The sequence below is a fragment of the Saccopteryx bilineata genome, chromosome 2 (genome assembly GCF_036850765.1).
Source record: "Saccopteryx bilineata isolate mSacBil1 chromosome 2, mSacBil1_pri_phased_curated, whole genome shotgun sequence".
Taxonomy (NCBI): domain Eukaryota; kingdom Metazoa; phylum Chordata; class Mammalia; order Chiroptera; family Emballonuridae; genus Saccopteryx; species Saccopteryx bilineata.
This window is the reverse complement of record NC_089491.1, coordinates 382,750,822-382,822,549: the sequence shown is the minus strand read 5'-3', so window position 1 is coordinate 382,822,549 and position 71,728 is coordinate 382,750,822. Positions and strand designations below refer to the sequence as shown.

The window sequence follows — 71,728 nt, the reverse complement described above, 5'->3', positions numbered from 1 at the left end:
ATTGGAGACACAGAAATGAATTAAATCTAGAGTGTGCCCTCCAGCAATTTTCAGGTTATTAAAAGAAGCCACTACTTAAAAAAGAAAAAGGAAAAACATGTGATACGGGATAGAATTTGAAACGTACAATGAGAGATCAGTAACATCCCACACACATTCATATTTGGAGGAGAGATCAGTTTCAAACGCAGGTTCCACACAGCTTCTTTGAAGAGATGGCACTGAGCCAGACTGAAGGGTAAGAATAGATGTGGGCCCTTGAGGTGAACAGGAAGAAGCAGGGGAAATGCCTAGCTCAGGTAGTGGGTAGCAGAGGCCACCTCTGATTGGGAAAAGTTATTATCGAATACCTACTCAATAAATTTATAACTTTATTATGGTCATAATGTTTTCCAACTCTATGATTCTCAGATACCAAGACTTGTTTGAAAGTTTTTAGCATTTTAGAGAGACATTTTCTGAGCTAGAGTTCCCATGTCCATGCTTTCGTAAACAGGAAATACAGAACCGGATTTAGCCTCCCTGATGATTCAGATCTGTCCTCGGGAACAGAAGGGCTCTGGCGGTGCCATGTCGCAGAAGCCAGCAGCCATGGAGGCCCCAAATATTGATCCCTAGACTCGGGGGGCCCAGATTTCTCAGTTACATTGTTTTTTGCTTTTTTTCTGCCTTGTTGCTGGGCAGTCAACACTCAGGTTGTGGAGCTTTCACTGTGTCTACCTAGGTTATCCCATATTTGCTCTCTTTGCTGCTTCTATTCTACACGAGGCTTGGGAGTTAGACAAACAAGTTCTGTTAGAATATTACACAGAAAAGCGTGTGAGCTCTGTGTAAGGGTCTAAGGCGATAGCCTGCATCAAGTGTTTTGAGACATAGTGCCATGTGGTCTGGCAGTTTGGCTGCTGAAGAGCGTGTGTGTGCACGCTCGCATGCGTGCAGGTTTGTGTATGTGAGAGGGAAAGAGAGAAAGAGAATGCATGTCTGCATATGTGTGCATATGCAAATATGCTTTTCCCTTCCGCTTTTTTACTGTGAGCATGGGACAGCTAAGGTCAAGATAAGTGAAATGTAACAGTCTATAACTTGCCTAGAGAAATTAGGAAGCACAGAAAAGTGTAAGAGAAGAATACATTTTATAACTTCTGACCTAAGAGACAACTGTGGTGGCCCCTGCTGTTACACAGACCCTGTGAGAATGATCAGGCACTGTAAGGAGTAGCCATTATCTCTGAGGATTATCAGGTACTTTAAGGAGTAGCCATTATCTTTGAGAAGCCCCAGGTACCTGACTTCCAAATTCCCACTAGGCAGTTCGAAGAAAAGGGCAGTTAGGCAGACCTGAGGTCTCCTCATCCCAAACTAGAGTTCCCTCAGTTACAGTGAAATGCTACCCACATGGTAACTCTTATTAGAAATGAAAAGAGGCCCTGGCTGGTTAGCTCAGTGGATAGAGCATCAGCCTGGCATATGGACACTCTGGGCTCTATTTCTAGTTAGGGTACATAAGAGTGATCATCTGCTTCTCTCCCTTTCCCTTTCCTCCTTCTCTCTCCTGTTTCCCTCCCGCAGCCAGTGGTTGCTCATGGCAATGACCCCCGCATGGTCTGAGCATGACCCCAGGCACTGAGGATAGCTTCACTGGTCCAAGTTTGTTTGACCATTAAAAATAGCTTGTTTGATTTGAGCATTGGCCCCAGACAAGGGGGGGGGGGGCGGTGTTGCCGGTTGGATCCCGGTCCGGGCACATTCAGGAGTCGGTCTCACTATTTCCCCTTCTCTCACTTAAGAAAAAGAAAAGGAGAGAAAATAAAGAGATAAGAGTATTCCCATCTTAGGACTGTCATGAGTACAAAACAAGGTGATGTGCAGTGTCCCTGCGTGCCCTGTTGCTGGTGTGCCATCTAGTAGTGTGCCTTCGATCCTGTAGAGGAGGTTGGGTTCCGAGCCGGATCACTGTCACTGTTTTCACTATTCACATCATCTCTCAGCATTTGCCTCTTCTTTTAGAAACATGGTCATTGGTGAAAGGCCTCAGACGCCCTGCGAGGAAGAGCCTGGCTGGTTAGAATGTCCTGTAGTAACCTCCCCACCGCTCTCCAGGCGTGCGCCCCAAGCAGAGGTAGAACAGAAAAACCGAGTGGGATCTCATGCCTGCCTAAATATTCTGGGGTTCGAGGCACAGGCACGGGTGAAGAGCTGAGAGGTACACAGTAAACTGAACAGGAAAGGCCGGGGCAGGAAGAAGGGTATGCTCTGGAGAAAGAACAACAATGACCTGCTGCCTGTCTAAAGCCCAGGCCTGAACACGAAGTGGTTGGGAGCATCAAGACAATCTGGATTTGTCATAAAATCGAATCCTGGTGTGATCACTTACTGTAGTTAAGGTGGAGTTGGATGTTTAAGTATCAAAAGGTGAAAATCTCCTCCCAGATCTCTGGTCCCAGGCCCAGATCTGCTAAAACAGACTGTTTGTAATGGGACCTGAGCATTGGTGATTTGACAAGCTCTCTGGTGATTCTGTTTAGCACACTCATTGGTTTATTTCAGGGATGCACTGACTTGCTCCAAACCCGTACCCCTTGGTTAAATGTCCTCCCAATGTGGTGTAGAAGTACAGAGATGCAGGGTTTTCTTTCTTCCTTCCTTCCTTCCTTCCTTCCTTCCTTCCTTCCTTCCTTCCTTCCTTCCTTCCTTCCTTTCTTTCTCTTTCTTTCTTTCTTTCTTTTCTTTCTTTCTTTCTCTTTCTCTCTCTCTCTCTTTCTTTCTTTTCTTAAGTGAGAAGAGGGGCGATAGAGAGACAGACCCCCACATGCGCCCCAACCAGGATCCACCTGGCAACTCCCGTCTGGGGCTGATGCTCAAATCAACCAAGCTATCCTTGGCGCCCGGGCCAACGCCTGGGCCAGTTGAGCCAGGCACTTGGCAAACACGATACCCTTTTACTCTCACAGCAACCCTGGGAGGTGGTTAATAACACAGTCCTTGTTTTAGAGATGAGGAGACTGAGGCTTAGAAAGGTGACTAGTTTGGCCAAGATCATGTCTAGCCAATGATAAGGCCAAGATCTGAACCCAGATCTGTATAACTCTTGTTATGGATTGAATTGCATGCCCCTAAAAAGATATGTTGAGGTTCTTATCCCCAATACCTCAGAATGAGACCGTATTTGGACATTGGGTCTCTACAGAGGTAATCAAGTTAAAATAAGGTTGTTAGGGTGGTCATAAAGGATTAGGTGGATCAGGGCCCTATGACGGGCATCCTTATAAAAGGGGGAAATTTGGACCCAGAGATAGACACGCACAGAGGGAAGATGACATGGGACACACAAGGAGAAGACAGCCATGGGACTGGAGCGAGGCATCTAGAAGCCAGAGAACGCCAAGGACTGAGGGCAGGAGAAGTCAAAAGAGACAAAGAAGGGTTCTTCCCTAAAGCTATCGGAGAGACTTGACCTCGGACTCTAGCCTCCAGAACTGTGAGACGATGAATTCCATCTAGTTTAAGGCACTTTGTTAGAGCAGCCCAGGAAACCAATCCAACCCCCAAACTCTCCATCCAACACATTATCATAGTGTCTCCCTGCAAAAGCAACACATTAGGTATATTTGGCTGGGAATGTTACCGAAATAGCAAAGACAATCCTAGAAAAACAGTGGTTGATTTCATGAAGCCACAAAAGTGGGACCGAGCAAATTGTGTATTAGCCCAGCCGGAGGGCCAAGCTGCAGTGGAGACCATCAGGATCTCAATCTGCACTTATCACCCTAAAGGAACGGTCACAGAGGCTTCACACACAAGGCTCCCAACACCCTGCAAGGTTGGTGATTCTACTCTCATTCTACAGGTGAGAGAACTGACTGGCCCCAAATCCCAAAGCTATGAAAAAAAATAAAAAAGCAAGTCTTGAAACCTACAGCTTCTGACAAGCTCTGTCTTTTCTGCCTCTTGGCATTGAGTCCCACAGGAAACTATTTTCAGGGCCATTGCCTCAGGGTGTGAGCAGATATTAGAAGGAACACTGTGGAAGGACAGGATTGGCCTCATGTTGTGCATGTCTATGTGTAATTGACTCTCTGAGGATTCAGGAGTAGGTTTTGGTTTGAGACTTCTCCTTTAAAGACTTATATTGGCCCTGGTCTGTGCAACTGGTCGCAGTCCCTGGCGACGCTGTCTCAGAACACCCAGAGGCGTCTCCCCGATGGCCTTGTTTCTCCCTTCTGTGACTGCACGCTACTGCAGCGGAGCTAATAATCGCAACTAATGAACTTCCGAATTGCCTTAAGGTAAGAACCGAGGCGCTGGCAGGAAAGAATGCAGCGGGTCGGGCTGAAGACGGACACTCTGAACTTGGCTTCCAACCCTTGGCTCCTCTGATGTCAGGACCGTGATCCTGAAACTGGTGCTTTTCAGTTGAGCAGACCCGCGGAAGGTCTGCTTGGAGAACCGCGGGAGGGAACGCCCTCCTCTGTCTTCCGTGGGTGGGGGACGGAAAGGAGCACGAACGTCAGGAACCCGTCCATCTCCACATGCTGTCTAACTGAGAGTTGCCCTGGGATGACGAAGAGGGAAGGTCACAGTGGAAGTCACAGCTTCTAAGATGGTGAACTCCAAGAAGGAGGGGACACTGAGTCCGGAATTGCCTGTATGCATCAGTTAACCCATCCTTCCCGAAGAAGAAGTTTATGTAACCACCTCTGTGCTATGTTTGTAATGGAACCTGGTTCTGTAACCTCCCAGCTCCCAGACTAGCAGCTAAAGCTCCCACAAATGGCCCTCGCTTCTTTCCCATTAGACTCCTGGTCACTCTTCCACTTAACGCCTCTAATTTGTTAAACAAAATGCAGTTGAGTAAATCTGAAGACCTAATTGGCTTTATTAAGTGACTAATGTATCAGGCAGCGTCCTGTCTAGTAAGTAGAAGGGAGCTGGTAGGCGTCCCCAAAGTAGGCCCGCGGGCTACATGCGGCCCCCTGAGGCCATTTATCCGGCCCCCTGCCGCACTTCCGAAAGGGGCACCTCTTTCATTGGTGGTCAGTGAGAGGAACACTGTATGTGGTGGCCCTCCAACGGTCTGAGGGACAGTGAACTGGCCCCCTGTGTAAAAAGTTTGGGGACCCCTGTAAGGGGTTATCCAAGTGGAAGGCTTTTATAGAAGGACGGGGCGGGGGAGGGCAAGGGAACTGGTAATGAAAGAAAAGAAGCAGTTGTTTTGGTCTTGGGACATCACCTTTTGGGGGGTGGGGAAGAGAATGGGAAATGTTTCAACATGCAGATTGCCTCTTCTCGGCATAGAGGATAGAGAGGGCCATGTGACAGATTACCTTACTGATGCTTGACCAGAAAATTCCAGACTAGTTGTTTAAGATCACATTTCTGGGAAAGGTTGAAACAGCAGTTAAGTCAGGTATTAATCTAGTTTAGTATCGGGGGCTTTTAACACAAGTGACGCCATTTTGGGTCTGTGGTTTTTCTCTGTAACAATTCTAACCAAATGTCTCCAAAACATCATTGGCACTCTCTTACCTCCGTGTCTCCTTGCATAAAGCACATTCCCACCAGAACCCCACCATAGCCCAATGCAGGTGAAAGGGACCCATCCTCCAGTCCAGTGGGTCTAAATTACCTATGCAGGCCAGGTTTTATCAGAACCACCTTTGGAGTTTGTTAGATTCCTGAACTCCACTCTCAGATGATTCTGACGCCAACGTTGAGAACCCCTGAAAACCCAAATTCACTCACTCAAATGCCGGACTTCCCTCTGAAACCCTCTTAAGACATGGACATCAGCATCTGCTCACATGCTCCCTGTGGTCTTGAATTCCTTTTATTTTTTTATTTATTGATTTGAGAGAGAGGAAAGAAGAAGGGGAGCATGAGAGAGAAACACTGATTTGTTGTTCCACTTACTTATGCATTCATTGGTTGATTCTTGTATATGCCCTGACCGGGATCGAACCCACAACCTTGGTGTATTGTAACAACACTCTAAGCAACTGAGCTAGCTGTTCAGGGAAAATTCCCTTTTTAAACAAGCTGACTGTCAAAATTTCTGCCATATGTTGAGGCAATATTATCTTCCTGGGAAATCCTACTTTTTGACCTAATTTTTATTTTATGAATCTATCCAGAATAAGCTCAATACCTCTTCCCAATAGCAGTTGTTCAAATATCTAAAAATAGATAACACCTCTCATTCACTTCTCTCACAGATCCCCCCACACACACTCCTAAGTCTTCAAATTTTCTGATTAAGCAACCCTAATTTCTTCTAATGTAGATCATATTTTATCATCCTCACCATAGTCCCGGCCATAATTCCGTGAGATGGGTGCTGTTCATCGTTTCCTCTGTACAGATGAGAGAAGTGAGAGTATGGGAGGTTCAGTCACTCCTACAAGGTCACCCAGTGTCAGAGCTTGGACCTGAGCGAGTCCATCTAACTTTAAAGCAGATAGCCTTAACCACTTAGCTATACTGCCATTCATGAGTTCATTCTTCTTTGGACAGCCTGCAATTTTAATCTCTCTCCTGAAATGTGATATCCAGAATGGGACACAATGTTTGTGTCTGCCAGACAGAGTACAGAGTCCTCTTACAGCTCATTGTGCTCTCCTCTTAACAGCGCCTGAGACAATCTTGATATTTCCTGCCAGCTCCATCCCATGGTTATCCAATATAAGTGAAAACTCCCAGTATATTTTCTCGTGGACTGCTGTAAAGTCAAGTATCATTTATATTTTATTAATTGGCTATCATGTACAAATCAAAGAACTAGGGACTATGGATACAGGACTAGATAAGGCATACTCTGCTTTCAGATGAGAAAATGGAAGAAAAGAGAAGAGAGTGCTCAGTGGAAGAGATGATGTTACTGGTTCCCAATCATATCGTTGGCATCATAACACCACCAGGTGGGGAGAGCTTAGGGAGACACATCCTTTTCCAACTTTGTGACTAATGTTACTCTGCAACTACGCAATCCCTGTTCGCTGAGCAGAAGGACAGGTTGGGATGCTTAAATCCTATACGCCTTCTCCTGTATCTGTACATTTAATTTCTTTTAAACCTGAGTTACGGACTCCCCTTCTCGTTGCACTTATCGTATCTTACATACTCATCTTGTACGAGTTGGTCCATCTTTTCAAACTTTAAAAGTATTTAATTTTGTTGTGTAACCAGATTCTACAAGAATCAGATTCTACAATGCCAACACTCCCAGCTCTGACGCTCTCATAAATAAAATTAACATGGCTTCTAGGTCACTGATAAAATGCTAAGTGGGAATTGACCTCAGACAGGTAGTACTGCCATAGAGATATAAACTCAGGCTGAGAACGGCCAATATGTCTGCCTTCTTCATCTCTGATAACCCCAGAACATAGCACAAGGCTCAGTACAGAGGGAATGCTACATCAAGCCTTGCTTAAGCCAATCAATTAATTAAGATCCTTCTGCAGTTTCAAACCTTAGAATATTTAAATATCTTAGCTGGAAAGGACCTTAAAAGTTATTTTAACTAAACATCCTCCTTCCATAAAATCTGAAAATGAGACCCAAGGAGAAATATTTACTTTTAAATCACCTAATTAGGGGAAGAAAACAGATCACTGGCCCCCGCTGTTTTCTGACACAGAGCGCTTTCCACCACACTAAGCAATGGACTCGCTAATCAGCAGCCTCCTGTTGTATCCCACCTGGAATTGTGCCACCGTTATCTAGCTCTGAGGATCCTGTCGGAACCCCAATCAAGGCAGAAGAAAACACCTCTTCTTTCTAACTCAGAGGCCAGATACACCGGTGGATAAAGATAAATCCTCAGCTCCTTAGGAACTAAATTTGTCATCATCAGGGAAGTAATTTTAATAGCAAGTTCCAGAAAGTCGCTCTAGGGTCCTGTAGGGCAATGGTCCCCAACCTTTTTTGGGCCACAGACCGGTTTAATGTCAGAAAATATTTTTATGGATCGGCCTTTAGGGTGGGACGGATAAATTAACGAAATAAAATTATGCGACCGGCATAAAAACTGTGGTATTTTTAAATATAATTGTCGAACTTATGATATTTATTGGGCTAAGTTAAAGGAAGGACAAGCATGTCCTCATTATTCAGGCTGTATTTAAATTTGTTATTCTGATAACGTTTCATGTTATTTATTCTTTCTCTGCGGATCGGTACCAAATGGCCCACGGATCGGTACCGGTCCGCGGCCCGGGGGTTGGGGACCACTGCTGTAGGGAGAAGGGAAGTCTTCCATCATCCCTTAGACAGAGAAACCAGCCCCCAATGTAGCTCTCCAGCACACTAGACCACAGGACCCCACAGGCCTCTGCGTGCTGAGTATCAGAGCTCGAGATTGCTGACTGCCTACCAAGTGACAGCTCCCTATACTGGGGTCTCACGTTCTTTATTTCAAGTCCTCATGACATCCTTGCACCCTAGCTTTTATTGGCCCATTTTCCAAATGGGGAGATAGAGATTCAGGTTGATGAAAAAACTTTCCCAATGGGATATATGGAGAAGCGCTTCTCCATCTAAATTCAAGGTTTAACTCAAGGCCACACACTTTCTGCAATACCAGACTGCATGCCCCCTAATCTGTCCTAAATTATTTTAACTTTGGCCTCAATGAGCCCCCAGACAAGTTACCCAGAAAAATACGAATTTGGCTACCACCCATATCGACAGTCTCTCCCATCTGCTGCTCCGGACCCAACTCTCCACGGATGCCTCCTGTAGCAGACATCTGCAGCCTTCTTCTGCAAGAACTCTCTGCCCCGAGTTGTTCTATTTCCTTAACCATCATACAGAATCAAAAACAATGTGACTTCAAGGATACATTTAACTCATTCAGTACTACCACAGCCAGGGAGATGTCTAGGATTTCTCTTTTTCCTCATGAAAGAAACAAGGGTCACAAAAAATAAACACGTGATATTTTCCAGGACACTCGAGAAAGGCATTGTTGTCTGTTTTTGAATGTGTGGTACGGTTTTATCAGCACCGTGCTCTGAGTTAACCAGCCACTGTGCTTACAATTTTTACCTAAATGAATAATTTATTTATTCTTTGTTGATTGTAGCATCCTTTTAAGGTATACTGTTTAATGAATTTTTATTATGTACTTGTTATTATGGACTCAATTGTGCATTCCCAAAGTCCTAACCCTCAAGATGATTGTTTTTGGAGATAGGGCCTCTCAGGAGGTAATTACAGATAAATGAAGTCATAAAGGGTAGGACTCTAGTCCAATAGGACAGGTGTCCTCAGAAGAAGAAGAAAAGATACCAGGAGTGTGCCTGTCAGAGAAAAGGCCGTGTAGGGACACAGCGAGAAGGTGGCCATCTGCCAGCCAAGATAAGCAGCCTCAGAAGAACCCAACCCTGCGAGCACCTTGATCTTGGACTTCCAGCCTAAGGGAAAATGACATTGCTCTTGTTTAAACCACACTGTCAAGGTAGCCCTAGCCTACCACTACAGTTGTGTAGCCACCATCATAACCAAGCTATAGAAATTTCCAGCATTCCAAAACGTTCTCTCTTTGTCGTCACTCCTCTCCCCGCGACTCCGGTCCCTGAAACCCCTGGTGGGATTTCTGGGCTATACTTTTACGTTTCCCGGATGTTATACAAATGGAACCATACAACATACAGTCTTTTCGGTCCAGCTTCTTTCACGTAGCATGATTACACTTTGAGAGTCGTCCATGTCCCTACATTTGTAGTCATTTCTTTTTGATAAAGATGTTTAGAGAGTAAGAGCTAGAAAAGAGAGCGAGAGAAGAGGGGTGTGTGTGGGGGACTAGAGCAATGATAGCTTTGGAGGAGTACAGTGATGTGGTGTCAAGAATCAGGTGTCTGAGAAATCGAATGCACTCAGAATATGGTACAAATAGTACTTTAGCCTGACCTGTGGTGGCGCAGTGGATAAAGCGTCGACCTGGAAATGCTGAGGTCGCTGGTTCGAAACCCTGGGCTTGCCTGGTCAAGGCACATATGGGAGTTGATGCTTCCAGCTCCTCCCCCCTTCTCTCTCTCTGTCTCTCCTCTCTCTCTCTCTCTCTCTCTCTCTCTCTCTCTCTCTCCCTCCTCTCTAAAATGAATAAATTTAAAAAAACAAAAAACAAATAGTACTTTAGATTTTTCCAAAACTCAGTCAAGAAAATCCTTCCCTTCTCCCTCTTTGTGGCCTTAGATCAGAGTGGAGATAATTGTATTTCTCTGTTCCTTGCGTCCTAAAGCCTAGTCTGTGTGAGGCCTCCCTCCTGTTTCATTGTATTACGTTTCCCAATTTATTCTTTTTTTTTTTTTTTTTTTTTTTTTTTTTTACAGAGACAGAAAGAGAGTCAGAGGGATAGACAGGGACAGACAGACAGGAACAAAGAGAGATGAGAAGCATCAATCATCAGTTTTTCGTTGCAACACCTTAGTTGTTCATTGATTGCTTTCTCATATGTGCCTTGACCATGGGCCTTCAGCAGACCGAGTGACCCCTTGCTCAAGCCAATGACCTTGGGTCCAAGCTGGTGAGTTTTGCTCAAACCAGATGAGCTCACACTCAAGCTGGCGACTTCGGGGTCTCGAACCTGGGTCCTCCGCATCCCAGTCCGATGCTCTATCCACTGCGCGACCGCCTAGTCAGGCCCGATTTATTCTTTACACCACTACCACTGCTCTTCCCTCCTCCCAGACTCTCTCATGTGTTCACTGTACGTGCTTAGGCCCACATAAAGCCTGAAAGTCTCCACAGTGCTGATCGTTTTAAACATGTATGAACGGTTTTGTGGTCTAGAACTTCTCCAGTTCCTTCTGCATTTAGCACTATGTTTTAAAGATCTAGCCACAGTGAGTTAATGTGAAATGCAAACTGCCTAGAACTCTACAAATATGTCCTATTCATAGTAATATTAATGGTATAGTGTTAATAAGAGTAATTATGCAAGAAATTGTTTTGCGCATTTAACTATATCCTAGGCACTTTTTAAAACCCTGCATATAGCAAAATAATTTTTAAAGAGACAACAGTTCTGGCCCTGGCCGGTTGGCTCAGTGGTAGAGCGTCGGCCTGGCATGCAGAAGTCCTGGGTTCGATTCCCGGCCAGGGCACACAGGAGAAGCGCCCATCTGCTTCTCCACCCCTCCCCCTCTCCTTCCTCTCTGTCTCTCTCTTCCCCTCCCACAGCCAAGGCTCCATTGGAGTAAAGATGGCCCAGGCGCTGGGGATGGCTCCTCAGCCTCTGCCCCAGGCGCTAGAGTGGCTCTGGTCGCAACAGAGCGACGCCCCGGAGGGGCAGAGCATCGCCCCCTGGTGGGCAGAGCGTCGCCCCTGGTGGGTGTGCTGGGTGGATCCCGGTCGGGCGCATGCGGGAGTCTGTCTGACTGTCTCTCCCCATTTCCAGCTTCAGAAAAATACAAAAAAAAAAAAAAAAAGAGAGACAACAGTTCTTCAGACTGCTGGTTGCTAGAGGGGAGGGGGGCTGGGGGGGGCTGGGTGATAAAGGGAGGGGATTAAGAAGTACAGATGTGTAATTACAAAATAATCACCGGATGTAAATTACTACATAGGAACATAGTTAATAATATGGTAATAACTATGTATGGTTCATTCCGGGCACTGGAAATACCGGGGGGGGGGGGGGGGGGGTGGGGGACACTTTGTAATGTATGTGATTGTCTAATCAGTATGCTGCACACCTGAAACTAATACAAAATAATAATAAATGTAAACTGTAAAAAAAATTACAATGATATACCTTCAGATAATTAAACAACTTATTTGACATTTTAAAAAAGAAAGACACAGTTCCTCGTGAAGAAATACAGTAAACAAGTAACTGCATAATTAACTATATACATAGGATTGTGATTACCCTAAAATTGTAAAGAACGAAGTGGGATGAGAGTTTCCAGCAGGAGGGCCCAACCTCATCTTCAGACAGCAGGGACAGCTTCTTGAAGTGGGGACGCTTTAACCAACTTCTCATCCCTTGAGCTCAGACCCAGAAAAGACCCCTATAAACCATGTCTAATGTGTATACACCAGATGGGTCTTGCTTCTTCTTTTTTTTTTTTTTTTTTTAGAAGGGTGCATTTGAACAGAAGAAAGCCAGGACTGAGCTGCAGAAAATTGGGTCCAATGACTGCTCTGCAGAGATGAGTCAAACCCTGGAGGCGTGAAGATGAGTTCAACCTGGAATCATCAACGGTGAGTCAGTTTCTGATGTCACTCAAGTGGACGTCATCAGCGGCATCATCAGAAGAAATATTAACCCCCTGTGGCCATGCCCTGTGACAGTGCTTGCGGGGACAGAGGAGCATTTAGAGACAGAAAGCAATCGGATGCCCAGACGCAAGACTGAGTCGTGACTCTCAGCTTTAGTACTAATCGGCACTCGGAGGAAAAAAGTCCAAGTTCAAAACACAAGATGAATGCCCTCACACTGACTAAGAAGTTCACACTGCATTCATTTCAATTTCAGGTAAGTAAGAAGGAGGAACAAAAGAGAAAAACTCACAACCTAAAAACAGAGAGCGTATGACCAAGTGTATCCAGAGAGGAGGCAAATCCAACTCTAATCCCGTTCGTTTCCAGCGCAGGCACTGCGCCGTGGGTTCATGATATAGAGAGACGTGTCCTTCAACAGGGGACTGGGTAAAGAAGATGTGGTACATATACACTGTGGAATACTACTCAGCCAGAAGAAAAGATGAAATACTGCCATTTGCGACAACATGGACGGACCTTGAGAATATTATGCTAAGCAAAATAAATCAGTGAGAAAAAGCTAAGAGCTGTATAATTTCATTCATATATGGGATATAAAACTGAAACTCAGAGACAGACAACAGTCTAGTGGTTCCCAGAGGGAAGGGGGTTGGGGGCTAGAGGGACCCAAGTAAATGGTGACAGAGCATGGTTTGACTTTGGGTTGTGGGCCCACAATGCAGTGTACAGATCATGTATCACAGAAATGTGCACTTGAAACCTATATGATCTTATTGGCAATGTCACCCCAATTAATTTAATTTTAAAAATGTTTTCCCATTAGTGAGATAGCCAGAAAAGGTCTTGAAAACTGTCAATTTTTTTTAAGATTTTATTTATTGGTTTTACAGAGAGAGGAGAGAGAGGAGGGTGGAGTGAGAAGTATCAACTCATAATTACTTCTCTTTAGTTGTTCGTTGATTGCCTGTCATATGTGCTTTGACCAGGCAAGCCCAGGGTTTCGAACCGGCAACCTCAGCATTCCAGGTCTATGCTTTAACCACTGTGCCACCACAGGCCAGGCAACAAGTCTGCATAAACAGTGTTCTTCATTGAGAGAGCATTTGTGTGTTTTGTAATAATATAGACATTTGGAAACTGCCTGGTTTATCCTTTCCCAAGCTAATGCTACCCCATGAACTAGTCTCTTAAAAGTCTGTGTCCTTCCTGACCAGTGGTGGCACAGTGGATAGAGCATCACCTGGGACAGTGAGTCCCAGGTTTGAAACTCCAAAGTCCCAGGCCTGAGCATGGACTCATCTGGCTTGAGCATGGGGTCACTGGCTTGAGCCCAAGGTTACTGGCTTGAGCAAGGGGTCACTGACTTGGCTTAAGCCCCACAGTTAAGGTACATGTGAGAAGCAATCAATGAACAACCTGAATGACACAGGCACCAGTGAATGCGTCTCATCCTCCTTCCTCTCTCTATATCGCAAAAGAGAGAGAGAGAGTGAAGTCTGTGTCTTGTGTTGGAGGAAGAACATTACATCCTAACTGCTTACCGATTTGCAATCCTCTGACAGAGGAACTCTGAAATCGCAAACTGCTATGTGGAATTCATCAAAATGCTTGATGTTTAATGGTGCTTAAAAGTCTAAAAGTCACGGCTTATTCAAATGTATTCCAAAAGGCTCTCAGTTTGACATTTTAACATATTTACATGAGTGGAGATTTAATAGCAAAGGTGGCTAAAAATTAATGAAATTTATCTTTAAGCCCCAAAGAGTAAACTTAACATTATGTTTTAGTCTTACCACCCTACTGTTTGAATATGATTCACAGTAACAAATATTTAAAATAGAGCCTTCCTACTATATTCAAGAGAGAAAAACAAAAATTAACACAACACAGAATTAGAGAGACACAGTCCGAGCCTTGGCTCCATAAAGGGACCTCTACTGTTGATTTAATAACTGTACTGTTTTTAAACACTGTCGGGGAGGAACAAACTTTCCTCTACCCTCAAGGTTCTTTGGACTGGTCTAATATTCAAATCAGCATTAGACAGATTAGCAAGAAAAATACAAACAAAACACATACATATATATATGGAAACCCCGTACCCACAAGAGAGTCAGAGACCCCACATGCATGAGAGGTTCGGAGACAGAAAGGAGGATGGAGGTGTATAAGACATCATGAGTGAGGGATGAGGTCACGCATGTTGGGGGCTTCGGAGGGTCATCGCAGGATGGCAAAAAGAGCAGACGTGTAGTAAATAGAAATTTGTCCCGCCCTCTGGATAGGAGGCAAAGGGAAGAGACAAAGTTTCTCTGGAGCCTGGAGCTAAAGTGGTCTTTAACTCCAAGTAATATGCATACCACTGAGGCACATCTTGGGGGGCTGTTCTGAACCCCCACAATATCTATATCTCTAAATCTATATGGGGGGGGGCGGAATAGGGCCCAAAACTTTCAGCAGAGTCTCAAAGTCATCTGTGGCTTCCGGAGATTTAAGGATCACCGTCCTAGTTGTGGAGTACGTCACACACAGAGACCGAAGGAAAAACTATTCCAGGTGAAATCGTTCTTAAAGTTATCTCGTTCGAATCAGGCTTCCTCAGTTTACAAAGGAGAAAACTGAGACACGAGAAGGAAACGTGACCTGTCCCTAGTGCCAGACAGAATTGAAAAACAGGCCGCCTCCCTCACTCTGGAACTGACTATAGCTATGAAGAGGGCAGGGAGAGGTGATTAACAGAAAAGAACTATGCGAGAAAAGGGGAAAGATTACATTTGCTTGGGAGTGTCAGAAAAGGACCTCATGAGGGATGTGGCCTTTGAAATGGTATCAAATGAGGGATTTTGAGACCTCTACTTGGAAAGGTTTAGGAGAGAGTAAATGGAGTTTGTGTGTCACCAGGGCAGAGAAAACAGAGGAAAAATAAAGTTAGGAATGTATGATTCTATCTGAACAAGTCAGAGTGTGTGTGTGTGTGTGTGTGTGTGTGTGTGCGCGCGCGCGCGCGCGCATGTAGAAGAATAAAGGAGACAGGACTAGAAAGATAGATGTTGGCCCATTGGAAAGGCATCAGAGTCTGACCAGGCGGTGGTGCAGTGGATAGAGCATCAGACTGGGATGTGGAGGACCCAGGTTCGAGACCCCAAGGTCACCAACTTGAGTGCCAGCTCATCTGGTTTGAGCAAGGCCCACCAGCTTGAGCTCAAGGGGTCACTGGCTTGAGCAAGAGATGTCTTGGTCTACTGTAGCCCCCCAGTCAAGGCACATATGAGAAAGCAATCAATGAACAACTAAGGAGCCACAACAAAGAATTGATGTTTCTCATCTCTCTCCCTTCCTGTCTGTCTGTCCCTATCTGTCCCTCTCTCTGACTCTCTCTGTCTCTGCCCAAAAAAAAAAAAAAGACGTCAGAGACAGGATGAAAAGTTAAGCTCCACATACAATACAAGTTAAAAGGATCCACAGGGTACCAGCCATCCCCTATCAAATTTCCAAAGATTCCCTTGAATGCTCATACTTACTCAGCATTGGCAACCGCTCATAAAAACTGCCATAAGTGGCTACAATCTCTCTGGAGGGCAATTCGGGGAATCAGTATCAAAATGCTTTGAAAACAGCAGAGCTTTGGACTAAGCGATACCTCTTCTAGGAATTTATTCAAAGTAAACAAGAATGAACGTGCATAGAAACTTCTAAGTTCGTCCATTGCCGTGATCATTCCAGTGATGAATAACTGGAAATCACCTACGGTGACACTTAGGTGACAAGTTAAATAAAGTATAGTACTTCCTTAAGATGGAAAACAATATGATCATTAAATATCACATTGGAAAAGAATAGCTAATGGGGAAATGTTCTTGATAAACTGGGAAGATTTTAAATTTGACTAGTTGCCTTCCCTATTAAGTTTTTCTCAAAGGAGAAACCAGAGTTATTGAATTTCCTGTGTGCATAGAAAGCTCATGACACATTTTTAGAGAAATTAAGCAAGTTGCAAAGCAGTAAATATCCTGTTGTCATTAATGTAAAAAGGCACATAAATATATACATGAATACAGACTAAGAAGATAGTCATCAAAAATGTTAGTTATGGTTGTCCCTGATTGTGAATGAACACTTCAAAATTTGCATTTCCTGTTTTTCTATGATTTTTTTTTTTTTTAGGTTCAAAAATATAACAAGTGATCATTTAAAAAGTAAAACAAAACAGGTGTTATTTTATTTTTTAAAGTTGTGAGTAGTCATCTGATTTGTTAAGAAATGCCACAAATTTTTTAATGAGTCACTTTTTGAAAAGGGGGTAAACCCTGAGGTTGGTTTATTTTGAGTGAGAAAGTTAACCTAGCCAGGATTATTTCTGCCCTCGGCAGCATTCTGTCTTTGGCAACACCTATCAAAATGCCACGCGTCCTTCCCTTTCCTAAGCCTCCCTGTCTCATTTTGAAGACATGTTTTGTCTGGGATAATTTGTTTGAAGGCTTCATTTAACTCTTCATACTTCCTCCCTTTAGTAAGCAACTCTATGAACCAACCTTTTGATTATTAATATTCCAAAGATGCCTACTAAACCCATATTCAAAACCTACTTCCTAGGAAAGTTACCACTGGTATTATTGAAAGTTCCATGACTGACCAGATGACACTGAGTGGTCAGCTGGCAATGCCCTTTCCACTGGAGAGAAGAGGAAGTAGGCCTGGTTCTCACTTGTCCTTGTGTCTTTCCACTCTGACTTCTCTTTGCATGGGGAACTGAGGGAGTCAACCAGAAGGCTAATTCCCATGACCTCATGAGGGTGGATCAAAGGGAGAAAACTGTAAGTTGTTCCAGATACCACCTTATGAGGATCCATCCCTCTGCCATGCTTAAATATTCTTGACCAACTGCTCTGAACACCTGTGGGACTTACTATTAAAACCTGGGGACCTGCCGTTAATAGTAGACTGAATAAATATGTTGCGGTGTATTTATTCTTGTAGGAGGAGGGGGGAGTGGTGGGGCTCCCAAGGAGCTGGGAATGTTCTGTTTCTTGTTACCAGTGCTAGTCACAATGGTGTAGTCAGTGTCTAAAAATCCAATCAGGGGACATATATGTGCTGTATGGTATATATAAGGTCTACCGGAAAGTTCTGTTCGTTTCTATCACAAGTTTCGACACGTAAGCACATGTTTATTTGGCGCATGTGTGCCTCTCTATTTTTATCACTTAATGTATACATACTGACGTAGCAAATTAACTAAAACAAAGTCGATTCACGTTAGTCTTATGTGTGAAGCCATAGTGTACCCATGGCTACTGATAAAGTTCATTTACGCCACTATAATTTTTACAAATTTCAACAAGGAAGAAATGCTACAGAAGCATGTCTGTTGTATCCACCATATTCCCTGGACTTAGCACACCCTCTGACTATCACTTGTTTTTGTCCTTACAAAATTTTTTGAAGGGCAACAAATTCAAAAATGAAGAAGATATCAAACAAGCACTGGTTCAATTTTTCACATCAAAAGATAAAACATTTTTCAAAAATGGGATATACAAATTGCCCTCATGCTGGCCAGAAATCATTAATAATAATGGCAATTATATTATTTAATAAAGTTTATTGACGGTAAGAAAAATTAAAAAAAAAAAAAAAAAAGAAAAATTTGTATTTTGTTTTATTCCAAAAATGGACAGAACTTTCCGGTAGACCTTATATTTTTCTCTTGTTAATCTATCTTTCGTCAGTCTCGTTTTCCTGGCTCCAACCAATGAACCTAAGACAGACATAGGAAAATCACTTTTTTCTTCCTTCCAAATTCTTCTTGTGTAATGTCAGTGCTCTATCTTTCTAAGAAAGAGGCAGAGGGAGTTCTGAGACAGAGGAGGACACAACGTGACCTCCTCTTCTGTCTGTCTGTCTCTCTCTCTCTCTCCCTCTCTCTCTCTCTTCTTCTCCCATAGCCATGGCTCAAATGGTTGGGACAAGTTGGCCTTGCCTCAGGCACTAGAATAGCTTGGTTGCCTAGCAACAGAGTCACACTCCAGCTGGGAAGAGCATTGCCCCATAGAGGGCTTGCCAGATGGATCCCAGTTGGGGCGCATGCAGGAGTCCGTCTCTCTGCTTCCCCACCTCCTACTTAATAAAAAAAAAATTAAAAATAAACAAACAAACAAGGACTACTACTGCCATTCTCAGAGCAAGGATCTTCAACTGAACCAATGCAGAACTTGCCCAGATACCTACAGGGGAAGCTCCAGAGAAACCCTTCCTTGTCTCTTCCAGCTTCGGTGGCTCCAGGGGTTCTTGGCTTGTGGCCATATCACACTTATCTCTGCCTCCGTGGTCACGTTGTGTCCTCCTCTGTCTCAGAACTCCCTCTGCCTCTTTCTTAGAAAGATAGAGCACTGACATTACACAAGAAGAATTTGGAAGGAAGAAAAAAGTGATTTTCCTATGTCTGTCTGAGGTTCATTGGTTGGAGCCTTGAAAAGGAGACTGACAAAAGATAGATTAACAAGAGAAAAAGAAACAGTTTATTAGCGTGCACACAGTGCATGCACACGGGAGTATTGGGTGACAAGCAGCTCGAACAGAGGTTAGAATTTGGGCTCACTGAGCATCTTAACGACAGATCGATAAATTCGTAGATAGGTGACAAGACAAAAGAAAAAGACCAAGTTTTCAGGGGCAGCAAATTGTGGGAAGGTAAACATATGAGGGAAGCTATGGAAAATAAGGGCTAATTAGTCAAGGCTGTTATGTAGACAGATACCTTTACTGCCATCTGGGAGCTGGTACGAGTCTGGAGTTGTCTCTGTCGATTAAGAATCATCCTACCCTTCCTAGTAGAGAGAGGGTAGGGCACAAAGTTTTCCTTGGGTCTGCTTTTTCTCAGTTGCTGTTAGTTTAAAATGATCTTTATGTCAGACTGGCGTACCTTGGAGTAGCATACTCTGAACCCCTTCAAATCCAGGAGATTTAATATGTGATTTCTCGGGATACTTTGAAATGCGTATTTCTTCTAAGCTACAGAAAGAAAACAGCCTTTGCTCTTTCCTACTGCAATGTGGGTGGGGGTGGGGGGAGCTTTTGCCCTAGAAAGAAGAAAAGGATTGAAGTGAGATTAATCTTCATTTCCCAGTCCTGATGGCCCAGATCTGAACACTTGAGGCTTTTGCAATAAGGAGGGTCAGGTTTCAAAGATCACTATCTCTATTGAACTCCATCGCTGTTTTGGAAAAAGTTAGAAAATGCCTCAGCTTACAAATGTTTTTAGGTCTAGCGGCACATAACCAAGTGAACGCGTGTTTCTGTTTAACCCTCCTCCTGTCCCCCCGGGTGACTCTTCCCACACCCCAGCACAGCCTCAGGAACACTTCCTCCCCTAAATAACTCAAAGAGCCAAGCTATTAATTAAAGAAATTGTAACAGAGGATCAGAAAAAGCACAAGAAAAGAATGATCATGTTCTGTCCCTTACAGCCCCTTACTTAAGTTCTAAAGGAAAGACATGAGCGTTTGAACCAGGGAGAAAGGAGGAAAAGAACATTCACTGAGCACCTTCTATACTCCAGGCCTCCTCTTAGTTGTCTCCACAACAACCCTGTGAATCAGATGTTATCGTCCCCTTTAAAAAGGTAGGGACACAACAGCCAAAGGGTGTAAGCAAATGTCCATGGCCAGATGGATGGATTAACAACACGTGGAACCGGCATGCACTGGGACATTACTCAGCCTTAAAAAGGAATGGAACTCTGATACACACAGATGAGACATTCAGACATTATGCTAAATGACAAGAGTCAAGGACAAAAAGACAAGTATTTTACGATTCCACTGTCAGTCCATGTAAGAAATGCCCAAAGCTGGCCTGACCTGTGGTGGCGCAGTGGATAAAGCGTTGACCTGGAATGCTGAGGTCGCCGGTTTGAGTCCCTGGGCTTGCCCGATCAAGGCACATATGGGAGTTGATGCTTCCTACTCCTCCCCCCTTCTCTCTCTCTCTCTCTCTCACTTGTTCTCTCTCTCCTTTCTCTCTAAAAATGAATAAAAGCTAAAATAAAATCGAAAAAATTTTTAAATAAATAAATAAAAGAAATGCCCAAAGCTGTAGAATAGAGAATTTTGGTGAGAGTCTGTTGGAGCTAAACTGACCCCATGTACCAGGGAGTGGGGAGCGAGATCTCCAATGCTCTGGAGAGAACAGTTCCACAGCTTCTTTTGCGTATTTGAAATGAAGTAAGGCAGATTACACAGAGATGGGAGAAAGCAAGGCAGGGATGGGAAACAGGACGGTTAACAAGGTTCTGGGCTCTCCTGAGGGTTAATATTCCCTTTGAGAAGGTATTACTTCTGGTATTCAAGTGTGTGTTACCGTAGATCAGGCGTGGCCAACAGTTTTTGCCCCCGGGCCAGATTAGAAAGAAAACTTTTTTTACCGGCCGGCTGAAATATTAAAATTAAAAAATGTTAAATATAATGATTTGTTTAAGTAAACAAAATTTTATTGTGTAATTTGTTTAGGTGAGTGAAAAAAATTTAATATACAATATTATTTTAATAAAAATATAATTACATACCGTATAAATATACAAACTGTATCACAATCAATTGAAACAATATTTAATTAGTAGAATGAGCTTGAAGGGGTTATATCGCAAATAAAACAATTATTTCGTATTATAAACAGCCTGGACACGTTTTCAGTTATCAACTGCAGCTGTTGTCTATGCTACAATGCCACTTGATTCAGCACACTTGACCACAAAAATAATGAATTGTTTGACCTTGGGTGCGCATTGGCAAACTCCACTTAAAAGAATGTGGGTTTCACATCACCGCTAAATGTCAAACAGTTCATATCGCATACAGACGAGTACAAAAGTTGTAAATCTTTAAAATGGAATTTTTTTTTTTTTTTTTTTTTTGAGACAGAGAATGAGTCAGAGAGAGAGGGATAGACAGGGACAGACAGGAACGGAGAGAGATGAGAAGCATCAATCATCAGTTTTTCGTTGCAACACCTTAGTTGTTTATTGATTGCTTTCTCATATGTGCCTTGACCGCGGGTCTTCAGCAGACTGAGAAACCCCGTGCTGGAGCCAGCGACCTTGGGTTCAAGCTGGTGGGCTTTTGCTCAAACCAGATGAGCCCACACTCAAGCTGGCAACCTCGGGGTCTCGAACCTGGGTCCTCGGCATCCCAGTCCGACGCTCTATCCACTGCGCCACCACCTGGTCAGGCTAAAATGGAATTTTTTTAAAAAATAAAAAAGTATTGCGAATCCATTAGACCAACTATTGGAAGTTAACCCTAAATTAGTCACACGCGGAATTCTTTTCCATGTATCACTATCTTCTGAAATATCTTGATTTCCAATAATCAAAGACGCTTCCGCTTCTGAGTAGCTGAGATTTTAAAGTAGCGGAGAATATTAAAAATTTAATCGCGGGCCGCATAAACTCATTACGCAGGCCGGATCCAGCCCGCGGGCTGTATGTTGGCCATACCTGACCTAGATGCACAGGGACAATAGAGAGGTCTGGCTTAAAACCTTTCTCTAAAGAAGTTACAGGCCTTCCACGTGACTGCCCGCCATATCTTAACTGTCCAGTTAGGAATTTACGGTCAAATCACCCTGTGAGGTTCCTTTCCATAGCATCCTCTTTTTTTGTCTATACCGATTACAAGAAGTACCTGGACTAGGCAAAGCCACGGAGACACACAGTAGACTAGAGGTTACCAGGGGTGGGGGAGGAGGGGAGTTTCTATTTAATGGGTCCAGACTTTCTGTTTGGCATAATGCCACAGCTCTGAAAACAGAGCTGATGGCTACAATATTGCAAATGTATTTAATGCCTGGAAAGTGTATACTTAAAAATAGTTCTAAAAAAGTAATAAAATAAAATAAAAAAACTAAACAAAAAATGGTTTAAATGGTTAACTTTATGTTATGTATATTTTACTACAGTTATAAAAAACGGATATGGAAACGGTGAGATTAATTGTCCAAAGCACACAGCCATTAGGAGGGAGAGCCTCGAGTCTGAACCCATCTGTGTGGCATTGATACGTTATCATGTGAAGAAAGAAAATCAGCAGACAGTAATAATACTGACCTCCAGACCATGTAGAAATTGTCGAATAAACATTAGCTTCCCGGGTCTACCTCAAGCCGATTTCCTGACCTGAGCTTGTGTCTCGGATGATGAGGGGGTGGGTGGAAAAAATGTAAACACCTCACTCACAGCATTATCTAACCACATCCTCATAGGCCCTTCTGTAGATGGCCTTGTCTGTTGTGTTATCCCCTGGTCCCACCTCTGTTTGAACTTTAAGAATAATTAAAGAACAAAAAGAAAAAGTAAATATGGCTCCTAAAATCTACAAACATGGCCTTATAGGAGTCGATAGTTGCCCCCTGAACAGGATTTGGGTTAGCGGTGCTAACCCCCCACTCTGTGCAGTTGAAATTTAACTTTTGACTCTCCAAATACTTAGTGGCCCCTCAGTGTCCCTGAAGGATTGCTTCCAGGACCCACCCACCCCCGGCCACCATCCCACAGATACCAAAATTGGTCGATGTTCAAGTCCCCTATATAAAATATCCATGCATGCAATTGACCCTTCTCATTCACAGACTCCTAACCATGGATCAAAAACAGCACAGGCATTTCTTGAGAAAATTTCAACTCTAAGGCGACCCATACAGTCTGAACCCATGCTACTCAAGGGTCACCAGTAGAGCCCCCCCAGCCAGTGTTAGAGACTTTAGAGAAGCCGCCAGACTACAGGCTCAAGCTCATCTTCGTCCCTCCCCCCTCAGGTTTCTGGCACAGTCTCTAACCAATCGCGAGACTTGGAAAATTTTTACTTCATTGAAATAAATTTTGAGGTTTTAACCCCAAACCTGACAGGAAACACTCTATATCAGTGGTCTCTAACCCCCAGGCTGTGGACCAGTACCGGTCCGTGGGCCATTTGGTACCGGTCCTCAGAGAAAGAATAAATAACTTACATTATTTCCGTTTTATTTATATTTAAGTCTGAACAATGTTTTATTTTTTAAAAAATGACCAGATTCCCTCTGTTACATCCGTCTAAGACTCACTCTTGATGCTTGTCTTGGTCATGTGACACATTTATCCGTCCTACCCTAAAGGCCGGTCCGTGAAAATATTTTCTGACATTAAACCGGTCCGTGGCCCAAAAAAGGTTGGGGACCACTGATCTATGTGACCAGCTTAGTTACTGAAGTATCCAACATCTCTAATGGAAACCGAGGACATGAGGGTGTTTGGGTTGGTTGATCGGTTTTGTCCCCATGCTCCCGTTAACTGCCACCACCACTGCACACAGAGAGTAACTCCCCTTTCTGGTACCATGTCCTCGGCGTGTTTATCAAAAGACCACTGAAGAAGGTTTAGGTGCTGTATTCTTTTGTGGTAATAATACTAGCCAGCGCCAACACCTGATATGATGTGCCTACCAAAGCACGGTGATAGGAGGTACTCAGCACGGCCTATGAAGCGCTATATTTTTCCCCAAGATATTTATCCAAATGAAGATTGAGAGCTAGTTTCTATTGTATAGGAAATATACAAGACAGGGAAATAAGTTTTTTGGGGGTTTTTTTTTTGCATTTTTTCGAAGCTGGAAACGGGGAGGCAGTCAGACAGACTCCTGCATGCACCCGACCGGGATCTACCCGGCATGCCCACCAGGGGGCGATGCTCTGCCCATCTGGGCCGTTGCTCTGTTGCATCCAGAGCCATTCTAGCGCCTGGGGCAGAGGCCACAGAGCCATCCTCAGCGCCCGGGCCAACTTTGCTCCAATGGAGCCTCGGCTGCGGGGGGGGGGGGGGGGGGGGGGGGCAGAGAGGAAGGAGAGGAGGAGGGTGGAGAAGCAGATGGGCGCTTCTCCTGTGTGCCCTGGCCGGGAATCAAATCCAGGACTCCTGCACGCCAGGCCAACACTCTACCACTGAGCCAACCGGCCAGGGCCGGAATAAGTTAAATAATACCACAAACAATCAGACAACAACAGAATGTAAGGCCTTCCTCGAGACAACTGCCCTTATTTGCATCAGTGCCGGGAAGTCAGGAGAGGCCATTCTAGATAAGAGGAGACTAAAGGGATAGCCAACGCCAAAATATAATATGTGAGCCTTCAGTGGATTCCGGTTCAAAACAGAAACACTATAAAATGGGCAATTAAGAACATCTGGTTAGGGACCAGAAATTAGTTATCAGGGAATTATTATTCCTCTTCTTATTACGACAATGATACAGTTATGTAAGGAACGATCCTTTTCAGGGCAGGAGTGCTCGTGTGTGTAGGACTGAAGGGTCATGATGTCTAATACTCATTTTCTTTTTTCTAATATTAATTATTAATTTTAGAGAGAGAGGAAAGGAGGGACAGGGAGAGAAGGAGAGAAAATGGGGAGAGAGAGAGAGAAACCTCAATTGGTTGTCCCACTTATTTGCGCATTCATTGGTTGATTTTTGTGTGTGCCCTGATGGGGATCAAACCGGCAACTGTGGTATATCGGGACAACACTCTGACCAACTCAGCTATCGGGTCAGGGCTTAACACTTATTTTCAAAAGGGTTAGAAAAAAAAAAAAAGTACACACACACACACACCCTGCATGTAGGTAAAGTAAATACTGCAAAATGTTAATTAACAGCTGCTAAATCTGGATGTTGGGTGTTTGGGTGATCATTGTACTATTCTCTCACCTTTCCCATATATTTGGATGTTTTCCAAATTAAAATTTATTTTAAAAAATCAAAAGGACAACAAAAAAATAGCTAATGTTCACTGAGCGTGTGCTAAGTGCCAGGCAGTCAATGTTCTAAGACACGATGTGAGCAGCTCATTGGATCCCTACTACAGCTGTCTGAGATGGGGACTGATGTTCTCCCGACGTTAGTGATGAGGAAACTATTCAATTACACACACAATACAGATCTTTCAAAGAGAGAACATGGGGACCCTGCAGGGACAGTTCCTCATAGGTCTAAAGAAAATTTCTTCCACTTAAAATAAAGTCCTAAAAAAGAATCATGATGCAAGCTCAGAATGAAAATCTCCACTCTCCTGACCCAAGGAACACATCTTCCCTTTTTTACCTCTTAAATATTTACTAATGCGGCTATTGTTATTGCCAAAGCTCCATCTCTTAGGAAGTTGTGTAACAAAATGACCTCAATCCTGCCAGAATATTGTTCAATTTTTAATTTAGGGGTCAACTCACTTAGTTTTGAAAAAAAGGAAAAGGAAGCAGTCAAGTGGCCCCAGCAGCTAACAGCTATGGGACCTGAGGGACATCATTTTACCTCTCTGGCCTCTCTCCAAAATTGTGAAATGAAGAGTTTGGCAACAAAAAAATGAATAAGATTCTTTCCAACTTCACCTCGCTGTACCTCGCGCTTAGAATAATCAGTTAGTTGCACAACCAGTAGCTTGTGTTATTTGATTAAGAAATTTTTTAAAGAGAGTTTCTCACAACTGGACAAATCACTTCTCCTCTAAAGTTTTATGGTTCTATTTTTAAAGAGTTCTCTGTGGCCATCCCCTGGTGTACTGTTCACCCTACCGGTCTGTTTGTTTAATAACCAAGGACAGAGACCCGTTGGGACCTGGGGCAAGAGATTCAAGGTTTAAACAGTGGGATGTGTTGGAAAATGTTTTTTCTTTTGTATTTTTCTGAAGTGAGAAACAAGGAGGCAGAAAAACAGACTCCTGCATGCGCCTGACCAGGATCCACCTGGCATGCCCACCAGAGGGTGATGCTCTGCCCATCTGGAGCGTTGCTGTGTTGCAACCGGAGCCGTTCTAGCACCTGAGGCAGAGGCCACAGAGCCATCCTCAGTGCCGGGCAACTTTGCTCCAGTGGAGCCCTGGCTGCAGGAGGGGAAGAGAGAGACAGAGAGGAAGGAGAGGGGGAGGGGTGGAGAAGCAAATGGGTGCTTCTCCTGTGTGCCCTGGCCAGGGGTCGAACCTGGGACATCCATATGCTGGGCTGATACTCTACCACTGAGCCAACCGGCCAGGGTATGTTGGGAGAATTTTAAGTTGCAGTCTGGTCTGGTATGCTAAGCTCATGTCTCAGCCTTCTTCACTTCCACAATGTCAAAGTCCACCAATGGGAGCGCATGCATTGTGGAAACTTTAAAGTGCCTACAGGTTAAGAATAGTTAGATTGGTGAGCAGAATACACAAGAATTCTGCTAAAATCTGTCCAGTCTCCAAAACTGGACCAAAGAGCCTTTTCATTTTCACTTCCCTGACTGTGGCCAAGGCCAATTCCTCCAAGATGTTCGAGATAACACGGATTCTAATCCTCTAACTGAAGTGTTGAAAATGGGTCCTGGGTTGGATTTCTACAAGGTGCATGTAGGTCTGTGATTAGCCCGACACTGCAAGTTGAAACCCGGAAGCAAATTGCAATGCAGATGACCTTGCTGGACCCCGGCCACGAGAAGGGCACCCAAGCAGGGGGCTGCACGCCCTCCCACCTGCCCACCTCTATTCATCTGGCTACCGCCACCCCCTCTACTCCCCCAAGGAGCCAGTCTCCAGCATTTTCTAAATTTAGGAAATGGTTTTGAGCAAAAGTAACTTAGTATGGATGGAGATTGATTTTTTGTTTGTTTGTTTGTTTTTTGTTTTGTATTTTTCCAAAGGTGGAAATGGGGAGGCAGTCAGACAGACTCCCACATGAGCCCCACTGGGATCCACCTGGCATGCCCACCAGGGGGCGATGCTCTGCCCATCTGGGGTGTCGCTCTGCTGCAATCAGAGCCATTCTAGCGCCTGAGGCAGAAGCCACAGAGCCATCCCCAGCGGCCAGGTCAACTTTGCTCCAGTGGAGCCTTGGCTGCGGGAGGGGAAGAGAGAGACAGAGAGGAAGGAGAGGGGGAGGGATGGAGAAGCAGATGGGTGCCTCTCCTGTGTGCCCTGTCCGGGAATCGAACCCAGGACTCCTGCACGCCAAGCTGATGCTCTACCACTGAGCCAACCGGCCAGGGCCGAGATTGATTTTTTTCATCTTTATTTTACACAGAAAGTTTTTAAGTGGAGATATTTCGAACTTCTTTTGGAAAGGAGGTAAGGTTGTCAGTATTGTTTGTTGTTACTGGTCGTTTTAAATATATATACAATATATATGTCAACAGTAAGATGCAGCATTAAACTCAAAGAGCCCTGCAGGGAAGGGGAAGCCCCTCAGCTGCGGCCGCCCAGCTGCCATGGCAACAGACCACTGCCCCGCCAAGTCTGATGCAAGCGTGGAAGGGCCACGTTCCATTCTGACCCTGTCATCCTTGCTCAGAGGCTGACCTCCCTGCCTCCGCCCAGGACATCGGACACCAGTATTTCTAAACCAGGACAAAAGGCAAACACTGGGATTTGCCCGGGCTGTCTTAGGAGTAGCTCTGGGGTAATACTTGGAATCAACACTTGTGACAAACCCCTCAGATGATGCTAATACAGGCTGTCCTTGGACCACCCTTGGAGGGTCGGGTTGTAAACTTCCTCTTAAGGGGCACATAGTAGATATTTTAGGCTTAGCAGGCCATACAGCCTCTATAGTAACCACCCAGCTCCGTGGTTGTAGCAGAAAAAACAGCCACAGACAACATGTGAGATGGATACGCACAGCTACATTCCAATAAAACTTGATAAAAACAAGCAGTGGTCCAAATATGACCACCGGCCGTGCTCTGCCATCCCTTGCCTTACGTAGACTCTGACTTTTCAAGGTGTGGTCCTGAGATCGTCAACCCTGCCTTGGACCCCGCTAGAAAATGCCGGATCTCGGGCCCAGCCCTAGGACTACTGAACGGGAAGCTGTGAATTAACGAGACGGCCAGGCAATTTTCTAGTAAGCTCGAGTCTGAAGAGGAACACCGTCAAGTATCTACTGGAGCAAGATCACAGATCAATATCACCGGGAGCCGGTTAACTTCTGTCTGTTCATGATTGTGGAGGGCAGACTGAAACCCAGGCCGTGCCAGGCGTCTTGCACAAACAAGTGTGCCTGGTAGAGCCAGCCGGGCAGCTCCACGTGCTGCTTCACAGGGCAAACCACAGCAGTTCCGATGTTCTCGCTGGGGGCCGGGGGCTTATTAACATAAAGGGCACACACATTTTTTTTAAAAGACATAATCAAGATGATAAAGAGAGAAGAAAAAATAAGAAACCTTCTTATTTTCAAGGGGAAGTAGGGTGTCAGAGATTGTTTTGATTGCCAGCTCATCTTCCTGATTCACGGGGTCCTGTTTTTCCAGTAGAGACTTTGCAATACTGCATTAGTCAAATGATTCTGCAACATCATTCAAATGACATAAAATGTCTGCTTGCGTGTGGGCATGATTGTGAGGGTGGATTTGCGCTGGCCCATCTGTTTCTCCGGAGAATGTATCCAGAATTAATTCTGTTAGAAACAACAGGCTGGTTTGGCAGACCGGCCCTGGTCTCTGTGACTATAAAAGGTCTGCTCAGAAGAACTGTCCTCCTAAGGGACATGACAACTGCATAAGGGCAGACACAGCCTGTCCCCCCCTCTGCCCTGACAAAGGCCCAGAGATGCTTTCTTGGCTGGGCTTTAATCCTTCCATCCTCTAAAGCCATGGTTGGCAAACTTGTGCTGAAAAGGCCCAGATAGCTAAAGCTTAGGCTTGTTAGCTCTAAGGTCTCTGTTCCAGATGCTTGACTGTGGCACAAAAGCAGCCGCAGATGACTATAAATGAATGGGAGGCGGCTTGTTTAATAACTATTTGCAGAAGCAGGCAGGGAGCTGGGTCCGGCCTACAGACATTCGTTTGCCGGCCGACTCCTGCTCCAGAGTCTGGTCCAGACCGCGGCTTCTCACATTTCTGTGTGCACATGAATCGCCAGGGTGTCCGGTTAAGAGGCGGATTCTAATTCAATAGATGGGGCCTGAAATTCTACACGTTTAAGCAAATGACGATGATGGTGGTCTAGGACCACACTTCGAGCGGCCAGGACGGAACACAGACCCAGAGCTCCCAGCCTCGGACGCACTCTGGACCCGGCTGGAGCGCTGGAAGAATACTGCGGCCTGCCCCCCACCTCCGCACCTTGGAATTCTGAGTTCACTGATATGGCCCGAGCCTCGGGATTTTTAAAAGCTCCCACATAATCCTGATCTGCAGAAGCTACAACTAAGAACACAGCACAGCAGATGAATGAAAGACTCATTCATCAGAGTTTTCCTGATAGAGATGAGATGCACGCCTCAAATCTTTTCGATGGCACATTTGCTCATAGCGAATGATCTTCTGACGAAGGAAAAATTATTTCTGCCTAAGAGGAAAGACACTGTTTCTTTTCTCCTTCTCCTCCTCCTCCTCCTCCTCTTTTTCCTCCTCCTCCCCTCCTCCTCCTCCTTCTTCTTTTTTTTAATTTCTCCATTGATTTGAGAAAGAGAAGAAGGGAGAGAGAGAGAAGCATCAACTCGTGGTTTCACTTACTTATGCACTCACTGACTGCTTCTAGTACGTGCCCCACTGGGGATCAAACCCACAACCTCCGTTGCACCAGGTCGATGCTTTATCCACTGAGCCACCTGGCCAGGGCAATGACACTGTTTCTTATGTATAAAGTAACTGTGTCCTGAATTAGCCAGAGAAGATTAGATTTAGAACCCAAATGGAGGAATAAGCCCCCTCTCTGAGATTGGGGCCAGAAGACAAACAAGATGTTGGTAGACTAGAATTTAGAATTTGAGTCATTCCTGCTGTCTTGTAGAGAAAGAGATACATAACCAGCAAACACTTTCTGAGCCTCTGGCACGTTCCCAGGTGTATCATCGGCTGAGTACAGGAAAGGGAAGTGGAGTGAAGGGCTTGAAGAAAATTGTGAAATTTTAGAAAAGTTTCTAAGAACACTAGGGAAAGATGCAGAACAGGAGACAAATGAAAGTCCCAGCACTCTAATAGGCCAGTTCCAGTCAGAGACATTTTTCCACTGAATAATAGGAAGAATTTGCTGACAGCAAAACTGTCCAAAGTGGTCATGAACCGGAAATGGTGACCTCCCAGGCGCTGGATGATTTGAATCACTGTGAAATATGCACTTGTCATCCCCAAATTATGTATAAAGCACTGCCGAGTGGAGTGTTGCTAGTCATTGCAGCTATTCACAGTTAAACTACCAACCTTTGCACACGAATGACTTGTAGAATACTCTTTATAATACAATATGGTCTGTGTCTGTAATAGCCTCCCTTCTCATTATTTGCATTATTGATTTCCTCTGAGTGGAAGAAAAAGGCATGGCATAACGCTAGCTTGCCAGGAACTGCACACAACCCATGGGGCTTATCTCCTCGGCAGAAGTAATGTATCTGACGCGACCCGCCCAGTGTGGGCCAGTGGGAACAAAGGGCTGGGAACTGCCGAGACAGAGGGGCAGGTGGTAGTGGGGTTTCCGAGACTTGAATTTGGAATGCAGACATAGAACAATATTTCAGAGTCCTCCCAGCTCTGAGACTCGGAGATTCTAAGAAAACACCTGTACTTCTGTCTGTTCTTGTGGTTTGAAATAAAAGCTTCATCGCGTCAGAAGGGATGGAATCACCGCATAAATTATTCAGGTCCCGAAGTCCTTTAGGGAGTTGCTTGCTGGTCTTTGAGGCGAGGATCTTCTTCCAGATCCCGTGTCTGGGTCAAGGCTGCGTTATTGATCTCTCGCATGCAGAGAAAGGCTATCCCCATAGCAGCTAGCCTACAGGTAGCTAGGCTTTCTCCGTCTCAGAGCTTTATGACTGTCAAAAGCATTGCTGTTTGCATAGCTTATAATCAATTCTTCCCTTCAAAGCCAAGAATTGTTGTTTGAGCTAGATGAGGTGCTTCTAGAAAAGGATTTCTGAGCTGCTGGGAGACCAGGTGATACAGCAGAGTTCCTGGATTCAGGTAGCAGCTCTGCCACTTTCCAGGTGGTGACCTTAGGTAGGCTGTTTTCAGCTCAGAACCGCCCTCATTGTAGGTGAAATGAGAATAATAATGCCCATCCTACCTCAGAGGGTTATTCTGAGGACATAAAACAAGTCGAGTGCTTAGATTAGCACCTGGCAGGTACAAAGGTGAGTACTCGGACTACGTTAGTTATTATATCACTCCCATCTTCTAGAAGCTGGGAGACTCGCTTAAACGAATATACTTTTACAGCACATGCCAACAAAATAAGCACGTAAAATAAAAACATTAGGCAGCAGCTATTTTATTATTATTCTTCTGTAGGTTCTACTTGTTTATAAAATTAGGCATTGACTCTTTGGCGTGGCATCTAAGTCCTTCGTGATCTGATGCCAACGTTTCTGCACACACAACATATTTGTTTTTGTACACAAGGCAAGTCTCTTCTCAGAGACTAAACTTGGCCTCACTGATCGCTTATTCAACACAGGTTCACTGCAGAACTTATAATAATGTCACAAGCCTATAGCATACAGGATAATGTCTCTTAGTAAGCCAATAAAGAAATAACATACTCTAGACCAGGGGTAGTCGACCTTTTTATACCTACCGCCCACTTTTGTATCTTTGTTAGTAGTAAAATTTTCTAACCACCCACCGGTTCCACAGTAATGGTGATTTATAAAGTAGGGAACTAACTTTACTTTATAAAATTTATAAAGCAGAGTTACAGCAAGTTAAAGCATATAATAATAATTACTTACCAAGTATTTTATGTCAGATTTTTGCTAAGTTTGGCAGAATAAATCTTTATAAAATAACTTACTATAGTTAAATCTATCTTTTTATTTCTACTTTGGTTGCTCTGCTACCGCCCACCATGAAAGCTAGAACGCCCACTAGTGGGCAGTAGGGACCAGGTTGACTACCACTACTCTAGACCAATGATAGATTAATTATACTATTATGTTCCAGGCAAGGGGAAATGAAAGGAATAGCATTCCAATTTAGTCGAGTTCTATCTTTCTGTGAGTTGATTCTCAGGAGAGTTGGCTTAACCAACCAAGAGCTGCCAACGCAAAAGTGAGAGTCCCCTGTTGCTAGAGCACAGTTGCTAGGGAACAGCAGTGCCAGTGTTCATGGGCAAGATGATCTCCTCCGTGGGGCCACTGCATGGTTTGCACCGCTGCCTGTAAAGAATCACTTTACCGTGGAAGAAGCTAATGCCTCAAGGTCTACGGAGAGCTATTTCCATCGGCAAAGGGTAGCTTTGCCCAGACGGAACAATCTCAGATGGGCCTCACAAATGCTGGGTATTTATAGTCTACGTGTTTTGGGGTTGTTTTTTTTGCCATAGTTGCTTCTTCATACATTCTTATTAATCAGGCCCCAGCGACGCCCCTCAGCAGCTGAGCTAATCAGCAACTACATTCAGATATCAATGACACACCCTGACAACAGCTTCACTCTGATATCAAAACAACGTTACTTCCAAAAACAACTTTATCCATAGGTCAAAACAACTTCACTCTTAAAAACAACTTTATTTTGTCAAGTGGAGTTGAAACCCTAACAAACCACTACACAATAGCACTCTCTCTCTCTCTCTCTCTCTCTTTCTTTTTTTTTTAAGTGAGAGGAGGGGAGATAGTGAGACAGATTCCTTCATGCACCTCAACCTGGATCCACCCAGCAACCCCAACTGGGGCCAATGCTCTAATCAATCAAGCTGTTTTTAGTGCCTAAGGCTGACGCTAGAACCAACTGAGCTATCCTCAACACCCGGACTAGATGCTCAAACAAACCAAGCCACTGGCTGCAAGAGGGCGAGAGAGAGAGAAGGGGGAAAGGGAGGAGGAGAGAAGTAGATAATTGCGTCTCATGTGTCCTCTGACTGGGGATGGAACCCAGGATGTCCATACGCCAGGCTGACACTGTATCCACTGATAGAGGCCGGGGCCACAACAGCACTCTTCTAACATGGGCTCTAGACCTTCCCATCTGTGAAAATTTACTCACAATATTTATTTAAACTGTATGTAACATATTTTTAAATCACCTTTGCTGGTCAGCATCTTCCCATAAGCACCATCCAGGTGAATGACTTTCTCCATGAAGACTTTCTTGAAAACCCCAGCAGCTATAATGTATCTATCCTTTCTATGGAGTCCTAACGCTTGACACCTCCATTATCACATACTCCTTTGGGCTAGAGTTCCTGTGTGAAGCCCACCAGATGTTAACTGCCTTGAAAGACAAACCACTCCTTACTCATCTGCATGTCCCATCCTCTGACCCTCCCCCCATCCTCACTTTTACAAACACACACAGTGCAGCCTGTGATGCCTTATACACTGTAGAAGGCATTTGACAAATGTGGGCCAGAGAGGTGACTCTCTGGGCTGTAGGGAAGCAAATAACTATAATGGGATTGGGAAGAATTCCCTATCTGGTCCAAGTTGGGCAGGGAAGAGCAGATGGCTATAATCCCAGGGCTACAAGCAGCATTTATTACAATTCGACATTTCACATTTGAGAACAAATTCTTGCACACAGTATTAGATGTCTCTCAGATGCTAGTTACACTTCTATCCCCTTCTAAACAAGAACTACCCAGCACTCGGAGCCCCTCATGAAATGATGGAGGAGTCCACTGCGTTCCATGTGTGTCTTCCAGCCTGGGTGGAGGGGATCAGGGCAGCCAGTTCCCAGAAAGCCTGTCTCCCGATGGACTCGTGAGACAAGACGGGCTCAGCCCAGGGGTTCTTCCCACTGAGGAGTTCAAAGGGAACTTGGAAATACTCAACCGGGAGTTATGGACGCCAGCGTGGCGACAAAAATAACAAAAGTGCAGCTGGATGTATTGAGCATGGAGTATGTGGCATCACTGTGTTGAGGATTTGAGGACCTTTCCTTAGTTACCCCTCACAGTATCTTATGAGGGGGAGGCTGGGGTTAGCTCCATTTTATAGGTAAGGAAAGTGGAACCAGAGAAGTTCAGTGATAAACCAGGAGTCCACGTCAGGCGATCTGTCCCCTGTCTGTGCCTCTAACCTGTATATTGAAATGTTTGTATCCCCAGGGCAGAATGGAACATCCGGCAGACTCAGAGGTGGGGCATCCTTTGAAGGTCACGGACAAGCCCCGGAATAAGCAGAGGAAGCCCCTCTCTGGAGGAAAACGCAACAATAACAACGGGAGGAGGAGCAGCGAGAGAAACATATAAATAAAAGCTCACCCAGCCACAGAAAGACCTCATTTCCTGTCCGCTGTCAAATTCCCGGGGGCTTTTCAATACTGTGCTTCCTGCCTTAGCGTTTTGTGAACCCGACTGCTTATGATACACAGACCTTTGCGCCAGCGCAACCACTTGGGGCTTCCTCGCAATGAAAACGTGCTGGTGCTGTTCAAAGCCCGGGTTTCCATATTGACTATCCACCTTGCGGACTTGGAAGTCATGCTCCTTGCATGACTCAGCTCGGCTCGAACGCTGCAGACCCTCCTACTCAGGAAAGAATTCCTTCTTCAGAGTCAGGGGACCCTGCTGGCGTCCTGGCTCTGCCATTGTGACCTTGAACAGCTCCCTGATGTGTTTGAACCTTGACATCTTCCTCTATAAAGTGGGTGTGGGGGAGGGGAGGGCCAATAACAGAACACACACGTCTCCTATCTCCAGCCTGCGCCTCTCTAAGAGTGCGTGCAAAGGCCGTGCAAAGGGGACCTTTTTTTTTTTTAAGTTTAGCATTCCTTCGGGCTTGTGTATAAACCCCGACTTTTATCAGTGGAGCTGAGCAGGTCCATAAAGAAAGTGGTAATGTTATCACCATTTCCCTCTGTCTCTGTTTATAAAGTCACAGGTATTGTCGGAAAATACTCGCATTCCTTTGTTCTCACTAATTAGTCAACTCTGGGGACACCACTATCAGTGACAACTACCCATTTTTTCCTCCTCTCTGTTTACACACAGCGGCAGAAACACTCTCTCCTGGGCTGGTTAGCCGTGGTCTTGGCTCTGAGTCCTCCCACATTATTCTGCTTCTCCAAACCTTACCGGCTCTGTCAACTTGGGCCTAAAAGGCCTTCTTCCCATCCCCAGCAAGGGTTGTGATTCCTGTCCAGAGGACCTTCACTGGGTCGTCTGGGGAGAAACTCACTTGGCAACAAAGAGGAACCCGACAGATAGCAGCTAGATAGTCCAGCCAACTGGGTGATTCTCTGATACAGTTAAGTTTATGAGACACAGAGGGTTTGAAACTTAGTTTAATCTTTTTGGTGGTTTTGTTTATAAATGAGCCATGCTTTCCTCATAAAAATTATTTTGTGGGGTTTTTCCCAACTTCAGAATGGTTTCGTGTCTCATTAAAACCACAAAACTCATGGAATCGCAGTCTCCCTGTCTTGTAACTCATGCAGAACTGACCAACATTTCCTACCAAGAATTTATGAGAGAGTTTGCGTTTATTTTATTAAGTTACGGAGAAGGAAGGACCCTGGGAAGGAGAAGCCCTGAATAGGGTTACTGGATAAAATACAGAACATTGAGTTAAATTTGAATTTCAGGCAAATCATGAATAAAAAACTAATTATTTATTTCTTAGTATACACGGCCCCCATAAACTATCATGGAACAGACTTATACTAAAATGTTATTTGTTGGTAACTGAAATTCAAGTTTAACTGGGCGTCCTGTGTTTTTATTTATTGTTGGTCAATAAGTTTGTAAATATGATATATATGTTTGCTGGCTTATAGTTTGCATTGGGTGTGGGGGATAGGCTGTAAGCAGGCAGGATTCTTATAGCCTAAGGCTTGGTTTTAGGACTAAGCCTTTCCCACCCTTTTTGATGTGGGGTGCTGCACTCTCATGAGGAATCCCATTATGCCTCAGATAAGTGACTTTGTATCAGAGACTTCCTTGTTTGTATATTGGATTAAAGGTTTTGATTTCTGCACTATAAAGTGGGGCAGACCGGGAGTTTGTGCTCTCTCGGTTCCTGAGATTAGCATTAGAGAGGAGAGCAGAGAAAGGTCACGTGGAGGAGGCCAGGAGAAGCAGACAAGATGGCGGAGTGTTGTAGGAGAAGCCAGTTTGTGCAGAGTTTGTGCTGAGAGGAGATGGGGAACAGAGGTGAATGAGACTGGTAAGGTTAGAAACCTTTGATTCTAGGAAACTTGGAAAAGTCAATAGTTTTGTGAGCACCAAATGAGTGGGTTTTGGAACCCAGTGTGTGTTTTTACTTGCCCACCAGGTGCAAGCTAGGATTAAAGATGATGGCCCACCAGTTCTTGGCTCCATTGTTTCATTACCATCTGTCCAAATCCAATGTGAACCTGCATGGGCCAGGCTGCTGTGATGGTGGCCATGTATACTGGCTTTACACCCACCAGTTCTTGGCTTTGTTGTTTTATTACTGTTTGTCCGAATCTAATGCGAAATTGCATGGGCCAGGCAGCTGTGATGGTGGTCGTGGCTACTGGCTTATATTTACTAAATCGGGTAACCCTACCCAGTGTTGACTTTTATAATAGACATTGAAATTCTCCAGTCCTTGGAATCCTCTCTAAAACGAGAAGGCTGAAGAAGATGATCCCAAACATTTCCTGCAGCTCCACAACTATGTAATTTTGTCACTCAAATACTAATGTACTACCAACGTCAAGTTGGGGGCGTTGTTCAATCTCTAGGAGGATCAATCTCTTCATCTCATTCTTCAAAATAAAGGTGATAAAACCAATGTCACAGAATTGTTAGACCACCAGACCTGGTTCATGCCTTTGTCAAGATGTGACAAAGGTAGACATCAGGTCAAGTGGTGAGAATAGATATTAGGGGACAGTTTGGGGGTGCGCTGGTCTCCATTCCGGTTCGGTTCGTGCAGATGGGACCAGGATGGGGACAGGAGCAGGGGCGAGTCAAAGCTCACGTACAGAAGGGAAGTAAAGAATTACAAAGGCTCGAGTGCTGTAAATGTGATAAAGCCAGCTGTGCCTGCTAGGTGGAAATCACTGAACCCTAGTCTAGCCTCCTATAGAGACTGGGAGGCCAAGTCCCTATTCTTAGGACCCCATTTCAAAGGAATGGCTTTCAGGGCTTTGAAAAAGGCACCCCTGAGTTGTAGGAGATACATATACATCTCAAAGGGACAGAGGAAGGATTTACAATGGAAAGGTTTGGGGGTTTTGTTTTTGTTTCTTTTTTTAGTAAAGTTCTAAGAAAGGAAGGTTGGGGGCGAATTGTCAGGTGTTGGCTAGAACAAACTAAATTATTTTGACAGCCCTGAGCTTTTCCGGACAGGAACTCAGAAGAAGGCTGGGTCGTTCCAGGACAAGGTCTTAGACTGGTCAAGTCTCTTAATACAGAGGTTTGGATAGAGTCCTTACATGCTCAGAGTTCTTTGCAGGTCTCACCTTCAAAAAGGCCTGACGTAGGAATCTGTGCTTAACCAATAATCCCTGTTTTATTAATCCCTTCACCTCCTTCACCCAGTCACAAATCAGTAGTTACAAAATAGTCACGAAGATGTATATTGCTGCATAGGGAATGTAGTCAATTATGTTGCGAAAACTGTGTCTGGTGCCAGGTGGAAACTGGAAATGTCAGGGGGACCACCTTGTAAAATACATGACTGCCAAACCACTAAGCTATACACCTGAATCCAATACAAAACAAACTGAAAGAAAACTGGAATTTAAAATTTTAAATAAAAAATAATAATCATGTGCTTATTCATTCAAAATTTTATAAGATCTTTTTATAATCAAGCTGTCTCCAACCAGGATTTTGTACATACAGTGTGTGTGTGTGTGTGTGTGTGTGTGTGTGAAGATGCAAAGATTTAGTGTAAAAATAGGAATTTGAAACTTGCTTAAGATATTAAGTTATTGTTGTCAAGCAACGGACACGCTGCAGTTTTAAATGAATCTTATTTTTTTTCATTAAGACATCTCTTGAGACTTTTCAGTGTTTTTGCTTACACAAAATACTGGCACGAAATGCACATATTGAAGTGATTCTAGATGTGTCCGGTATGTTAGCTCCTGGCTTGCCCTCCCTTCGCGCAGCCTGAGTTTCTGCGCTCTGACCGGGTCGGGGCACTCCGTTGATTTCATTATGTCTCTATTGCAGCAGATCTGAGCTGAGTCTGGGGAAGAGCAGATGTCCTATTTTTGTTTCTCTTTACTCATTAGATTTCTATTTTTAAATGGTACCGCATTGTGAGTTTAAGGTGATGCTCAAAAGCAATCGTGGATGGAACTGTAGTCCTCCTGGAGTTGCCTCCGATTCAGGCTTTGTGTCAAGACCCCTTTCCCCCCTCCCAGAATTCCCTTTACTCCACTCCCATTGGCAAGGCCTTAGTTCTACCTCCACCTCTTCTTGCCGGGACTATTCTAATCATGTTCTAACTGGTACCTCTACGTCCAGCTTCACTCACAGCATGTGCTAGGGTAACCTGAGCTGACGGAAGCCCAAAATGAGAGCGGTGGAAATGAAATAGAAATTTATTTCTCTTGAGCTTAAGTGTCAGACTGGCATGGCAGCTGTGGACCACAGCCACCAGGGCCCAGGCTCCTTCCATCCTACTGCTTGGCTGTGCCACAGGACCCGAACGCCTCTCTTCCAGGTCCACGCTTCAGCCTGCGGAGAAAGGGCACATGGGGAAGGGGGTGGTACCGCTTACCTTTAAAGGCATAACTCAGAAATTGTACTTCTGCTCATATCCCATTGCCTGGGATGCGGTCATAAGGCCTACACTTAGCTATAAGGCCAGCTAGAAAATGTGGTCTTTATTCTGGGCTTAAAATTAGGGTGTCTATTGTACAGATAAAGAGGAGAAAGATATATAGTGGTGCTACATATATCATATATGTGTGTGTGTGTGTGTGTGTGTGTGTGTGTGTGTGTATATATATATATATATGGTCTACTGGAAAGTTCTGTCCGTTTCTATCACAACAAGTTTCGACACGTAAGCACATGTTTATTTGGCGCATGTGTGCCTCTCTATTTTTATCGCTTAATGTATACATACTGACGTAGCAAATTAACTAAAACAAAGTTGATTCACGTTAGTCTTATGTGTGAAGCCATAGTGTACCCATGGCTACTGATAAAGTTCATTTACGCCACTGTAATTTTTACGAATTTCAACAAGAAAGAAATGCTACAGAAACATGTCTGTCGCATTCACCATATTCCCCGGACTTAGCACCCTCCGACTATCACTTGTTTTTGTCCTTACAAAATTTTTTGAAGGGCAACAACTTCAAAAATGAAGAAGATATCAAACAAGCACTGGCTCAATTTTTCACATCAAAAAATAAAACATTTTTCAAAAATGGGATATACAAATTGCCCTCAAGCTGGCAAGAAATCATTAATAATAATGGCAATTATATTACTTAATAAAGTTTGATAGTAAGAAAAATTTGTATTTTGTTTTATTCCAAAAACTAACAGACCTTTCCAGTAGACCATGTATGTGTGTGTGTGCACACACACACATATATAACATATATACCAGTATGGTAGCCACTAGCCACATGTGGCTATTTATTAAATGAAATGAAATTAGTAAGATCACAGTTCCTCAGCTGTACTGGCCACATTTCAAGTGCTCAGTGGCTTATGTGGCTAGCTGCTATGATGCAGGGCAGCGCAGACACAGAACATTTCTGTCATCATGGAAAATTCTGCCAGACGGAGCTGATTCAGACAACCAACAACCTTGTCGGCACCCCTCCAACTACTCCCCGCACAAATTCTACCAGAGATCTTTCTAAATATAGAACCCACCGCCGGGTTGGTGGTTTAAAGTTTTTCAATGGGTCTCCCCTGCTTTCAGCATAAACTCCAAATCTCCTTGATTTGATCAGTCTTTGGTTTAATCTGAACCCTTCTTACCTGTGCCCCCATCTTCATGCACTCTGCTTCACAAACGGCTTGTGTCACGTGGAACCGCAGGTCTTGAAACGTCTAGTGCTTTTGCACGCGCAGGGAGGGCTGGAGGGGAATGGCCCTGCTCTCGGGCTCAGACAGCCTGGGCTCCAATCTCGACTTTTTCATTTACACTCAACGAATTTAAGTAACTCACCAAACCTCTCTGAGCTCTCACGTCTTCATCTATAGAACAGACATGATATTATCCACCCCGCAGGGTAGTTTTAAGGATAAAATGGGCTAATGGATGTAGAAGTTCCAAGACCGTGTCAGGGACTCCAAAGAGTTGAATTTGTGTAACCACTAGACATTCCTCATCCATCTGGTCCAATCTCTGAAAGAAGTCACTTTCAAATGAATACAACAAACAGCCAAGAATACTGAAGAAGGGATGCTAAACTCGACCTGTGGGAAAACAGTAGGATATCCAACTCATGCTCTTAGTAACATTTCTCACAATCCCTTTCCTATTTTTCCCATATCCTACAATCAATGAATCCTCTTACTTAGCTAAATTCTTCCCATTTCACAAATACTTTTACCAATATACCCCCCCCCTAGATTATGAAATGTTTTTTTCTCTTATCTTCATCATATACCATATTTCTCCATGTATAAGACGCACCTTAATTTTGGGGCCTGAAATTAGAAAAAAAAATGTATTACATGAAGTTATTGAACTCAAGTTTTATTCATGATAAAATTCATACAACTCCTTGTCTGCGCAAAAAAGTAGGAAATGCAAGTAAAAATATCTACAGCCACTGTATAAGACACACCCAGTTTTTAGACCCCCAAAATTTGGGGGGAGAGGTGCATCTTATACATGGGGGAATACAGTAGATCAATGTAGTCTATCTACCAAGGCCTTTCTCTCCAGATCTCTTTTTCTTCCCCTTGTTTTCATCATGAAAGTCCAGGAACAAGGCATGAAAGAGACAGGGACTCCTCAAAGGTCCGCTGTCTTAGTCAATTTGGGTTGCTATTATCGATAACAGAATATCACTTACTGGTTGGCTTATAAACAATAGCAATCTATTTGCTACAGCTCTGGAGGCTGGAAGTCCAAGATCAGAGTGCCAGCGTGGTCAGCTTCCAGCAAAGTCTCTCTCCCTGGTTGCAGACTGCCAACTTCTCCCTGTGTTCTCACATGGCAGATGGGGCCAGGGAACTCTCTCAGACCTCCTTTATGAGGCCATTAATCTTATTCATCAGGGCGGTGGTTGACCTAATCACCTCCCAAGGGCTTCACATTCTAATACAATCACATTGAGCATTAGGATTATAACGTATTAATACTGGGAGGTGGGGACACAAACATTCAGACCATATCACGATGGAATATGGACTATGTAGAGGAAGACAACATTCCTCTTTTCAGGAAAGGGGAACGGCTTGGAGCCCTTACAGTTTAATAATTGCTCTACTTTGTCATCTGTAAAAAGACCAATTGAACTCCAGCCACAGAACAAGACTTGAAATGGGAAGTTCAGGCCAACTTCCCAGGGCATCTGAAATCAGTGCCTGAAGCAAAGCTGCTGCTTTCTCATGGGACATCACAGTCAGAGCACTGGGTTCCAGGTGCTTCCTTGTGTGGTCAGCATCCTGCGCAGGAACGCTGTGTCCCTCAGCAAGTGAGGCAGGTGTTCTCCCAGGAGTTTCCTCTGAGCTGGCGTCTGCTCCATGACCAATCCTTTCTTCTAGGCACAGGCTGTGCCCATGCAAATGTGCGCCTGCAGTTCTGCAGAAAGAAGAACCATATCTCCAATCTCAACAAAAAATGTCACATCCCGCTAATTTGAAAAGCTTTCCACGTTCTTCTGCTCCACTGCACGCACCAACCTCTGAGTCGAATCTAGCACCTTTTTGTGCAAACATACTCGGGATTCCTTCTCAGGAACAGACTCAAAAGGACACCTCACTGAAAAGGAATGTGGCAGGTTTTTAAAAATTAATTCAAAGTGGCTTCTTGCATTTTTATTTTTTGAGGATTGCTGGTTTGAATTTGAGATCATATTGTTTATACAAGCAACTTTCGGTTAATATTCCTGCATTTTTGTGGAAGAGATTACTGTAGGCCAAAGTATTTTATTCTATCAATCTAATCTGATTTTTATCTCACTCATTTTTTTTTCCTTGGGTCAACACCATTCACACTGGTATTTCTAAGCCTAAGGGGCCGCTCATAAATTCCCTACTCACCAGTTCTCGTCTTTGTTCAAGCCATTCTATCCTCCCCTACGAAGGGCTGTGCCAAGTCATGCTCCATCATCTCTTTCGAAATCCATCTCCAGACTTCCTTCTCTCCTGCATCCCTTTCCCTAATTAGCCCCACCACACTCTTGATAGCTTCTTATCTCAACACATCCCCAAGTCATTGACAGGAATTGCTTCTTGGCCTTCTGGCTCAGATCAAGTACAAAGTCATTGATAGGATGTAACCTGGCATCTGTTGGTTCATTGTATTTTTTTAAATCCTCCTTACGTTATTTCATACCATTAATTTTAATCTATTTTTATTAGCTATTTTCTTTGTAACCCTCTAATTAATTTTTTTTGTAACCACCAATTAATTTTGCCCCATGGCCTGACAAAGCAGATTAGTAAACTTTCAATCCATGCTCATTTTTCTGACTTACTGTAGAAAGAAAGATTTAAAAAAAAAAAAAAAAGAGATAAACTACTTTAATACTTAGAGTGAGGCAGTCAAGTGTACGGAAAGGATCTGGGGCTTAAATTTTAGACAAAGCTAGGCACAAGCCCCCTTTGAGAAGTTTCTAAACCTCTCAGCTTCCTTATCTGTGAAATGAGTAAGGTAATGCCTATCTCCTGGAATTCTAGGGGAAATTAATGAAATAACCAAGGAAAAGCACCCTTTTAGATCAGGCCACTTAGAAAGTGTTAAAGGAAACAAGAATTATAGGTAAAAGAATGCCCAATTTTTCAATGCTCTGCTGCATGCACAATAAACACTTCTATCAGGCTAGCCTTCTGTCCCCCGGAGAGTCAGTCTCCAGATTGGGATCTGGGGCGGAAGTGTGGGGACAGGTCACCCGGAGAGGAGCACACCTAAATGCCAGGAATGATCAGGGAGGGGATCAAGAATTGCTCCCTGGTTCCATTTTCTTTGAACCTCTCTCCTCCAGAAAGCCCTCTGAGTTTAGGTCCAGCAACAGGACCCTGATTCAAATCTACCTTTTGGTTTATTTGGAAACTACTACTTGAATTTTAAACAAACAAACAAACTTGTTTAATTGGAGGACAACATAAAAGAGCCCCTGTAAAAAATACCGTTTGTGGCTCTCATTGAATCTCAGAGTAAGACAGTCTCAACCTCCTCACGTGACAGACAAGGACAGGTTTTTAAATCTGCCCTGGAGCCTCGCACAAAAGCCTAGGGGTAGCTGGCCCTCAAAATGGGGAAGGTGTAAATGAAGAGTGGGATGAAGGAATGAATTATGAGGAATGGGTGAATGACACAGAGCCAGGGCTAGAATACCGACGGGTGGTCTTGTTTGCTGCTACCTTCTTCACAATTGCTTTGAAGATTCTTGGCCCATCTCCTCCTTCATAATTTCTCTTTCTCTTCCCTCTGCCTCTTCCATTTTTACGGTCCAGTAAGACCCTTTCGGGAGTGCACCAGCCTTCCAGCCCTGCTCCTGGGCTGCGACGCCTCGCCCCTCCGCCCTGCTCTGCAGATATGAATGGCAGCATTGCCGCCCGCCGCTCCAGCTGCTGATTGGCCGCCCGGAGCAGTGACGCGCAGGCGGCCGCGGGAGCACGCAGGTGGGCGGAGCCAGCGGGGGTGGAGCCGGGCTCCGGGGCGGGGCACGGGTGCTGGGGCGGAGAAGCCGGGAGGCGGGAGGCGCGGGGGCCGTTTAAGCGGCCTCCCTCCCGCCCCCAGCCGCCCCGTCTGGCCCCGGCCCTGTCCCGACCCCCAGCCTGGCCCACTCCGGCCCTGCCCCGCCGAGCGGTCCGCCTGGCATCCGGGCGGCCTCCGGAGCAGCCCAAGCCCATGAGGGCCGCACGCCCGGCCGCTAGCGCTGACGAGACGGAGCTCCCCGCCCGCGAGGAGGAGCGGAGGATCAATGCGGTTCAAGAATCGATTCCAGCGGTGAGAGGGATGGAGCCCCCGCGCCACTGCCCGTGCCAAGAGCGGGTCCCAGATCCCACCCTCTCCCGTATGGGTCCTGGCTCCGAACCTGGGTCCAGCACCCCGTGGACCCCGCGCCGTGGCCAGGGACCAGCTCCCGGGGGATTCCCTGCCCTGCAGTCCCCGGGCGGTCCCCTGCCTCCCGGGACCGGCATCTGGTGCCTGACCCGGGTCCCCCGCTCGCGATCTGCGGACCACGGGTTTCCAGATCCCGGACCTCGAGCCTGCCTTCCTCCCAGGGGATCCCGTTGCTCACCCGACTTGACCGCCCGATCCCCATCCAGGCGGGGCTCGTGCTTGCTCTGAGACCCGAACGCAGCCGCAGGCACTGCTCCCGGGTCCTCGGAGCCCGGCTCCGGCAGCCACCCCTTTACCCACGGCGCGGGGGCTCCGGGTGCTGGAGAAAGAAGGGCCGGGTAGCTGCTGCGCTCTGCAGCGAGATGTACTGTTAGGCTGTGGTGCCGGGCGTTCTGGGTGCTTTTTCTGCAAACGACCCTGGCAGCAGGGAAACTGAGGCACGCTTCCCTCATTTAGTTTGCCTAGCCACGTCCGGGGCCTGGATGGTTCTCGGGCTTCTTTAGCGCCCCGGGGCGGTGCTATTTTGGGCATTACGAAGGGCCAAGTTAGCATTCTGGTGGTAAGATCTGCTGTTGGGGCGCCTGTGTTAGGAAAGAGGAGGAACCACCGAGAAAGCGCCACCGGAAGGCTGGCCGGCTGCTCATTGATGGGCGGGCGAGCTGGTGAGAACCCCAGCCCGGGGAGGCACCGGGGCCTGAGCCCCGACCCTGGGTCTCTGCCACCAAGCACTGGATGGAGGCTGGCCCGGGCTTCTGAGAGGAAGCTCTGAGCTCTTTTTTTTTTCTTTCTAATTCTCCTTCTCTGAAGTGGGTGAAAGTTCACCTCCCCTGTGTTTGTGGTAATTGTCCATCTCTTTGTCTGAACCAGGCAGCCGTCCCATTCCCAGACCTCACCAGCAAGCTAGCTTAGTGCGCAGTGACAGGGGGGGATTTAAAAGACGGAAAAGGAATGCATGAACTCTTCCAAGGAGGTTATTGTTGAGTTTTTAAGCAGGGCTCTTTATTTCAAACATCAAAGGGGCCATGGGTTTGAAGACTTGGATTAATTCCTGAATATCGCTCGGGGTGTTGAATGCCTGGCCCTGTTCCCCCAGTGGAAACATCGTATCAGTGCTTCTAAAGACAGAAGGGAACCATGATGTTCTGTCTGTAGACCATGAAGTCAGGAGTGAAGGCGCGGGGACTTCTCGAGGGAGACTGTGACATACATTCAGACGTGACTGGCAAACCCTGTGCCTGTGGTTTGTTTGATTTGATTTTACTTCTGCATGTCTCTGCTCTTCCTGTTTTCAGAGAACAGCCACAGTATTCTGTGAAATTACCCTTTCTCACCTGGTGAAGAGCTTGTACCCCTTTCTTACCCTTTGAATTCTACTCTGGGAAGAAAGAAAAGAGCCTGGTTTCCTTTTTTTTTTTTTTTTTTTTTTTTTGCACAAACATTAAAATAGAAGAAAAATGTTAAGAGAAATGTGAAATAAAAAGAAAAACTTCCTTTAGGATCTATCAAGCCTGATTGAAATTTCTTTTTGCTGGACCCTCATCTATCACAGATGTAATGTGATCTCGTGCTCTACTTTTTTCATTTCAAAATGAAAAATACAGGCCTTTTCTTTGGGTGCCACATAGACTCTGTCATTCTCCCAGTGGCTGCTCAGTGTCAGTGACTAGTTAACAGTTATTTTCTTGATGACATCTAGATCGACCCTTATTTTCTTTGGAGACTGAGCAATCCCATAATTTCTTGTTTTTGTAATATAGACTGGATTGGAAAGATATTTCGAAGAGTCAGTTTGAACTTAGAAATAGAGTCTAGAAGTAAAAAAGTAATATGACAACAGACAGAAGCCCTGGTTTATGTGGTCCACACAGTGAATTATTAAGAGCACTATTCTCTCCACATTTAAAGCTGTGTTCGTGGTCTAATTTCTGAGCATCTGTGTTACAGGTAGGTCTGTTACAGAACTCAAGGGAAGGGCACCCTGTATTTGAAGGGCCTGCGCTCCTTCTGATGGGTTTATTGGGACTCAGTTGAAGAGCATTTGATTGCAGTAGAAACATTACATTAGGCCACAGTTAGTGGCTCAGCCTAAATCGCAAGAAACCCTGAACACCCGGCTGATTGGTTCCTAATGGAAACTCGGCGGTCACTGTGGCAACAGATCGGTTTCCAGAGTTCTGCCATTTCTGTGGAGGAGGACGGTAAGGAGGCTTAGCCCGCCATCCTGAGTGGGGGCGTAGAGCACGCGTGGCTTCTCAATGAAAAGCTTAGGACATGAAACACCCCACTGGGACATAGCATACTTTATCACCTTTGCTTTATCCTTTCAGCATTGAGTCCCTCATCCCACCCCCGAGGCATCCCCTCCCTGTCACAGCACCTCTGACTGATTAGAATAACTGTCAACACTGAGTGCCAGCCTGTGCCAGCTAGTGGCTGGGTATTGGTGTGGGAGGTGGGCAGTTGTGAATGACATTCTCTTGAGTTAATTGTAAATAATCATAACCTGCGTATCTTTTTTCCATACAAACGACTGTAAGCCTGGTTTTGCCGTCCCCCGTGTATTACCCATCTGATCCTCAGCTGTAACCCTGGTAGACGCATTTTACACCCATTTACCTGAAGAACAGGTGGGGTTCAAGAGTAAAATAGGACTTGCCCTAATCACACAGCTAGGAGGAAAGAGTATATCCAGAGGTTCAATTTCTTGTCCCTTTTCTCACCTCTGCTGCCACCTCATTCTGTCTCACTGGGTACACTGCAACATCTGTGAGTACAGTGCAGAGGCCTGGGACCTGCAGCAGCCTCTACTCTATCTTGTTCGTGCAGAATCATTGCTCCCGCTTTGCAACCGAAAATCCAAGGACAAAAACACTTCTTTCCCCAGGCCCAGCCTGTGACCACTCAAATGGAATAGGAGGTCAAACATCTCATTCTAAAGCATTAGGACGTCTTCCCAGAATGCCTACTGTCTTTTTTGTGCGCGTTCTCAGAGCATTGAATCATATGCACGGGGGCCCAGGGGGGGTACCCTGTAAGTACCTTCTCCCTTATTTAAGTCACACGTCCCCCACCACTGTCACCACCTCTGGCAATACGCTCATTCATAAAGGGGAACTAACCATTTTCTGTGCACAAGGGTCGGCTTATGTTGCCCATCAGGTAATGCTGAAGAAGCCCTTGGAATGTCCACTGTCAGGGCCTTTAAGAATTTTCTTTTCACGAGAGTCAGAGTTCTTTTGGCTCTAAGACAGCCTGTTTCTCTTTGTTACACACAGAACCTGCTGCCTCCCCAGTGAAACCAATAACCGTGGGCTATCTCTCGGTTACGATAAAACCGTTCAGCCACAAGCGGTCTTTCTAGTCATTCATTTCAACACCTGTTTATTAAGCTCCAGCAATAAAGTGGGCTTTGTGCTCGGATTGGAAATGCAGTGGTGGACAAGACGGCCTTCATGGAACTCCCCTTGCAGTGGGAAAGATGAACAGGTTTTCAAATTCTTACTAAACGTGATCAGGTGGGGGGAGAAGGCTGAAGTGAGACTTAGGTGGGATGGTGACGGAAACCCGAGGAGGTGACATCTGAGCTGAGCCTGAAGAGGGGAGAGCTGAGGATTCCGGAGAAGAATGTTCCAGGCAGACATAAACAGCAAATGAAAACATCCCGAGGCAGACAAGACCTTGGCGGTTTGAGGGGCAGAAAGGGGGTGTAGCTGGAGGTTGGGGGACACGAGGAAGGCAGGACCCTGAGGCTGGGGGGGTTGTGAGGGCTGGGCCACTCAGGGCTAGTGGACCACTTTGAGAAGCCAAAGGCAGGCTTTCACTTGGGGTCGGGGTATGTGATGTGATCTGGTTTTAATAGACTCTTGCAGCTGCTGTATCAAGAGGAGAGAGTCTGTTGGGGACAAGCAGGCAGACCAATTAAGAGAATTTGTATTATAGACCAGAGGTGTCAAAGTCTTGATTTAAGGTGGGCTCTGGGAACTGTCGCGAGGTGGCCTGGTGTGAGCTGCATTTTGAAGCGACCGATGACACTTGCATTTGGCGACTAAGGAACACATAGGAATCGGGAATGGAAGGCAGCTTCCTGGATTGGATCGGAGGCCTCTGAGAGCTGGTGGGGTGCAGATCTGCCTTCAGAAGGCACAGTGCTTCCGGCTAAACTCAAAGTGTGCAAGGAGTGTCCCTGGGTTCCTATCTGCTCTCACTGAGCAGTTTTGACATCTGGTCCTGAAGCGGGAGGTGGCAGAGAGCCTAGGGGCATTAGGCAAGGGGGAAGCAAGGGAGGGTGTTGAAAGAGAAAGTGAGGAAACCAATGTGTGACAAACCCCGACTGAATAATCGCTTTGTTAAGAGTGATTTCTGGGCCCAGGACTCAAGCACCTTTCCTCAAAGCCTCTAAAGCATGCTGGGTACTGGCCTCGAGCACTGGGTCGCCCTTAGGGTGACACCGCCCTACGCAGCGGTGCCTGCCATAAGTGGGTGCTCTTTCTTCCATAACCCTTGAGAACCTTCCTTATTCTTTTATGGGGGAAGAGAGTAGGCTCAGTGTGTGGGAGCTGATTTGCACTTTCCATCCTTTGGGTCTCCGGGGGTGATTTCTGTGGGAGGCTAGATTGTTCTCTGGCAGATGGGGGCAAAATAGAGAAACTGCTCATGCAACTCCCAGCAAACCGGCTGTGCTCTCTCTCCCACTGAGCCCCAGAAGGCTCTGCTCTTGCACACACGCTCTTGAATCTTACCTGTGCTCCTTGCCCAAGTCTGGCTCTGTCCCTCACGGAAACTACTACCTTCAGTCACGTGGGTGCAAGGGATATTTTTCTCCACAACTGCCAAGTTTATTTTTAACCTGAGTGATTCCAGGTAGGCAGGGACTACGCTGTGACAAATAGGGCCACCCAGCTTCGCTGCTTTTGGGAGAAAATGTGAAAGTCTATCCCTGTTGCTGTGTAATGGTCTGACTATTTTTAGATTGGGCTGCCAGAGATATAAATTGCTATTTTAGTCTGCAGCCTGGTGGTGGGTAGACAAACCCTACTTACTGCACCTCACACAGAACATTCTCGCTTTTACCCTAGCTTCTGTCATCTTCGAGCCTTGCTTTTTAACCTTCGACATCCCTAAGAGGGGATGCTACTTAGAGCTCTGTGTTATGTCACCTGTCACCGGGTAACAATGTGGTAGATCCTCGAATGCTTGGGCCACTTTTAAAGCATTCTTCCCAAGAGTGCCATTATTTTTCTTGTTACTAACAAGAGCTGTATAGCAACACTCTCCTCCCTTAGGAAATTAGTAAAATTATTTTGAGGATTATCAGGGGAGAAAGGTTTATTTATGTATGAGAATAGCTTTGGGTAAATTCTGAAGCTGTTAACTGCCTGTTTCTCTTGATTAGTTTTCAAGCCACCTGGTGAATTCCACTCAATAAGTATACACACTAGTTAGAGAGCTAACCCTTGGTGGTCCCTCACTCGCCTAAATTTATTCCCTAGTGGGTTTTCCTTGTGGATTCTATATTGGGTCAGTAGGGACTGCCATTTTATTTCATTTATTTGCTCTAAGGATAGCGGCCCCTCTTCATTGAGAGTGAAAGGGCTAGTCTTTTGTTCATAAACTGGACACTGTTTAGAATGGCTTGACCATATGTTTTAGCCTATTTTTGGTCACCTGGCTCAGCCATTTGGTTCAGCCTGGTACTATTCTTCAGTGTTAATTAATGAGGTGTGACTAGTCAGAACCTCTCATGGCAGATAACAAAATCCACTCTTCTCCACCCTCCCCAGACCAGCCCAGGCAAAAGGGTGATTTATTGTGCGAAGCCGCTGACATCTCGTGGCTCCCGCACAGGAATGCAGGGACCTCTGACAGACACCTGAATGCTCGGGCTCGTTTGCCTCTGTCGGCTTCTCCACACCTGTTTCTTTCAGGCAACTGTTTTTCTATATTCCTGAATTTCCATCCCCATTCCCCGGAGGACAGACTAAACCAGAATCCCCCATGCCATGGGTCTGGTGGGGTCTGGGGGACCCTCGCTCTGAAATGGGAGAACCTTCCAGGTTCTTCGGTGGTCACGCTTTTCACTGTTGCTGGTTGCCACAAAGTTCGCCCAAAGGGAAGTATGGGCCGTGGGTCTGTGTCTCTGTGTCACAGACCGTGACATTTAGACACATACATTTATGTGCATATCTGAATTTTATAGGCAGAGTTTCAGTGACTCGTCATATATTTGGACTCTGAAGCTGACCTTGAATTCAGGAAGGGTGCAGGTGGAGACGCAGCTCTTGTCTGGGTGGCCTGGAGGCAGCCGCTGGCGTTTATTTAAGCTTCCTGGTGCCGGGACAGACCGTGCAATAGAGAGAAACTAGCTGGACAGGCCGGCTAATCGTGGGAGGCAGCGTTTGACCATCGGCATGTATAAGCTTTATCAATTTTGAGAGAGAAAATAGAAACCTTCCGAATGCATTGTATCCCTTTTCATTTGATGGCAGTTACTGGAATTTGTAAAGTCTAGAAAAGTCCCCTGGATTTGTTCTATGTTAAGAGTTGAGATTTTGTTGTGCATTTTGTTGTTGTTAGTTTGGTGGGGACCAGTTGAAGGGCGTGGATATGGTTTCTGTTTGCCTTGGGTTGGTAGATGTTTCTTTCAAATAAACCAAAAGAAAAAATAAACTGAGGCATTTGCTTTCGGGTCTTTGCTGTGGGCTCTGCTTACACCTTTTTAGAGGCTTTGCTTCTGTTCCTGTAACTAGGTGTTTGGAGCAGACAGCTTGTCATTTAGAATAGACTGAACAGTCACCGGCAGGCTACCCACTGTTCTTCACACGCTCGGAGCTGTTCTCACATGATGTCTTTTTGTTTCTACAGGTTCATGAACCACCGGGCCCCCGCCAATGGCCGCTACAAACCGACTTGTTATGAACATGCTGCTAACTGTTACACACATGCAGTGAGTATGCACGTTCCGTCCTTCCCAAAAGGCTTTGCAGGGAGGAAGGGGCAGTTACCGCTAGATTAGTTGGATATACCCATCTCTGTGACCTTCCCAACCAGAGGATCAGTGCTGGGTCACGTCACCAGAAGCTGTGTAAGCATGTCCCGGGCCCTGACCTACTCAGCTCTGCCCTTCCGGGACTTGCTTTCTCTGAGATCTTCTTTCAAAAGAGTAATAATAGTACCCTGGTCATAGGAAAACCAGAGGCAACTATTCATGAGGACTGTCACCCTGGAATGAACTGAATCGCCTATTCAAGACAGTCATCTCTGCTGATTTGGCAAGGACAGCCCCCAATTTCATTGTTCCCTTTAAAGTTGCATTTAGTGAGCCTTTGAGGGAAAAGTGGTGGCTGATATATAGTCAGAAGAGAAGAAAGAGAAAAGGGAAACTATTTATTCCTTTAGTGAAGAGTGCTTAAAACAGACTAATTTAGCCCTGGCCAGGTAGTTCACCTGGTTAGAGCATTATCCTGATACACCAAAGTTGCATGTTCGATCCCCGGTCAGAGCATGTACAAGAATCAGCCAATGGAGGCTCTGGCCAGCTGGCTCAGCGGCAGAGCAGCAGCCCAGTGTGTGGAAGTCCCACGTTCGATTCCTGGTCAGGGCACACAGGAGAAGTGCCTATCTGTTTCTCTACCCCTCCCCTTCTCCTTCCTCTCTGTCTCTCTCTTCCCCTCCCGCAGCAAAGGCTCCATTGGAGCAAAGATTGTCCGGGCGCTGGGGATGGCTCCTTGGCCACCACCTCAGGCGCTGGAATGGCTCCAGCCGCAATGGAGCAACGCCCCAGATGGGCAGAGCATCGCCCCCTGGTGGGTGTGCTAGGTGGATCCTGATCGGTTGCATGCTGGAGTCTGTCTGACTGCCTCCGCCCGCTTCTAACTTCAGAAAAATACAAAAAAAACCCCCCACAAAACACAAAACATCAACCAATGGATGTGTTAATGGGAAGAACAACAATTACTATCGCGTGTGTTCTCTCTTTCTGTTTCTCCCTTTACCCTTCTCTCTAAAATCAGTAAATAAAAAACAAAGATAAATAAATCAATAAAACAGACTGTGTTATACTGAGTTGGTACAGCATGTAGGCTACATACATACGTCCTTAGGATAAAATTTCTTGAATTCAAGCTGTGCACACTTCCTGGGCGCTGACCAGCAGCACCTGATGCCTGCGCAGCCGCCTGCTTCCCTGGCCTCCCCTTAGGGTGGCCCAGGACAGGTAAACGTCTGTTTTAAAGTGACCTTTCTAAAATGGCCCCTGGTACACCCGTGCCCTGTTAACAAAGGGCGCAATGGCGCCCAGGCGGGACATTGACTCTCCTTTGCCTCGCCAGTTCCTCATTGTCCCGGCCATCGTGGGCAGCGCGCTGCTGCACCGGCTGTCCGACGACTGCTGGGAGCGGGTGACGGCGTGGATTTACGGGCTCGGCCTCTGCGCCCTCTTCATCGTGTCCACCGTCTTCCACATCGTGTCCTGGAAGAAGAGCCACCTGAGGTACGGGGCTGCTTACGGCTGCGGTTAGCCTCCCACGCAGGCGCGGCTCAGCCGCGGGAAACCAGGGAGCAGGAGTTTCCTACCTTGCGGACCATCATTCCACCCCATTACTTAGGAAAGCTTCCGTGGGAGTGGACAGCGTTGGAGGGCCCCGTGTGGATCTGGGACTGTAGGCCTTTGCTTAGAAAGCAGCCGCAAAGCCGCACTGGTTCCCGGTGATCGCGGCAGTGCGGCCAAGCCCGTGGAGGACGCTGCAGGGCACAGCAGGGGGGCCGGGCCGAGGACACTGCACTCAGAGCCAGCCCTGGCTTCGGGTCCCGGCCCTGCCCCTTCAGCCTTGCCTAGGTCGCCTGAGCTCACACCCGTTTCTTCATCAGTAAGAAGGGGTGGCAGTGCATGGCCCACAGGGCGATGGCGGCAGCCCAGGGGGGTCGCCCAGGTGGAAATAAAGGCTCCGAAAACGACAGGACACGGAGGACCGCGAGGCTGGGCGGTGTCCCGCAGCTGGGTTCGGCTGCCTGGCCCGGTCCAGCACTCTGCTAGGTCCTGGGTGTCTGTGCAGGCACAAGTCCCATGCTTTGCTGCTATTAGCTGTGGGGCACTTTTCAAAACTTCTGTGGCCCTGCCCTTTGAATGAGGAGGACATAAAGGCGTCCCTCCTCCGAGCGAAGGGTTAGCTGGCAGACACCCAAAGGGAGCAGCACGGCGTTTAGTTGCTTATGAAATCGATTCTCCGCACCCCGAAGGGCAATATTTCTTTAAAAAGGAGGATTCTGAGCAGACTGAGAGGGCCTTAGAGTAATATTAGCACGTACCTTTTTGTTTTACAGAATGTCCAAAAAGCAACTTAAATTGTTCAAACAATCTAATGTTAAAAAGACATGCTCTGCTTAAGAGCAGGGCTGGGGATTTATGCGATATTATTGCTTTCCTCACATGGGGCATCAGAGAGGCATAGAGTTTTAGAGCTGGATGGATCCTGAGGGGTCATCTAGTCCAAACCCGTTCATTTGCACCTGGGGACACTGAGGCTCAGAGGTGCGGCCTGACCTGGCCGAGTCAGTGGGACCAGCAGCTGATCATCTAGGACTTCCGACCGCCGGGCCTTAGGTTGTTCTGTTTGTCTTCACCCCCTCCTTCACCACAGTGCTTCTAGTGGGCAGTTGCTCCCTTTCCCTGCAAGGTGACAGTTCCCGGGGCTTAACATAGAACCACAGCACTGAATCACGAGGGAGCCGTGGGACACTCAGGCCAGAGCCTCGGGAGTGCCTGTCCGGGCTCCCGGGACACCGGAGCCCCCGACCGGAGCCCTCATTATCTTCTCCGCACCACCCTGCGCTGCGGTTGCCTCCGCCCACTTGGCGTTGCGTCTAGTTTTCCGAATCAGTAAAGAGTTGTAGACGCCCACTCTGGCTCAGGGTCTCCCTGCAGGGGGCTGGGGAGGCCGGTGTACCGGAACCGGGCTCTCCGGAACCTGCAGTAGCACTGCCGGCTTCCACGTGTGGACTTCTGCTCTGCCTCAGTTTTTAAAACTATCCAGGGATAGGCTTAACTTAAGTAAAAGAGGAGAGGGAATTATTCTTCACGGAGGGTGTTGCGCTAAACACGAGGCTATATTACCTCACTTAACGCTCACCCAGACTCAGTGATAGAGGTGTTACTACTAGTTTACCGGTGAGGAGAGGGAGGGCCGCGAAGAAAATGGCAGGGCTGACCGCACCTGCTGGAACGGGGCACTGCGCCCCAGAACACACATAAACGAACTTGAAATTCTGCAGCACACTGAAAAACAGTTTTGCCAATCTGCCCCTCCAAAATAGGTATAATTTTGATTCATTCACACTGACCGGCTATTGTTGTGTTGGCTGTTGTCTTTTTTTTTTTTTTTTTTTTTTGATAATCGAAGGGAAAGAGGTCAGTGCCCCTGACTAAATAGTCAGGTATTGGGCATGTTTGAAAGATTCTTTTAGCCCACTGGTTGGAAATCGCTCATCTAGAAAGCAAAATTAGAAAGGCCTGAACCTGGCTAAGAATCGTAGTCATCCAAGGACTTTAAAAAGAATCTTCTCTTTCCTCCATTCTCTATCCCATCTCCAGCCCGTTTAAATTAGAATCTTCTCGACTGGAGTTTCTGACCAGATATCATAAGCTCCCCAAGTGGTTCTGATATTCACTCAAGTTTGAGAAGCATTAACATAGTGTTGGCTTTTTAGACCTGTGAGCTAAATTATTGAATATTTTCACCTCTTCACTAAGGCTAACAACCGTGACTCACACACACATCCTCAGCTCTGGTCGCCACTGTGTGTGTGAGGTGAGGCCAAGCCTAATACTAAATCTTACCTCCCAGGCCCAGGACACTGAAAAATGGGTTCAAACCGATGCAATGTGTCCATACTTTTAAGTGACCTCAGTAAAGGGTGGATTCTGTCTCGTCCAGTTTGCAACAGACCTCGGTGAGCCACATCTCCGAACCCTCCTGACTTCTCAGTCCTGGAAGGAGGAATTTGCTTGCAAATCCAGGTGGCCTCCGCCTTGTAGCAAATGTGCCCTTTTGTCTGTATGTTTTTGTTTTTGTTATTGCTGTTCCTAAATTAGCTTCTGAATTTCCTCTATTACAACTTACTCTCTACACTAAGATTCCGGAAGTAAAACTTCTCTGGAAGCATTCTAGAAAGACATGCAGAATGCGACTTCAGGAATGTTTGCTACGCATCCCTATTCATGCCCTGTACTCTGAGGTGGTAGAGGGGTGGTCTGTCTCGAAGAATTCCATCTTTCTGTTCGACGGGATTTTAAAAACTGGAAAGCATCAGAAAGGACAGATTGTGTGTGTGTGTGTGTGTGTGTGTGTGTGTGTGTATGTGTATGTGTGTGTGTGTGTTTACTTGAACCACATCAGAGGTGCTAATCATTGTGGGGCCTGCCCCTGTATCTCATATACACGTGCAGTCCTAAAAATAAAATAAAGCTCTTACTTATGGCTTCGTACTATTAAGAATAGCTACTTGGCTTCGAAGGCCAACCGTACATGCCGTGAGAACTGGACAGGAGTGGAAACTGCAGCCCAGGGGGGTGGTAAGTCATGCTTCCGGTCTGAAGAGTTTCTGTAACCTTTGTCTAACTTGGTTTGCCCCACAGGACAGTGGAGCACTGCTTCCACATGTGCGACAGAATGGTCATCTATTTCTTCATTGCTGCGTCGTATGCGCCATGGTAAGGAACAGCCCTTCTGCTTTTGAAGGTAGTGTTTTTACGATAGACTTCTCGCACCTTCTTCCTTCCCCTCCTCCTGGCCCTGCGTCCTTCCCCCGAGCCTGGACCTGACCCCGTGTCCCCACCCCCCGCAGCACACATACATGCATATTTTTATTTGCCACTTTGACTTCCTCGGGCCTGCGTGCAGATTTCAAGGGGACAGTGTAACTGCGGTTCAGATATCTGTCTGCATTGGGTCGTTCAAGAGGAGTGTTAGGAATGTGTGTGGGGTAGCGCCCTTGCTTCTGAAATCCAGATGTCTGCTTGCTATAGTCTTTCAGTAGACCTGTGCCGCTCCTAACGCTGAGCCGTCTAAGCGGAAGTGGAAACGCTCCAACTAGGGAGGAGGAAAACAAGCTCACTTTTGAGATCTATAATCTATACTGTCTGTCCTCGGTTCACGGCACAGTAGCTGCTGTGTTGGAGTGCATGCCTCCTTTCCTTAGCTCTATGAGTGAGAGGACCAGCCACCTGTATTAGCCATTTAAAGTATCCAGTCCTCTGGGCAGGTTCCTTGGGCTTCCCACCCCCAGGGAGAGATTAGAATCTTTTGTTGCCCAGAAACCTGAAATTAAAGAGACATTTGTTTTCCCTATTAAGACACGGTCTAGTTTTAAACACTCAGAAAATCACATTGTGCCACTGACTACTGAAGTCATTAGACCCAGCAGGCGTCCAGACTCTGCCTAATGCAGCGTCCAGAGAAACCTAATTACTATGGGACTGAAAGCAGGCGCTGTCTCTGTCCAGCACCTGTGACTGAGTGCAGGCCAGCGGAACACCAGCAGGGAAGCCTGAAGACTCTGGTGAAGTGCACCTCAACTGGAAGTTAGTAAACATTTCAGTGCAGGCCGGGGAATCATATTACAGCCGACAGCTTGGTCACATGCCGTCCCTGAATGCAAGTGGCACTTTTTCCATTTGGAAATACTGATTTTATAGTATTAGCCCATCAGAACAACATTTGTTTTTTCTCATACCCTTAATATGAAATTAGTACAAATGTATTTGCAGTATTTTAAGATGCAGACTTCACAAGCGTGCCCGGTGCGATTCTAATAAAGTGTCTCCTATAGAATACGCTGGGCTAATTCTCATCTTCTGTTTTGGAAGGAAGATCAGTAATGGAGACACTTGCTCCAGGTATTAGGTGTCCGCTGTGGTTATGTGATCCCAGTTCGGGGTTTTGTTTGGGGTTCTCATTAACCTTTGTCAGTGATCTGTTCACAAATCCCCCGTCAGAATTAGTCAGACAAGCAGACGTTACAGCCAGCTGCCTAGTAAGGCCTGTCGGGCCCCACAGGTGTGCAGGGGCTCAGGTTCTCCCTGTAGACCGCGTGGAACGGATGCTGAGTCTTAAAGGCCGACCGGCAATTTTATGTGTGAGTTGATGTCACCGGCTTACCCAGACAGCTGCAATGGTATAGAGGGCCTTTGCTGCCCGGGTAGGCCCTGGGCTCATGGTGTGGAGGGCCTTCTCTGCCCGGGTTCATGCTGTAGAGCAGGGGTCCCCAAACTTTTTACACAGGGGGCCAGTTCACTGTCCCTCAGACCGTTGGAGGGCCGGACTATAAAAAAAAACTATGAACAAATCCCTATGCACACTGCACATATCTTATTTTAAAGTAAAAAAACAAAACGGGAACAAATACAATATTTAAAATAAAGAACAAGTAAATTTAAATCAACAAACTGACCAGTATTTCAATGGGAACTATGGGCCTCTCACTGACCACCAATGAAAGAGGTGTCCCTTCCGGAAGTGCGACGGTGGCAGATAAATGGCCTCAGGGGGCCGCATGCGGCCCGCGGGGCCGTAGTTTGGGGACCCCTGCTGTAGAGGGCCTTCTCTCCCTGGGCTGGGCCCCGAGCTTGTCCTCCCTAAGTGGCAGGATTAGAGGAAAACACAGGCTCTGTGGATTCCCTTCATTTATCATTCTGTTCTTTGTTGTCATGTTTATGTTTTTAGGTTAAATCTCCGCGAACTTGGACCCCTGGCATCTCACATGCGTTGGTTTATCTGGCTCATGGCAGCTGGAGGAACCATTTATGTATTTCTCTACCATGAAAAGTAAGAGAAAATCATTTACGTTTGATACTTTTGAAAGTAACTGCCTCAATTTTATCTCCATGACAGTTTATATTTGCATTTCAAAATAGTAGAAATACATAAATAGAAAATGTATCGTTGCAAACAGATCTTCAGAACCATTTGGTATTCCTTACTGTTGGGCAGACGTGAGTGGCCAGCACAGCACTTAGCTGGATAGGAACCTAAGGATTCCTGACACACGACGTTTGGAGGGGCACCGACCTCTTTATATCCTAACCATGCGGCCTATGTTTTGAACTCTTTATTTGTACCTCATAGTCCTAAGTGTTAAGCGCTATCAAAAGGAAAGCTTATAGCCCTGGCCGGTTGGCTCAGTGGTAGAGCATCGGCCTGGCATGCAGGAGTCCCGGGTTCAATTCCTGGCCAAGGCACACAGGAGAAGCGCCCATCTGCTTCTCCACCCCTCCCCCTCTCCTTCCTCTCTGTCTCTCTCTTCCTCTCCTGCAGCCAAGGCTCCATTGGAGCAAAGTTGGCCCAGGCGCTGAGGATGGCTCCATGGCCTCTGCCTCAGGCGCTAAAATGGCTCTGGTTGCGGCAGAGCAACGCCCCAGATGGGCAGAGCATCGCCCCCTGGTGGGCGTGCTGGGTGGATCCCGGTCGGGCGCATGCGGGAGTCTGTCTGACTGCCTCTCCGTTTCCAACTTCAGAAAAAGACAAAATAAATAAATAAATAAATATAAAAAATAATAATATATATAAAAAAAGGAAAGCTTATAGAAATTTAGCATCTTAGCTCTAGAGGAGACCTTCAAAGTCATCCATTCCACCTTCAGGTTTAAAAAATGAGAGCATTTAGGACATGCGTCAGATCAGTGACTCATCTGCAATTAGGACCCAAGTGTCCTAGTTCCTGTTCCATGGCTCTTCTCATTATTGCACGGGCCTGAATTTGAGAAGCTCACAGCCATGCAGTCACTGTTACTGGATACGGTTTATGAAGTCCTTTATCTGTTGTGGTTGGCAGAATGGTTCTCGGAACTGAACGTAATTTCTGTTGACCACAAAGCATTACATTGTTTACCCGTTGAAGAAGAAAATGATCATTTTTGCTAACTTCTCTCCAACTTTGCAGTTCACCTAAATGCATTTGTCACTGTGATTGGCAGTTCTGAGCAGTGCTAGGCAGTATACATAACTCCAAGGAAACAGTTTTCTTGGACTCAAATCCTCGTTTATAGCCTTGGATAAAATAGGAAGTCAAGAAAGACAATCGTCGTTTCCCTACTGCAGACCTCCTGCCGGATACCAAACCCGCAGGTGCATTCTCCCAGGTCCCTGGCCGCGCCACTCCTGGTGGACTTGGAGCACAAGACCAAGAGTGAGAAGTGGGTTACACTTGGCCGTTTGGTTGGGCAGGTGTTACAGAGTCCCTACATTGTGCCGGGCACTGTCCTAGGCCCTGCAGGTCCAGGCATAAATAAACTTGGCCCCTGCCTTTGAGGAACTTAAGGTCTAATTTGATTAGGCAGAAATGTAGGTGGATTTCAATACAACTTTTTAAGTTCCAGACATTTTCTGGCCTAATGTGATGATAAGCCTTACAAATTGGAGTGTTTTTGTGCAGGTGCAAAATAAAGAGACAAAAATGCATGCCCTTTGCCCTGGTCAGATGGCTCAGTTGGTTAGAGCATTGTCCCAAAGCACAGAGGTTGCTGGTTGGATCCCTGGTCAGGGCACTTCCAGGAACAGATCGATGCTCCTCTCTCTCCCTTCCTCTCTCGCTCAAATCAATCAATAAAGAAAAAATAAGAGAAAGAACGCACACCGTTTGTTTCTTGGGGCCACCATCTCCTTGTCACTGATAAACTAGGCCCCAGGCCACATCCCTGCCCACCTCGACAATGCCTGTTTCCTGTGGCAGTGGGTAGGAATGCTGAGGAAGGAGAACTCGGGCTGGAGGGGAAAGTGCATGGTGAGTGGATTCGGCAGTAACTCCTGTGGCAGGAAACATCTCCCTGCTGCACTTGGGGTCTGGTGGCTGCTCAGCCCCAGAAGCAGTGCTGGTTCCCTGTTGCTGGAGCCTAATGGTCTCCTACTGGGAATAGCCATTTCATTTGAATAGTTGAGTTTAATTTTTTTGTTGTTGTTTTGGTTTTAAGAAAAAAGGAAAAAACTAATATGGAAATGGTTTAAGTGTTGCTGGAATAGATATGTTAAATTCACTGTATCTCCATCCTGCAGGTATAAGGTGGTTGAGCTCTTTTTCTATCTCACGATGGGGTTCTCTCCGGCCTTGGTGGTGACGTCAATGGTAAGAAATGGCTTCATCATTTTAGTTATTTCACCCTATTTCCTTTTAAAGAGCTAGGACTCTATGTCTTTAGAGATGTAGCTTTTGTTTCAGAAGTTATGATATATATTCATTAACTAGAGACTCAAAACAAAAAAAGTACATAAATTATCAAGTGCCAGCAACTTGTACTAGTGACTGTCTGTAGTTTGGAAGAGCTATACAGGTCATTGTGTTTATTTCTTATGGTAACCTTCTGTGTGAACTTCTTTGGGGCCCCCTCCTGTTCACCCCACCTCACACCCACTCTTCTCACCCCCCCATAGGGTGAGATTATGTGGCGCTGGGCACTTCTGCCTCAGTGGCATAGCATCTGCACCCCAATTCCATGGAAGAGGGTACATTCTGGGGTTCTTTTATAATGAAGAAAGTACAAATTACTGACGTCTTAAATCTGAAGAACTGGAAAGATCTTAAAGGGTCATTCAACATTTTGCTGGATGCTTCCCTATCCCTGCACCTTACTTTTCCTGTCACTTGTTTTTAAGCCGCATTATTTCTTTCTCCAGGAAGTGGTTTCCTTTGTTGGTTTGGTTTTGCTTTTGTTTTTACTTTGCTTGGAAATTTCACTTGAGGACTTTGACTGGTAAAGTGTAACATCACCTGTGGTGGGCAGTTGCATGTATACATTTTGAACTCCTTTTCAAACCAAATGCCCATTGAGAAATAAACAGAAATCTACAGGTATCTGTCAACTTGAAACGGAAACAGCACAACCTCACAATCCCATCCAGCTGGCGACTTGTGCCTGTAGCTTAGGTGGCCCAGGGCCCGACTATCTTTCTGGCACCAGCCCCTGTGGTCGTTAAGGAAGACGCAGTGTGCTGGGTTGGAACTCTCTTCTCGGCCTGCCGTGGTCGGAACTTTACCTGGAATTTCACCCCTGCGCTCACAGGCACCTTGTGACAGTGCATTGCTACTGTATGAAGTTCTTGCCCTGGTCACAGAGGCACCTGTAAAAGGCTTGCTTAGGGCTTTTTTCTGAGACTATGTCTTACAAGAATGTAATAAAATACATTCTTTGAGATATGAGGTGTATGATGGCTTGAACAATTACCTAATGCCAAGAATGCATATAATTGAGTCGGGACAACAAGGAGGGACTGGCGAGGGGAGGGGGGGGGAACGAATCGTCAGAGAGCGAGTGGGGACAGCCACAGCAATGTAATTAGCAAGGGCTATGTAGACAGGTTATTCAGAAGCATTTCAAGTAAATTCTCTCTGGGTATCATAAAAGCAGGTTTATCCAGTATCTTTATTAGCCTAAATCTTTAATTGGCATTATTACAAGTAGTAAGAAGCAGGGCACTAATGCTATAATCAAACAGGATAGCCCCGCCCTGGCCCCACAGAGCTTAGAGTCAAGCAGGAAATATAGATACGACGTGTGACAGAATCGTGCACTTGAAACCTGTATCATTTTACGAACCTATGTCACCCCAATAAATTTTATTTTTAAAAATGTAGTTTTCGATGTCATTGCATGCCCCAAAGAGTCATGTCCTTTATGACTACATGATTGGTTTTTCTTTCAGCCCCTTTTAGTTTTTCTCTGTTTCTGCATGTTTTCGGGTTAAAGATAAGCAGCTCAGAGTAAAACATTGTGGAGGTAATAAACTGTTATATAGAGGGGTGCCTATAATAAAGTTTTGTCTCAGAAAACAGAGGGAAAATATAATTCATATAAAGTAAGAAGCTATATAATAGAGTTTTGTGAGGTCTTTGGGGAAAGCAAGGATCTATGGGGCACGTGACAAAGTGCCAGAGGAGAGGGGCCTCCGTCACCCCGAAATGGGAGTGGGCGTGCTGCAAGGGTGGAGGAGGAGGGTACGGGGGGCACTAGCACAGGGGTCAGGGGGTGCAGGGGGAGGATGGGGGGCACTAGCACAGGGGTCAGGGGGTCCGGGGGGAGGATGGGGGGCACTAGCACAGGGATCAGGGGGTGCAGGGGGAGGATGGGGGGCACTAGCACAGGGATCAAGGGGTCCGGGGGGAGGATGGGAGGCACTAGCACAGGGGTCCAGGGAGGATGGGGGCACTAGCACAGGGGTCAGGGGGTGCAGGGGGAGGATAGGGGGCACTAGCACAGGGGTCAGGGGGAGGATGGGGGCACTAGCACAGGGGTCAGGGGGTCAGGGGGAGGATAGGGGGCACTAGCACAGGGGTCAGGGGGTCAGAGGGAGGATGGGGGGCACTAGCACAGGGGTCAGGGGGTCAGGGGGAGGATGGGGGGCACTAGCACAGGGGTCAGGGGGTCAGGGGGAGGATGGGGGGCACTAGCACAGGGGTCAGGGGGAGGATGGGGGCACTAGCACAGGGGTCAGGGGGTCAGGGGGAGGATAGGGGGCACTAGCACAGGGGTCAGGGGGTCAGAGGGAGGATGGGGGGCACTAGCACAGGGGTCAGGGGGTCAGGGGGAGGATGGGGGGCACTAGCACAGGGGTCAGGGGGTGCAGGGGGAGGATGGGGGGCACTAGCAGATGAGGTTTAGGTGAGGGATACAGCCAGGTGAGGCAGGGTGCACTAGCATATTTGAAGAACTGAGAATAGACCTGTTTGAGCGCCATGCTCATGGGGTAACTGCAGGTAGACCCAGATAATGCTGGGACCTAGACAGAGCAGACTAAGAAGGACCTCATGTGCCGTCTGAACCAACAGAGAGCCAGTGTGACCAAGACGCAGAGCTTCGGTTCCGGTCACAATCATGGGTCTCAGACCCACCCTTCTGCCAGAAAGAACTAAAACACTGGGGAAGTATCTGAAACAACTACTTTTTGGTATTGGACGCAGACAATGCAGGACGGTGATTTTTGAGGGAAGTGAAACCAAAAGATGAGCTTCAAATTCCCCCTTTTCTCCCTGAGGACACTTTACAAACTGTGACAGAAGCAAGTGGGGCCAGAGAGCAGCAGCTGTCAGGGGAGGGGTAAGGGGGTCTGCAGTTCCGGGGCGGGGTGGGGGGGGGCGGCACCAAGGAGGAGGGAGCTTCACCGCGAACAGTCTCCAGAAACTTACAAGCGGTTCCTTGCATCCGTGCCCGGATACTGAGCAGAACTGGGACCGGGCAGGGCAGGGGCAGCTCTGGCAGGGCTGTGGGATGGCACCAGGCGGTGCCCACTGTTGGGGGGGCCAGAGCTGCAGCCAGCAGAGCCGAGGGGTTGTGCTGTAAACAGCTCAATCAGCAGGGCCACCCCTCGGGGGAGAGCTACTCTAGCCCAGAGTGAGGCCGGCTCCGGACCTGCTCACAGAGCCTGGAACAGGCCTGGAAAGGAACCCACTGAGTCTCCAGTAAGGAAGCTGCCTGGCTGAGCAAAACTCCGCCTTCTTTAAAGGGAGACAACAAGGTCTGTGCTCTTTAACAACCTGGCATCCTTACGCGAACCAATACTCCTAGATCCACAAGGAGCGGGAACATGTGACTCACAGACCTAGGGAAAAACCGGTCACTGGAAACAGATCCAAAATGCCCGAGATGTTAGAATTAGCATACAGGGGCTTTAAAACCATGAATAAATAGATGAGAATCTCAGAAAAGACATGGAACAATAAAAAAGGAACCAAATGGAAATTCTAGATCTGAAAGCTGTGATATGTTAAGAAAGAAATTTATTAGAGGAGTTTAACAACAGATTGGATACTACAGAAGAAAAGATCAATGAACTTGAAAATGAATGGGCAAGCTACAGACTAGAGAAAATATTTGTTTTTTCTAGATGTGTCTGACAAGGACATGTACCTTAAATATATAAAAAACTCCAACTCAATAATAAAAAGCCACTTCTATAAAAATTGGTAAAATACTTGAATAGACACTTCACAAAGAAAGACATACAAGTCTCCAATAAGCCTTTTGGAAAAGGGCTCAACATCATTACTCATCAGGGAAGTAAAAATTAAAACCTCAGTGTGCCACCACCATACACCCTGTAGAATGTGAGAGTTAAAAAGACTGACAGCGAATCCTGGCAAGTAGTGAAATAATGGGACCTGAGGTTCATTGTGTGTGTAGGGGGGGTGTAAAATGATTTAACCACTTTGCCATTTTGACCAGAGTCTCAGAAAACTGTTTAGAAGGCTATAATAAAATTAAAACACTGATGACTTAAAAGGTATTACCCAACAGAAATAAAAACATTGATCTATCATCCTGGCTGGATAGCTCGTTTGGAGCATCATCCCAAAGTGCAGAGGCTGCCTGTCTGATCCCCGGTGAGGGCACAGACAGGAGCAGATCGATGTCCCTGTCTCTCTCTCCCTCTCACTAAAACCAATCAGTAAATTAAAAAACAAAACAAAACTTATATCTATAAAAGACCTGTAAAACAATATAAATATTAGTTTTATTTATAAGCCCCCAAGTAGAAAGAATTGATAAGCACATTATGTTAAATAAATAAATGGAATGCTAAGAGATAAAAAGCAATAAGTGACTGATATACGTAAGCACAGGCATGAATCTCAAAAATCTTCTCTTGAGCAAACAGAAGCCACACACAAAAATGTACACACACTCACCCTGCCTTGTGAAGTTTGGAGCAGAGAGACGGAGTCTGCAGTAAAAGCACACTGTGGTATAAGAACAATGGTTGGGGGTGGGTCGTCTAGGATTGGACAGAGGTTACCAAGACTCTCTGAGGTGTTGGGATAGTTCTGTAATTTGGTAGGGGTACGGGTTATATAGGTGGGTACCTTCATCAAAACCCATACTGTTCACTTAAGATCTATGCACTACACTGTAAATTAATCATTTTTAAGTGATTCCTTCCCACCCCCCAAAAAATGTAAGTTCAGGAACCAAAACACCTGAGCTCAGATCCTGCTTCTGATATTTAAAAGCTATATGGTCTTAGAAACATTGTTTATTCTCTGATTTAGTCTTTTCAGCTATAAAGTTGGGATCAAAATAGTACCTGATTTGGGGTTGTGAAGATTTTTTTTAAAGACATTCATTTTAGAGGGGAGAGAGAGGAAGAGAGAGAGAGAGAAGGGGGGAGGAGCAGGAAGCATCAACTCCCATATGTGCCTTGACCCGGCAGGCCCAGGGTTTTGAACTGGAGACCTCAGTGTTCTATCCACTGCACCACCACAGGTCAGGTTTAGGATTGTGAAGATTAAATGAATCAATACATGTGGGGCTTAATGACATAGAAAATAAAGAAAACATACTTTGCTTTGTTTGTTTTAGGGTTGACTCTGTTCTGGTTCTTAGAAAGTTGGAAGGGTAAAGGTATCCTGAAGAACTAGCTGTTGACAGATACATATCCAAATCAGGTACCTGGCTTGGTCTCTTACTCATTGTTTGAGCAGAAAGAAAGAGTGCTCTCTTGGGCCATGACCAGCTCTGTGACTTTGCTCAGGTCATCTCACCCTCTGGCCTTACTCCTTCCCTCTCTGAAATCAGGAGGTCATGTTGGGTGCCTCCTACGGTTTGCCAGTCCCATCTACACTGAGAATCCAACGGGAGCCTTACCATCCCTAGATAAACGTCCTAATGCATGGACACAGAATGGTGTACAATTAATGGATCTTAATTGCTTTATAGCCTTAGGAAATTGTGTGTGTGTGTGTGTGTGTGTGTGTGTGTGTGTGTGTGTGTGTTTTAAATACAAATAATCAGGCGGAGGGTCCATCTTACCAAGACTAATGAGAACTCTGCTATGGTCATTTGGGGTTGACTTCCTTCCCATCACTGATCCTACAACAATCATGGGGGCTAACTGTCAATTTTGAAGACAGGACTGATCTTCTCTCATGACCCTAGATCCTCACACCTCATTCTTAGGTCACGGTCATCTGTCGTTGCCATTGCTTCGGCCTGGGCCTGTGGGGCCCTTTCAAATAGGCAGCTGCATTAGGTCTCCCCTGTGTCCCCTGCTAGACCGGCCCCAGGACCTGCTCCAGGGTTCACAGGCCACAGCTGTCAGTGCCCAGGCCTGTGGAGCACCCACACACTTGTCCCCTTCCGAGGCCTTGCCACCATCTGGCTTAGGACTCCATCTCCCTGCAGAGCCCAAGACCTTTCTATTCCTGGTCCTCAGGAGTTTCGCCAGCGTCCTCAGGAGTCCCAGGGCCTGACTTGTTTCACCAGCGTCCTCAGCCCTGCCTCCGTTCTCTTCTCATTCATACAGCCCAGTTTAGTCTTGAAGATGGGCCTACGTCTTTCCAAACCAATAGTGACCGAAAGTTCTCCTTTTTGTGTGAAAGCACACATGCCTGTTAACTTCCTGCCGAGCTAAGAAACGCCCAGGCTCAAAGACAGAAAGACCTGGCCACATCTCGGAGGTTAGAAAGTATGTTCTGTATGATCCCTGATCTCTGAGGTCACTTCTAGCTGTGACTTTCCTGTGTCGGCCATAAGGAAGTCATAAACTCGCGCAGGCAGGTGAAGTCTCGGGAAAGCAATCCGCGGGACAGGGCTGGCGGAGGCGAAGGGGAGGGGAACCGGCTGAGACGCAGATGCCAATTGGAGCCGCGGGGCGCGCCTTAGTAGGAAGAGGGCTTTTAAAGTGGAAGGGGAACGCCAAGGGTCCTGCCACGTGGAAATGGACTCCCGCGTCTGGGTGTGAGTGCAGTCTGCTTAGACGTGCCCTCAATGAGCAAAACGGGCAGCTCTTTCCCACAGTCCCCGTACCCGCCTGCTTGGCCTAATCAAGACGGCCAGCCGAAGGGCAGTCCAGGTCGATGTGGGGGGACATGGACCGGCTCAGCTCATATTCACAGATCAGCATTCCGTCATGCAAAGCGCCTGCATTGTCTAGAAAGTCAGAAGGCGGAGGGGGGTTGCAGTTCGTGTGTTCGGCTTGTTACGTCAGAGAAACATGACAGCCGTTGTTTCCTCTCTTGGCAGAATAACACCGATGGACTCCACGAGCTCGCCTGCGGGGGCCTGATCTACTGCCTGGGCGTGGTCTTCTTCAAGAGCGATGGCATCATTCCGTTCGCCCATGCCATCTGGCACCTGTTCGTGGCCACAGCGGCCGCAGTGCATTACTACGCCATCTGGAAGTATCTTTACCGAAGTCCCACAGACTTTATGCGACATTTATGACCAATCTGTCCCGGGTCTCCAAATCAGTATTATTTCAGTGATGGCACTTGGGAGTGGTGTAAAAGCTGAATATTGCACAGGAGAGAGAGAGAGAAAGAGAGAGAGGAAGGGAGGGAGGGAGAAAAGAAGACGATAGCACTGACTTTCTTGATATGGTTTGCCTATAATTACTGTGAAAATATAAATGCTGTGTTCTGGAATTTTCCCGAACTAATAAGGTAGTGAATTAATTATTCATTCCATTCCACTATCATGCAGGACTCTGGATAGACTTGGCCAACTGATGTTTACAAACCAGAATTTTGTATTTTAATTTTAGAGATTTTACTACATGATTTTTCTAAATTACTAGGTCAGGCTGTCAAAAGTCAGTGCAAAGCGAAGCTTCTATTCTAAGGGACGCCGTCCCTGTCACTTTCCTGTCGGCCATGGACAGAATTATGGACAGAACTCACACCGCTTTCACCATGTTTTATCTTGGCATAACATGGTTCTTTTTAGAATAGTGACTTGAGTTTTTTTGTAAATTTGTAAAGAAAACGTTTCATCGAGTGCACGCGCACCTCTGCGGTCGCTCGCCCAGGTGAACCTCCGCAGCCAGCTGTCAACATTCCACACACAGACAAACATTATACCTCTTCTGATAGTTCTAGTAGCCCTGGAGAAATTGCCAATTTTTAAAAACCGCAGTTTTCCAGACTTTTCCTGCCAACCTCCGACTCTGGATTCCGTGCTGCTTTGGGCCGTACTTGACCCAGTTTGGTTTACTAATGATGGAAAAGTATTTTGATATCATCCACTTTTTCAAAAGGTTCAACATTTTCTCTGCGCCTTCGCCATGTTTTCTTCAGGGCCTTTCTCAGCAGCGGCTGGCGCTCCTGCTGCCGGGTCCCGCCCACCGGAAACTCCCGGCCAGCGACACGCCTCCAGCGACGCGTGCGGTGTTGCCTCTTCGGTGCCCGACAGTTAAGTCATTGTCACTTAGCTCTGTGTTACCAGCTTGACATTCACTTTTACACTGTGGAGTTCCCGTTTCTACCCGTCTTCTGCCTCTGCCGACACACTCTTCATTTAGGTAGAGAAGCCTTCAGTGCGTTGGCTGACAGGGAGAAACTCATGTGTCTGTGGCCCATGGGCTCCGTCCTGGCTCAGTTGGAGTGGTATTTAATATAGTAGTTTGGGTTTTTCCCTCAGTGTCTTATATTAAGATTAACATATTTGTTGCTCTGTTGCTTAATCTCCTTTTGGTGTTTGAATAAATGAGTCGACCTTGCCTTTAGATCAGGTGTTGATACTGTTTTCTAGTAATGGAAACTGATCAATGGAATTGTTGGTTTGATGACACATTTGGATTTATTCATTGAAATTTTGTACTGATATGACTTTAAAAGAGGGTTTAGTGTGTGTGTGTGTGTGTGTGTGTGTGTTTAGAATTCTCTGATTTCGGTGAATTATATGGGAACGAGGAGCAGAAGCACCGATAGTCACTGGCGAAGCTTATAGAGACAAGGTACTCAGGAATAACACCAACCAGATCACCCTACCTGCATGATCCTCAACATCTGGATGCCTGGTGTTTTATTGTGTATATTTTATTTTTAATATATTAACTTGTGTGGATTCAATTAAAGTCTGCTCAAAAGTAACACCGTCAAAACCACTAAAACGTATGTAAAAATTGTGCTGTAGACTAGAATAAAATTGGTCCTTGGATTCGTTACCCTGTGTCTAAATTGGACGCCGTGAAAGTGACCGGGCCCTTTCAGGAGCCTGAGCTGACCTAGCACTTGTAACTCACATGCCAGCCCCCCCCTTTTCTGAGAAGTCGGGGTGGGAAGAAAAACAAACGTGCCCGTCATCTAGAACTGCCCAGCCCCCTTTCCAGTCACTGGAGTGCCAGAGCCAGCTCAGACACGAACACATTTTCAGTTTAAACTGTGCTTGTCGGGACCCAAAGATTGTAACTTTTGTAAATGATGTATCTCTCTACCAAGTGGGTTCAGCTTATATAATACACGGCAGGGCTGAGGTTGCAGGCTCGTGGGTTACCACGCAGAGAGGCGTCCTGTGCAGACCTGACAGCTGTGAGTGTCAGGTGGGACTCTCTCGTGCCTGCCCTGGAGGAAACGGAGCTGGGGTGGCAACCCGGTCTGTCCAGCTCCAAACCTCCTACTCACCAAACACCACGGCATCTTCAGGCAGCCAAAGCAAAGAGAATTTGATCTGAAAACTCATCCGGCACACACATGGGAAAGAAAACAACTCTCCCCGCAGTTTAGAGACCCAGTAAGCCCTCAGGCAGCCTGCTGTCAACTCTAATTTGGGGACTGAGTGTCATGCATCCTGACCATTCCCAAGAATGCTGCCCTCCAGCCCGTCAGGGTAACCTCCCCTGTGTCTAGAGCAAATGCCTACAATCCTCCCATCACCTTCCTGATCAATATCTCCTAAAACTTTTCTGAAGGCCAGACCTCTCTAATCAATGTGCCCCTGGCACAGTTTACTCAATTCGTCCCAAACAGTTCATTATTTCTTCTCTCCCCCCCCCATCCCCATTTCTGTGAGGCTTCCTCTCTTAGCTTGTGGCGGGGCCAGAGCCACCCATCCACCCTTCATTCCCAGCACCTGCAGCCTTAAGCAGTCAGCCAGAGCTATCCCCTCCACCCAGCCACCGAATCGGGGTTCCTCCCCTCCCTTCCTACAGGCCCTATGCAGACCCCCACCCCGCCACTGGTCACACCCCTCCGAAGAGCTCAGCCCCCATACTGCAATCAGTGTCCTCTTCCTAAAACATCCCGAGCGTGTCTCCCTGCTTTAAAATGTCCATCGGCCGGTAGCCTCCCTGAGGCCAACCTTCTCGGCAGGGTCCCCTCCTACACTAACAGCTCCCGGTCTTCCCTCGCTTACTGACCCCCACAGGTGCCAGCGCCTCTGACCGTCACAGCCTAACCCCACCCCCACCTTGCCCTCTGGTGCTGTCGAAATTGCTTCTGTGCCTGTTCCGTGGCCTGGAACGCCCTCACCCCAGCCCTTCTCCCACCCTGACCAACACTTGCTCATTGAGGACCTCCACCAGATGCCACCTCCGCCGTGCTGGTGGCCGGGGCTGCGTGCGCCCTGAGCCGAGCCCTCCTCTCCAGTCGCAAGTTCCTGAGATTGAATTTGCTCCTCTGCACCCTCTGCGGCCCCGGGGCTGACCTCTTTCAAGGCAGGAGCTGAGTCTGGAGCTCTGTCCTCAGCCTGCAGCACAGCACTGGGCTCACAGCAGGAGGGCACGAACAAAGGAGGCTCAGGCGGAGGAGAGAGACCGAGAAGTGAACACCCAGGAAGGCGGCTTGACAGCCTCCTTCCTGGCTTCCCCACTGAGGTTCAACTAGAACGTTCATAGCAACCTCAGGAAGGCCGATGAGAAACTGGCGTGGAAATGTTAGTGGGTCCTAAATAAAGCTTGTTCACGGAAGCTTCCGCAGAACCCACTGGCCAGAATCTCCATGCCTGGGGAGTGACGACGGCCACCCTACTTCCCTCTGGGCCTCTTTCCTGAACGTGGCAGAATTAACCGCCCTTAGCTCTGCCATTCTGGAGCCTTAAGGCAGATTAGACTCAAGAAACAAGCACTTGGACATCATTTTAAACATTTCCTGTGTTATTACTCTAAAAATAATAGAAAACGCTTTGGAAAAATAGAGACCAGAAAACTAAAAATGACCCAGAGCTCACTCATCCCGATGCATTTTCATGTGTTTTCTGTCCACCCTCCCCACCCTTCTTCTAGGGTTAGTTTTCTATTTTATACAGTCACGAATAGGCCATACATGCAATTTTAGGCATGGCTTTTTTTCTTACTCATTTTATTGTAAGCACTTAAAAATAATATTAGACCATTTTCCTAGCCAGAATTTCCAATGGGCCCCATCATCTTTCTGGACTGAATATGCAGTCTGTTTTGCTTAATCATTCACTCGATTTGGGATTCATATATTGTTTTCGATTTTTTTTTTTTTACCGTTATGAACAGTGCTGCAGTGAGCACCGTTGCCTAGCTTCGTCCGTATTTACCAGCAGGACCTTAGGGTAATCGTCAGCAGTGAAGTGCTTCCTCTACGGGGCCATGTGCTCGTGTGCACGGATGAGGTCACTGAATCTTTATAAAGAATCCCTTATGGGCAGATCATTTTATTATCCCCACCTTACGGATGAGG

At 46.3% G+C, this 71,728-nt stretch overlaps 1 protein-coding gene across 2 annotated transcripts; it reads left to right on the top strand.

Moving 5' to 3' along the window:
- The first annotated feature begins 43,924 nt into the window (after window positions 1-43,924).
- Window positions 43,925-69,246, top strand: MMD (monocyte to macrophage differentiation associated). Of its 2 annotated transcripts, none has more exons than XM_066264008.1 (7): window positions 43,925-44,212; window positions 51,191-51,272; window positions 52,657-52,817; window positions 55,959-56,033; window positions 58,045-58,146; window positions 60,370-60,439; window positions 60,745-61,913. In XM_066264008.1, exons 1-7 carry the CDS (start codon window positions 44,187-44,189, stop codon window positions 60,838-60,840), a joined length of 612 nt encoding a protein of 203 aa, XP_066120105.1. In that variant the 5' UTR covers window positions 43,925-44,186; the 3' UTR covers window positions 60,841-61,913. The 2 variants fall into 2 exon arrangements, with proteins under 2 accessions (XP_066120105.1, XP_066120104.1); XM_066264007.1 differs by lacking the exon at window positions 60,745-61,913 and adding an exon at window positions 67,326-69,246 and having other exon boundaries at window positions 43,927-44,212.
- Window positions 69,247-71,728: the final 2,482 nt, after the last annotated feature.

Coding starts and splice junctions, on each gene's coding strand:
- MMD (XM_066264007.1), top strand. CDS start 44,187: ATGCGGTTCAAGAATCGATTCCAGCG. Junction 44,213..51,190: donor TTCAAGAATCGATTCCAGCG/GTGAGAGGGATG, acceptor TTGTTTCTACAG/GTTCATGAACCACCGGGCCC. Junction 60,440..67,325: donor CCTTGGTGGTGACGTCAATG/GTAAGAAATGGC, acceptor CTCTCTTGGCAG/AATAACACCGATGGACTCCA.